At 53.4% G+C, this 68,466-nt stretch overlaps 4 protein-coding genes and 2 long non-coding RNA genes across 8 annotated transcripts in view; 4 read left to right on the forward strand and 2 right to left on the reverse strand.

Moving 5' to 3' along the window:
• The first annotated feature begins 1,805 nt into the window (after nucleotides 1-1,805).
• Nucleotides 1,806-10,746, forward strand: SAP25 (Sin3A associated protein 25). 2 transcript variants are annotated; one of them, XM_043535146.1, is made up of 7 exons: nucleotides 1,806-2,059; nucleotides 6,873-6,992; nucleotides 7,138-7,289; nucleotides 7,846-7,988; nucleotides 8,337-8,487; nucleotides 8,642-8,742; nucleotides 9,261-10,746. In XM_043535146.1, exons 2-7 carry the CDS (start codon nucleotides 6,880-6,882, stop codon nucleotides 9,657-9,659), a joined length of 1,059 nt encoding a protein of 352 aa, XP_043391081.1. In that variant the 5' UTR covers nucleotides 1,806-2,059; nucleotides 6,873-6,879; the 3' UTR covers nucleotides 9,660-10,746. The 2 variants fall into 2 exon arrangements, with proteins under 2 accessions (XP_043391081.1, XP_043391082.1); XM_043535147.1 differs by lacking the exon at nucleotides 1,806-2,059 and adding an exon at nucleotides 2,364-2,556.
• A 5,271-nt stretch (nucleotides 10,747-16,017) lies between these two features.
• LOC102945750 (zinc finger protein RFP) lies at nucleotides 16,018-34,386 on the reverse strand. 2 transcript variants are annotated; one of them, XM_027830593.3, is made up of 7 exons: nucleotides 33,866-34,354; nucleotides 31,823-31,918; nucleotides 30,678-30,908; nucleotides 30,356-30,378; nucleotides 29,521-29,636; nucleotides 28,094-28,153; nucleotides 16,018-19,561 (listed from the first exon to the last, which is right to left on the reverse strand). In XM_027830593.3, the coding sequence occupies exons 1-7, from the start codon at nucleotides 34,280-34,282 to the stop codon at nucleotides 19,044-19,046; spliced, it is 1,461 nt and encodes a 486-aa protein (XP_027686394.2). In that variant the 5' UTR covers nucleotides 34,283-34,354; the 3' UTR covers nucleotides 16,018-19,043. The 2 variants fall into 2 exon arrangements, with proteins under 2 accessions (XP_027686394.2, XP_037739185.1); XM_037883257.2 differs by lacking the exon at nucleotides 31,823-31,918 and having other exon boundaries at nucleotides 33,866-34,386.
• A 10,503-nt stretch (nucleotides 34,387-44,889) lies between these two features.
• On the forward strand, nucleotides 44,890-47,039 carry LOC122463725. Its single transcript, XR_006287323.1, has 3 exons — nucleotides 44,890-44,980; nucleotides 45,131-45,314; nucleotides 46,995-47,039. It is a non-coding gene; the product is annotated as an uncharacterized LOC122463725 (long non-coding RNA).
• Nucleotides 47,040-48,885: 1,846 nt separating this feature from the next.
• On the reverse strand, nucleotides 48,886-51,885 carry LOC114020102 (interferon-inducible GTPase 5-like). Its single transcript, XM_027824844.3, has one exon. It carries the CDS (start codon nucleotides 51,798-51,800, stop codon nucleotides 50,535-50,537), a length of 1,266 nt encoding a protein of 421 aa, XP_027680645.2. The 5' UTR covers nucleotides 51,801-51,885; the 3' UTR covers nucleotides 48,886-50,534.
• A 12,069-nt stretch (nucleotides 51,886-63,954) lies between these two features.
• Nucleotides 63,955-68,466, forward strand: part of LOC122463726 — a 23,439-nt gene continuing 18,927 nt past the window's right edge. The window contains exon 1 of the long non-coding RNA XR_006287324.1: nucleotides 63,955-64,397. This is a non-coding gene — a long non-coding RNA (uncharacterized LOC122463726). The remainder of the gene's footprint in view (nucleotides 64,398-68,466) is intronic.
• The window catches only part of LOC119564116, a 3,985-nt gene continuing 959 nt past the window's right edge, over nucleotides 65,441-68,466 (forward strand). Inside the window, exons 1-2 of the mRNA XM_037882884.2 lie at nucleotides 65,441-66,074; nucleotides 68,429-68,466. The exon at nucleotides 68,429-68,466 is cut by the window's right edge and continues 959 nt beyond it. Coding sequence (XP_037738812.1) covers nucleotides 65,911-66,074; nucleotides 68,429-68,466 — 202 coding nt within the window. The 5' untranslated portion in view covers nucleotides 65,441-65,910. The remainder of the gene's footprint in view (nucleotides 66,075-68,428) is intronic.

A 68,466-nucleotide genomic window follows, 5' to 3' on the forward strand; every position in this document is an offset into this window, starting at 1 on the left:
CAGGTTTCCAATGCAGTGTGGACACTCGAGCATGGACTTGGAAACACCCAGGGCACAAGGCGTGTGCCACAGCCCCAGGTCTGCAATGCAGGGCAGACGTACCCAAAACAAGGCCTTGCAATGCTGAGCCTCTGGCCCCTTTGTGGATCTTGCCCTCAGCTCCGAAAACCAAACCTACTGGCCCCTGAGCAGGGTTGCCAACCCTCCTGGTTTTGCCGGGAGTCTCCCGAAATCCGGGCTTAATCTCCTGGAGGCTACTGAAGCCAAACTGGGAGATTTTAAACTGCTAAAAGTCCAGTGGCGCAGCAGGGCTAAGGCAGGCTTCCTGTCTGCCCTGGCCCCGTGCTGCTCCTGGAAGCGGCTGGCACATCCCTGCGGAAGCTAGGCAGGGGAGGAGCAGGGGGTCTCTGCGCGCTGCCCCCACCCCGAGTGCTGATTCCGCAGCTCCCATTGGCCAGGAACCGCTGCCAATGGGAATTGCGGGGTTGGCGCCTGTGGGCAGGGGCAGCACGCAGAGACACCTGGCCCCCCCGCCCCTAGGGGCCGCAGGGATGTGCCGGCCGATTCCAGGAGCTGCAAGGACCCAGGGCAGGGAGGGAGCCTGCCTTAGCCCCTCTGTGCCGCTGACTGGGAGCTGCCCGAGATGGACTGGACACATTTTGTGTGTCTGTGCCATGCCCCGAGCATGTCTGGTCTCTGCACTGTGTTTCTGGGCCAGCACAGAGCCAAGAAAGTGGATTTAAAGACAAAAATCCACAAGCCTGAACCCTTCCCAATCCCTCCGGCTGCCTGGGTTTGATTTCTGAAAACAGCTGGGCAGACACAGTGCAGAGACCAGACACACTCGGGTCACGGCGTGGACACACGGTGCAGAGACCAGACACGCTCAGGGCAGGGCGCAGACACACGGTGCAGAGACTGGGCACGCTCAAGTCACAGCACGGACACACGGTGCAGAGACCAGACACGCTCGGGTTACGGCGCGGACAAGCGGTGCGGAGACCAGACACGCTTGGGTCACGGCGCGGACAAGCGGTGCAGAGACCAGACACGCTCGAGTCATGGCACAGACACACGGTGCAGAGACCAGACACGCTCGGTGCAGGGCGTGGACACACAGTGCAGAGACCAGACACGCTCAGTGCAGGGCGCAGACACCCGGTGCAGAGACCGGACATGCTCGGTGCATGGCGCGGACACACAGTGCAGAGACCAGACACACTCGGTGCAGGGCACGGACACACAATGCAGAGATAAGACACGCTCGGGGCATGACGCGGACAGACAATGCAGAGACCGGACACGCTCGGGGCAGGGCGTGGACACACGGTGCAGAGACCTGACATGCTTGGTATATGGTGTGGACACACAATGCAGAGACTGGACATGCTCGGTGCAGGGCTCTGACACACGGTGCAGAGACCGGAACGCTCGGGGCAGGGCGCGGACACACAATGCAGAGACCAGACACGCTCGGTGCAGGGCTCAGACACACGGTGCAGAGACCGGAACGCTCGGGGCAGGGCGCGGACACACAATGCAGAGACCAGACACGCTCGGTGCAGGGCTCGGACACACGGTGCAGAGACTGGACACGCTCGGTGCAGGGCTCGGACACATGGTGCAGAGACCGGAACGCTCGGGGCAGGGCGCGGACACACAATGCAGAGACCAGACACGCTCGGTGCAGGGCACGGACACATGGTGCAGAGACCACACACGCTCGGTGGCAGAGGGGGCCGGGGCTCAGCTCTCCCCCGGGATCAATGGGGCAGCTCAACCCCTCAGTGGAGTTTTTTCAGGCTGGTTCCTCCCCGAGGTTCCTCGTTGAGTTTGGCCGAGGTCTCATTCCCTGGCAGCGGACAGACCCCTCCCCCCATCTCCCAGCCCCTGTGCTGCAAGTGGGGCCTGCGGGCCCCCCCCCACGGCCCAATCTGGGGCCGGGCCTCTGCACTTCCAGCCTCCTTTCCCTGCCTGCCTCCAGCTGGGACACAGCCCAGCCCCCCTGCACCCACCGCGCGGCCCCTCCCAGCTCACCTGGGGGTGGAGCAACAAAGAGGTGGGTACATGCGGGAGATCGGATGAGTGGGGGCACGGAGGGGACGTGGGGGGTCAGAGCAGTGCAAGGCTGGAGGAGATTTGGGGGGTCAGCAGTAGGGGGCTGGAGCGGACATGGGGTCAGCACAGTGGGGGGCTGGAGGGGACTTGAGGGGTCAGAGCAGAGGGGGGCTCAGAGCAGTGGGTGTCTGGAGGAGATTGGGGGGGCTCAGAGCAGTGTGAGGCAGGAGGGGGGCTCAGAGCAGTGGGGGGCTGGAGGAGATATGCGGGGGCTCAGACCAGTGGGGGTCTGGAGGAGATTTGCGGGGGGTCAGAGCAGTGGGGGTCTGGACAAGATTTGAGGGGAGCACTGTGAGGGGCCCATGTTCGGCAGGGCCCAGCCCGGTGGGTGAAGCTCTGCCCAGGGCTGGTCTCCAAACTGGCCGTTTCCTGGACCCCTGGCTGACAGTGACCCCAGAACAGAGCCCTTCCCCCACAGTGACACTTCTGGGGGGGAAGGTGAGTGATGCTGTCTGGGCCCTGACCCCTCTCATGACCCCCCCTTCCTGCTATCCCCCCAGCTGCTCCTCCAGGCCAAGGGGGGCTCTGGGGTTCCCCTTCCCCAGTGCTCCCTCTCCAGGGGAAAGAGCCTAGAACTCCCCTGCCCCGCCCCCAGTCTCCCCCAGCTGAGGGGAGGGGGCTTCCTGCCCCACAGCTGCTCCATAGGGACCGGGAACTCAGTGCACCACAGGAGTGTGGGGTGCAAAGGAGGGGGGGTCAGAGCTGGGCTGGGGGGATGCTGGGGAGTTTTGGGGTTTCAGCTCTGACCCTCCAAACCACACCTGCCCCCTTCAAAACGTGTCCCTGCTCCCCCCCTGCCAACCTCTGCCCTGCTCCTGCATCCTCTGCCCAGCCCCTCAGCCTGTGGGGCCCCAGCAGATGCCCCCTGTCTGTGGGGCGCAGGGCTGGGGGGCAGCGGGCTGGGCGGGGCAGGCAGAGCAGCCCAGCTGAGGGGATGGTTTGGCGGGGGAGGAATCCTGGGCCAGTCCGATCTGCGCCTCGGGGGTCCCTGCCAAGGGGCCAGAGGCTGGGGGGGCAGAGCTGGACTGGGGGCTGTGCGGGGACAAGGACAGTTAACAGCCCCACAAGGTTGATAAGGTGACAGTAAGCTTCCCGGTGCTGTGAGAGCGACTGGACCCAAACCTGGGTGCCAGAAAATACAATCCACCAACACAGCCGGGGCTCACGGGTCTCAGCCGAGCCCGAGTGGGGACAGGACTTGTACCGGCACCGGGAGTTCTGCTGGGCCAGCGAGCCAGGGCTGGACCCACAGGCACCTCTGCCACGAAGTTGGGTCTGTGTGTGGGGGGGGGGGGGGGGGGGAAATCTGTGTGTTGGTGGGTAGGATGTTGGCATGGGCAGGGTGGCATGAATGGGGGTCTGTGTGTGCGGGGGTTGACACGGGCGGGGAGGTCTGTGTGGTGGTGGGTAGGAGGTTGGCATGGGCAGGGGTCTGGGGGGGTTGGCATGAATGGGGGTCTGTGTGGGGGGTTGACACAGGCGGGGGGTCTGTGTGGTGGTGGGTAGGAGGTTGGCATGGGCGGGGGTCTGTGTGTGTGGGGAGGGGTTGACACAGGCAGGGGTGTGTGTGTTGGTGGTGGGGGTTTGACACGGGGGTCTGTGTGTTGTGGGGGTTGACACGGGTGGGGGGCTCACAGCCGGACACGCAGCGCTGTGCTGAGAGCCTGTGGAAATGCAGATCTGGCCGTGACTCTGCCCCAGCACGGCAAGAACGCCCGGACTAGCACCACGCTGCTCATCGGCTACAGACAGCAGGGGCTGGGGGTCGGGCGTGAGGGGCACCGGCAGAGCTGGGGATGGGGGGAACCCAGGGCTGGGCTAGCAGGGGCTGGGGGTTGGGAGTGAGGGGCACCGGCAGAGCTGGGGGTGGGGGAACCCAGGGCTGGGCTAGCAGGGGGCTGAGGGTCGGGAGTGAGGGGCACTGGCAGAGCTGGGGGTTGGGGAACCCAGGGCTGGGCTAGCAGGGGCTGCGGGTCGGGAGTGAGGGGCACTGGCAAAGCTGGGGGTTGGGGAACCCAGGGCTGGGCTAGCAGGGGCTGGGGGTCGGGAGTGAGGGGCACTGGCAGAGCTGGGGGTTGGGGGAACCAGGGCTGGCAAGGGGCTGGGGGTCGGGAGTGAGGGGCACTGGCAGAGCTGGGGGTTGGGGAACCCAGGGCTGGGCTAGCAGCGGGCTGCGGGTCAGGAGCGAGGGGCACCGGCAGAGCTGGGGGTGTTTCTGGATTGGGGGTGCCCCACTGGGGACAGGGGCAGGGCTGAGACTTTGTGGCCCAAGTTGGGAAGCTCCACGACCTATCATCCGGGTGAATGAAGTGGCCCCGATCCTGCTGACAGAGGGCCCCGCCCAAGGTCCTTGGAGCTCAGGGCAAGGAGCCGCCCAGTGGTGCTAACCAGGTGTCAGGTGGGCTGCAATCGATGCCCCATGGGGCTGGTCGGCAGAAGGGGCAGGGCTCTGCAATTGTTCGGAGGGTTCACAGCCCCTTGGCTCCCCCAGGGCTCTGTCCATGGCCAGGAGCCCAGGGGGCCAGCCCCAGAGCAGAGGGCTCCCACTGGCCGCAGGCTCCCTGCCAGCTAGGCTGGGGACTAGCCCAGGGGGCTGTAGGATCCACAGGTGAGGGGGGCAGGTGTAGGGGGGCTGCAGGGCCTGTCTGTTTGCCAAGGGGGGAGGCTAGGATCCTGTGCAACATCTCAGGCCTGTGTGTGGGTCACTGTGTGGGGCTGGGCCCAAGCAGAGCCCTGGGCCGTGCGCTGGCATTGGGGGGTTTGTGGGGCTACCGTGTCCAGACACACACACGGCCCTGGCAGCCATCATCACGCGCCCCCTGCCAGCCTCCACACAGCGCAGGGTGGGGGGGACACCCATCACCACAGTCTGCACTGGGCCCGAGGGGCCGGGACATGGGTGGCGCTGGACCAGCCCCCCATCTGGGTCACTCAGCCTGGCTGTGCTAGGGGAAGGGGGTCCCTGAGGATGGGAACCGGCTGGGGATCGGAGTGTGTGTGTGCGAAGCCGGGGGGGAGCGCGAGGGGCGGGTGCTGGGGGGATGGGGGTGTGCTAAGCAGGGTGCTATAGGGGTGGGGATGTCTCTCTTTCTGCCAAGGGGGTGTGTGTGTCCCTGTACCGGGGTGTCTGGCAGGGTTTGTGACCGTGCTCCTCATCAAAAGCCACCCCCCCATCCCCAGCTGCGTCCAAATCCCGGCCCCCTCCCCCAGCCCTTCAACAAGTCGTCCCCCCCAGCCCTGCAACAATCCCTGGCAGCTGGAGCCAGCTGGGCCCGTCAGACAGGCCCTGGGCTCCAAGCGCCCCTGGATCCTTCCCCCCCGCCCCCCCAGGTTGTGCTTCTGGCAGGTCTGGCCTGGGACCCAGCGCTCGAGGGGCCTAGTCCTGGCTCCGTCACTGAGGCCTGTGTGACCTGGGGCAAATCCTGCATCTCACGGGGCCTCGGTTCCCACCCGGGCAACATGGGAATAAATAACTCTGCCGGAGTCGGAGTGTGAGCGCCTAGGGCACCTGGGGACCCTGATCTCGGCCGGGGTCCGGGCAGCACCCGGCACCTGGGGACCCTGATCTCGGCCGGGGTCCGGGCAGCACCCGGCACCTGGGGACCCTGGTCTCGGCCGGGGTCCGGGCAGCACCCGGCACCTGGGGACCCTGGTCTCGGCCGGGGTCCGGGCAGCACCCGGCACCTGGGGACCCTGATCTCGGCCGGGGTCCGGTCAGCACCCGGCACCTGGGGACCCTGGTCTCTGCCCGGGTCCGGGCAGCACCCGGCACCTGGGGACCCTGATCTCTGCCGGGGTCTGGGCAGAGCCTGCTGGGCTCAGAAGCAAGGGCGGCTGACTGGAGCAGTGGGGGCTGCAGGTTGGGATTGAGGGGCACTGGCAGAGCTGGGGGTGTCTCTAGATTGGGGGAGCCCCACTGGGGATGGGAGTGGGGCTGAGACTTTGTGGCCCAAGTTGGGAAGCTTTCTTCAGCCTGTTGGATGAAGTGCCCCCCCTCCCCGGCTGCCAGAGAGCCCCACCCAAGGCCCTTTGAGCCCAGGGGAAGGAGCCGCACAATGGTGCTAACCAGGCGCCAACTGGGCTGTGATCGACACCCCATGGGGCTGGACAGGTGGGAGGGGCTGGGCCCCACCATTGTCCGGAGTGTTTATGGCCCCTCGGCTCTCTCTGTCTGCACCCAGCCCCAGTGCAGCTCCCACAGGCTGCGGGCTCTGCCCCAGCTCAGCCAGGTCCCAGCCCAGGGGCCAGCAGGACCCACAGGTGAGGGGCTGCAGGTGCTGGCAGTTTGCAAAGGGGGCGGGGGCTGGAATCCTGTGAAGCTTCCTGGCCTGTTTGTGGATCACTGCAGACTCAGCCCCAGAGCCTCAGGGGGTCTTCAGATTGGGGGCTGGGGACTGTGAGCTGGCCGGGAAAGAGATCAGCACCCCGCAGGCTGAGAGCTGAGCTGGCCCTTTAGACACCGGGCAAATCCAGGCCTGGGCTGCAGTGGGCTGTGGGTCGGGACTGGGGGGGCACCATCGGAGCTGTGGGTGGGGGGAGCCCAGGGCTGGGCTAGCAGGGGGCTGCGGGTTGGGAGTGAGGGGCACCAGCTGAGCAGTGTGGAGAGCCCAGGGCTGCGTTCCCTACCTCTGCCCCACGCCATCCCCGCTCCTGGGGCTTGTTCAGCAGTTCCCCCCTTGCAGAGCAGGGCTGGGCGGAGCGAGGCCTCTGGAGGCGCCGCCAGGACTCAGGGGTGTGGGGGTCTCGTCCCACAGGGGCAGGATGCTGTTTGAGGAGCTCGACCCCCGGCATGGCCTGTGGGATGAGGACGGCGAGAGCAGCGAGTCGGAGGAGGAAGAAGTCTTGGGGTCGGACTGGGCAGAGGACAGGGGCTGGTGAGAGCTGGGGCTGGAGGAGACGGGGGGGGCTGTTGAGAGCTGGGTTTGGAGGAGATGGGGGCTGGGGGGCAGTAGGATGTGGGCAGCGGGGGGTGGGACAGATGGTCCATGAAGCTGAGCAGGTCTCTTCTCCCACCCACAGGCTGCAAGAGGAGCCCAGGGTGGGTCACGGCCTCCCCCATCCATGTAACAAGTCTACGAGGCCTCGGCCATGTCGCCGGCAGCTCTTCTCCCCCTGCAGGCCCTGGCCCCACAACCCTGCCCCAGGCCAGGGCTTGCTCCCCGGCTGGGCAGGTAGGTTGGCAGCAGAGGGCGTCGGGGTTGATAGATACCAGGCATGTGGGGCTTGTCTCACCCAGTCCATGTCCGTGCTGTGGGGAGCGGGGCGTGGGCTCAGAAGGGGGTTCTGTGCTGGGGGGCTCAGTAGGGGTCACGGTGCTGTGGGGAGCAGGGGCTCCGTAGGAGTCACAGTGCTGCGGGGAGTGGGGTGGGGGGCTCCGTAGGGGTCACGGTGCTGTGGGGAGCGAGGGCTCCATAGGGGTCACGGTGCTGCGGGGAGCGGAGCGAGGGCTCGGTAAGGGGCGCTCTCCCCTTGCGGTCAGTGCTGGCCCCAGTGCAGCACTCGAGGGAGCTATGCAGTGGGGTGGGGGCTCTCCCTGCAGACCCATCGTTGACTCCAGGGCGAGGCGAGAGACCCCTGCATAAACGGTTGCTGGCCTCCACCCCAGAGGCAGCCGCATCCCAGCGCTGGGCTAGAACTGCCAGGCCAGGGAAGTGATCTGTACCGACGGGTATTTATCAGGTTCCTGAGCATCCACCGGCGCTCATGGGGAATCCCCCCTGTTTCAAGGGCACCTTTCTGGAGCTGGGCTGAACCGTGAGCCGCCAGGCAGCGATCTCAGGGCTCCCCCGGCTGGGCTGGCACGACTGGCACCAAACCCGACAGCGTCTGCGAACCCGGCTGCCTACGAGAGCTCCTGGGAGCTGGGGACGGTAACTGGGGAGATCTGTGAATAAGGGAGAGTCAGAAACAGGGCTTTGCAGCTCATGGGCCCGGCTGGGGGCTGCGGGTCGGGAGTGAGGGGCTCCGGCAGAGCTGGGGTGTGGGGAGCCCAGGGCTGGGACAGCAGGGGGCTCTGGGTCGGAGTGAGGGGCGCTGGTAAAGCTGGGAGGGGAGCCCAGGCCTGGGGAAGCAAGATCTGTGGGTCAGGAGTGAGGGGCACCAGCAGAGTTGGGTGTGGGGAGCCCAGGGTTGGGACAGGGGGCTGCAGGTCGGGAGTGGGGGGCACCGGCAGAGCTGGGGGGCTGCTTGTCCTGATCTCTCTGCTTTCCCCTCTGCAGGGTCACTCGCTCTCCACCCGGACGCTCTCCCATCCCTCCTTCTACCCCTACTATGCGGCTTTGTCTCGCTCCGCACCAGGGACCCATCCAGTGCCCCACGGGGACTGGCCCCAGGGCTCTGGCCTGCAGGGGGGCCCAGCCATTGGATCAGGTAAGAGCCCAAGTGGGGTATGCGGTGGGGAAGGGAATCTCCCTCTCTGTGGCTGGTTCAGCCCTGGGCCCTGTGGGGAAGGGCAGGGGTCTGTGCGGGAGGGGGAGACACCCTCCCCCCGCCCACGATCTCACCTTCCCCTTCTCTGCTCCAGGTCTCCTGCTTCCCATTAGTTCCAGTGAATTCTTCTACACGGATCCCCTGATGCCCCCAGGGCACCGGGTCTACAACTACCTCTCCCACCCCTCCCAGCAGGTACGGTGCCCCCAGGGGGAGGCAGGGCACAGCGGGTGGGTCCCCTCTCCCCAGCGTTGGCCAAAATGGTGGCTTGGATGTCTTAAGACCCCATAATATCATGTGGCAGGCAATTCTGCAGGTTAGTTCTAAATATTATCCTGCCCCAGGGTTAAATCCCAATAACAGCAGGTGGCTGGGACTTCCCCTGCTGCAATGAGTTCCACAGGTTAGCATCAGGCAGCAGGCACATCTGCAGCTTAACCATAATAGTAGACTGCTCAAGTGGCTCCCATGGGTTAAATTCCTTTACTAGTAATGTGGCAGGGAGTTCCACAGGTTAACCCTACTAATAGCTTCCGCTAGAGTGTTCTGTGGTTGAACCCTCAGTCACGTTGTGTGGCGTGCAGCTCCACAGGCTAACCCTCAGGGGTGTCGGTAATTAACCCTCCCCACAATATCATGTGGCAGGGAGTTCTGCACGTAACTTTTCCCCCTTCAGCCAGGTAAATAACCTCCCTCTTGTCTGTTCCCTTCAGGTCTGTCAGAGTGTCCGTCTCAGCACCCCAGACCCCATCATGTCGGTCCGTGAGGCTTCTCCTCCTCCCTGCTTCCTGCCCCGCAGTGGCATGAAGTGGATCTCGCAGGCAGAGTACAACGCGGTCAGTGCCCTGCTGGAGCTGCCGTATGAGGAGCCGGCCTGCAACCCTGGGGAGGGCTCGCCCAGAACCCAGCTCCTCCTGTCAGCCGTGGAACCGGAGTATGGCCGGGTGGTCACCCAGGAGGCCGCTAATGTCCTGCTCAGCCTGCACAGCTCCCCAGACACACTGGGGGAGCTCCTGGAGGGCCCTGAACCCCCAGCACTTCCCCATGGCCTTGGGTCTGTCATGCTAGGGGCCTTCTTCCCCCACGGGGCTGCAGGGGAACCAGCACTTTAATTCTCTCACCCCCTTTCCCCAGTGATGGTCAGTTCCAAAGGTCAGGGCTGCCAGTAACGTGGCCGGGAGTCCCAAAGGCCATCCCTCTCCCTAATGACTTTCCTCAGAGTTTTTTATGTAAGTTAAACCTGAGCCACATCATGTAGCAGGGGGTTCCACTGGCAATGTCCTAGTTGCCTCCTCAGCGAGTTTTCCATAGGCTAAAATGCAGCCTAATATCCTGTGGCAGGGAGTTCAGCAGGTTATCCTGGCTATTTGCCTGCCCAATGGTCTGTCCAAGGTTTACAGCCCAGTCAAACATCATGTAGTAGGGAACGCCCAAGACCATGTGGCAGGAAGTCTCTCAGACCATCAGCCTGCCTTTGGGAGTTTTCTGTGGATTAATCCCAGTCATATATCCTTTGGCAGGGAGTCCCACAGTTTACCCCTTGATTGCCTGTCTCAGGAATTAAATCCCTGATATAATATCTTTGTGTACTTCAGTTTAACTCTGCTACCATCCTAAAGCAGGGAGTCCTGCTGGTTCACCATACCATGGGTTAAACCTTTGCAACATCCTGTGGCAGGGAGTTCCACAGGTAAACCCAGCTGGCAACCTGGCAAAGGGCTTTTTCAACAGGCCCATGCCGTTGTTACCCTGCAGCAGGTAGTTCTACAGGTTGACACACCCGCTGGGTGTCATTTGGCCATGTGTGGAAGAGCCAGGTTTGACGATGTGAAGGGACAATTTTGTGCCTCTTTGCTGTGGAACAGTGTTGTCAAGTGTGGACTTATTTGTAACTTTTTCTGTTCAGTTTCTTTCATGTTAATAAATGAGAGTTCCAGGGGGATGTAAAACCCAATGTGCTACGTCTTTAAATCCAGTTCAGATCCAGCCCCAGGGAGGGGAACTGGCTGGCCCAGGGGAGCAGGGAATGGGACACGGGGCCTTTCCCCTCTAGGGGTATCGGCTCCCTTCCAGCCGCAGGGCGGGGGACTGGCTGGCTCGGGAGGCTCAGAAGATCTAGCCCAGTTAGCAGCCTCCCCTCCCTGCTGCCCTGAAGTGTCACAATCCTCAGTGCTGGGGGTGGGGGGAATTCAACGTTTTCTTCCTGACCCCTGTGGTGGGTCCTGGAGCATGAGGGTGAATCCCCCTCCCCAGCTACAAGGACTCGGGGACAGGGCTCCACCTCTCAAGGCTCTTTATTGCAATCGGTCCAGAAGGGGGGGTCTCATCCAGCCAGCGCCCAGCTCGGGGTCCTGGCTGGCTCAGGGGTCCTTGTCAACACTGGGCAGGTCGCCGCCTCTCCTGGCACTGTAGCCTCCTCCCCATCTTCTCCATCACGGCGTCCAGAAGGTGCAGCACATCAGCCAGCGCAGCATCGCCGGAGCCCGTGGGCCTGTGTTCATCTGCCTTGGGTGTGACCTGGGGCTGGGGAGGAGACAAAAATTGGGGGGAAGGGAGCTATGGATCAGCCCCTGCAGGCTCCCAATCCCTGGGATTGAACCTCTATTTGGAGGGCAGATGGACAGCTTAACCCCAAAAGCAACCAGGCTGAGCCCTGTCCAATCCCAGCACTATCATGTGGTGGGTAGTCCCACAGGTTAACTCCAATAATAAACGACTAGCAGGGAGTTTGTATAATCAGTGTGGCACCCCATCACACCATTCCCCCTCCACATGGGCACTAAACTCCCCCACTTCTCAACAGGCCAAGGGCATGTACTCCAGGCTCGCAACAAGGAATTCCCTGTGTTAATTCCTTTTATAAGCCAGTAGCAGGGTGTCCCCAAATATATCCCACAGCCAGGACCTCCATTTAGCCATACTAATAGCCCAGTGGCAGGGAGTTTTGCACGTCAACCAGCCCACTAACCCTCTGCCAGGTCTCCCACAGGTTAACCCCACTAATTACCAAGTGGTAGGCAGCTGTGTAGGAGAAACCCTCTAATGGCAGGGAGTCCCACAGGTTAACCCTCTAATAACCCACTGGCAGGGAGTCCCACAGGTTAACCATCTAATAATCCACTGGCAGGGAGTCCCACAGGTTAACCCCACTAATGACCAAGTTTAAGGCCCGACAGGTCTCCAGGCACCTCCATGCTGCCACCCAATGGCAGCTGTAACCAGGTCGTGCTCCACGGCCCATGACCCGTTACAGACACAGACCATGAGAAGTCCCGCCTCAAGGGGTCTGACAGGCAGCAGCCTTTTGGCTCCTGATTGGCTCCCCGTCCTACGCACACCCCAGGGGGGTTCCAGAAAGGGTGCAGGGAACAGTGTGGGTCTGCTGTAGCCACCACAACCATCCCTGCTCCTGAACTGGCTTTGACCTCGTGTCCTGACCTGGACCCGAAAACCTGCCTCAAACTCTGACCCTGGATATCGACCCCGGCCTGGAACCTGCCTATGACTCTGCTGCTATTCCCAGCCTCAAGCTGGACCCTGCTGCCCTCGTCGGGATGCTGCCACCAAGGGCAGGGAGTCCGGCAGGAGACGCCCTTCAGGAGGCCAGTGACAGGAAGCCCCACAGGTTAACCTCGTACTGTCAGACCACTGGCAGGGAGTCTTGTAGGTTAATCCTACTAATAATCCAATGGCAGGGAGTCCCACAGAGAACACCTCCACTAACAATCCAGTGGCAGGGAGTCCCATGGGCTCACCCAGTTAAACTCAGTTCCTGACTTACTTTCTCTGGAGAGCGGCCCCACCGGGGGAGCAGGATTGTGATGGTCAGGGCACCCAGTACCAGGGTGAGGGCCAGGGGCCAATAGGCCAGGCCAGGCCAGCCCAGGGCCCCTGCTGCTATCCCCAGGGCCGGCTGGGATTGCAGAGGGGTCTCCCCTGGGGCTGGCTCCATCCCCACTTGGTACCACGTGGGACGCTGCCCATGGGTCCCGCCCCATAGACCCCACCACTGAACACTCAGCAGCAGGCAGAGCTCCCCCTGGCCCATGGCTCAGCCACCCACACCCGGGACCAGGACCCAAAGTGTCGGTTCTGAGCCAGCTTCTGGAACCTCCAGTTGCTCAGTGATAGGCAAACAGCAGTGACCTCAATGGCAAGGGGGGGGCTGCGGGTCAGGATTGAGGGGCACGAGAGGAGCTGGGGGCCGGAGAGCCCGCGGCCGGGCAAGCAGGGGGCTGTGGGTCGGGACTGAGGGACACTGGGGGACGGGGACCCCGGGGACGGGCGAGCGGGGGGCTGTGGGTTGGGACTGAGGGGCACTGGGGGACGGGGAGCCCAGGGCCGGGCGAGCGGGAGCTGCGGGTCGGGAGTGAGGGGCACTGTGGGACGGGGAGCCAGGGGACAGGCGAGCAGGGGGCTGCGGGTCGGGACTGAGGGGCACTGCGGGACGGGGAGCCCAGGGATGGGCGAGCAGGGGGCTGCGGGCCGGGACTGAGGGGCACTCGGGGGGGAGGAACCCCTGGCCAAGCCCAGCCACTTGGTTCAACTCCCCTAACAGTTTTCACTCCGTCTGAGACCTTCTCTAGGGCCCCCCCACCGGATCTCTCTAATGCAAGGTCAGGGGATCCACACTCACACAGTCAGAAACTTGATTGCAAAAAAACCATGAAGGTTTTTCTCTTCAGGAATCTTTCTAAGCAACATCCCATCTTCTCTCTGCTCTGCAGAAGCATTGCTCCGTGCAGCCGTGACAAACTCCTTCTAAGTTTCACTTACACCCAGAATCACCTCTGGCCCATTAAGACTTTCACATAATCCCCTTTCCGGCAAGCTGCTGAACTCCATGGTCAAAGGCTTGGAGGTGGCACGCTCTTTCCCTCTGCGGCGTCCCTCCCTGGCAGTATGCAGGGTACCACGCCCAAGCTTGGGAACACTTCTTTCCTGATGTTCAGTCCGGTCCAGAACCACCTCTAGGACAATGGACAAATCCCAGTGTAAGGGGGCTGTTGCCCCCTTACTAACAGTCAATGGGGGTGTTTTAGTTGCTAGCTCCCAGTACTAAAAAGGGGGAAGGGTCGATGGGGAATCAGGACCCTGAGACTGACAGCCCCCAGGAACAATGGGGAGAGGCCAATGCTCCAGGTCAGCCTGAATGACAGGGCGGGCGGGCTAATCAGGGAGTCAGGAGGCCAGGGAGGTCCTGTCCTCCGTGTGAGCTGGATTTGCCTGGGTCAGACAGAGTGGAGCCCAAGCTAAGGAGAAAGCAGGGGCCCAAGCTGAGCTGGGGAGCAGAGCTGGGCCAGATCCAGAGAGAGCAGCCCCTGTCCTGGGAGCAGAGCTGCAGCCCCAAAGCCAGAGACACAGCCCAGAGAGAGCAGACTTGTCCTGGGAGCAGAGCTGCAGCCACCAGAGCCCGAGGGGACAGAGAAGCAGCCCAGGGAGCTGGAGGCAGAGCAGCAGAGACCGAGTGGTGGAGCTGGGGTTGGAGCAGCCCGGAGCTGGGTGTGGAGAGCAGCTGGGGAGACCGAGGGGGACCCTGGGCAGCGGGCCCAGGACAGGGAGACGCCTCAGCCAAGAGGCTCTGCAGGCCAGGCTTGGATCGTAACCTCGCCAGGGCGGGGGCGACACTGGGCAGAAGGGTCCTACCACTTAGAGCCTGAGAGCGTGTGGCCACCACCAGAGCAAGTGTCCAACCCACAGCATCCCTGCGCACAGCCAGGGCCTGAGAAGAAGGCCGGGGACTTACAAGGAACAGACTGTGAACTGCCCTGACGTTCCAGAGACACTGTTTGTGATGTTCCCTGCCCATAATAATGTTCCCATTATTCCCTATTCTTTTTAAATTTAATTGTTGATTAAATAACTTGCATTTGCTTTAACTTGTATGTAATGGTCAGTGGGTCAGAGAAGTGCCCAGTGCTGAGAGAGTACCCTGGAGTGGGGACACCCTAGCCCCTGTCCTAGGTGACCACAGCAGGGTTGAGGGTCGAGTCCCCCAGGAATCCTGGGCCCAGCCTTGTTGGGGTTACAAGGACTCTGCCAGACAGGAGAGTGGAAGGGGAGTCCTCAAGGGCAGGGAGGCCACTGGGTAAAGGAAGCGGGAGAGAGGACTCAGATCCTTTCGCTAGCCCACTTCACTGGGGTAGTGCAGAAGCCAGGAAAGTTCCCCACAAGAGTGGGACTATTCCCCCGCTTACACCAGCATAAGCTGGGAGGGTCCTTCCCAGACAAAGGACTGGAGGTTCACTCTCCTTCTTCAGCAGGGACACTGCGATTTGCAACAGGCCACCAACTGGAAACAGTCTATCCCTCAACAAAAAGGAGTACTTGTGGCACCTTAGAGACTAACCAGTTTATTCGAGCATGAGCTTTCGTGAGCTACAGCTCACTTCATCGGATGCATAGCATATCGTGGAAACTGCAGAAGACATTATATACACACAGAGACCATGAAACAAAACTTCCTCCCACCTCACTACCCCGCTGGCAAGTTTTGTTTCATGGTCTCTGTGTGTATATAATGTCTTCTGCAGTTTCCACGATATGCTATGCATCCGATGAAGTGAGCTGTAGCTCACGAAAGCTCATGCTCGAATAAACTGGTTAGTCTCTAAGGTGCCACAAGTACTCCTTTTCTTTTTACGAATACAGACTAACACGGCTGTTACTCTGAAACCTATCCCTCAACAGATAAGCTGGTGTTTTCCACAAACAGTGGCTCCTCGCACTGAATTACTTTAAGCAAAACACTTCTACTTTGTTCAGGCTCGTTTTTACAAACTTCACTTGCCAACAATTCAGCACCCACCAAAAATCTACCCTTTCCTTTCTCAGTTAGGGCTTTAACCTGGTTAAACACAGACAACTGCTTAGAGCCAGACACGCTCTCCACCTTCACAAATCTCCCTGTTACTAACAGATAACATAGCAAGTTCCCATTCATACTCTCTCTGGGACTGGGTTATCACATTAACTTGACTGAACATAGCTTTAATATCACTCCCAATACAAAGATCTGTAGGCAATAACTTCCTTGCACCAGCTATAACTTTATGTTTAACCCTGTTCCATTCAAGGTGGATTCTGGCTAAAGGAACACACAGTAAACTCATAGAGGAGTACAATATTCACGCTCTTATCTGGTAACTAATCTTCCTCTCTGACAAGATCTGCTTTAACTAGAGTGATGTTAGAAGCTGAAACTTGCCCTAAAAAGCTTTTACCATTGACTTTTACACTCTTTAGGAATTTTCTATTATAACCCCCATAAGTAGCATTGGCCCACAGGTTACCTCCTTCAGATCTTACAGTAACAGCATTTAGATAAAAGATGGCAGTGTTGGGGGATATTTGGTTACCCTCTTTCTGGTCAAAGTTCTTTAGCAGATTTTTCAGTTAACACCTGGACTAGCTACAGCCTCAGTTATGGAGTAATTTCTTCCAAACCCTCAGGGATTCATAGATATAATGAACCAAAATGACAAAGAAACTTTAATAACAAAAGGGATACCATACATTGAGCTCAAAGACAAGGGATTCTTTAAAGAAAAGAACAAGAATGTTCCTGTTTAGCTGTTCATTTATGGTCCATTGTGAGAACCAAAACCAGAAATATGTCACCCAAGGACGCCCCCTCCACCAGGAACTTCCAGGCTTTCCCAATTGCTACCCATAGTGGGACAAATCTGGAGCAATCCTAAACAGGGACAGAATCAGGACAGCAGGTTGCAAGAAACCCACTGAACCCCCTTTCTCAGCTCCAACGTCAGCAGAGATTTCAGGGTATTTTAGTGTAATTTATTGATTTACAGAACGTTCCTGAGACCTGTTTCCTTGAACAAAGCTGGTCACACCCCTGAACGACACAGTTATACTGACCTAATTTCCTAGCAGAGACCTGACCTATGTACCTTTGTGGATCTAGGCCAAATTGCCCATGGGCAAGTCCCTCTTGAAGAGGCCTTGACTAAAGCACCAAGAAGTGGATCTCTCTGGGACTCTACTTAAAATACTGTTTTCTTTTCCTGCTTCAGCCTCTGGACTTTTTAACTTGAGGAAACTTCTAATGCAAAGCATGAACTCAAAAGACGGCCTGCTCATTACCCAGCTTTCTGTGCAGCTGCTCTGCAACAGAAAGAAAACTCAGAAAAGATTTGATTGCTCAGGGGGGAAAAGGAAGCTTGAACACCCACAACGTGCTTGAATACACAGTCCCCTGAATGACGGTCCGTGCAGCTCCTGAATGGAGTGACTGGAACTCTGTACTGGGGCAGTCTCATGGGGCACGCTTATACATCAGTGACTCACCCCTAGACATCAGCACCTCTTGCTATGGCCATTTGGAATATGGGAGAGGGAATTTAATGTCATTTTTTCCAACCTTTGTGGTTAGGCTAGTTGAACTATCGTGTTCAGGAAGGGCAGGGACAGCTTGGCAGAATTGTGTGGCCACAACCTTAGCAAAGCTTTTTCTTGAAAGACAGCACAAGCCCGAGAGAGTAGAAGAAATACATCGCCTAGTAATGCCCACACTCCCAGCGTCTGAACGTTCAGGCTTTTTTCTAGAAGTGGTTTGGTCAGTGAGGAATCAAATGCCCTGGTTCTATCCAAGCCGTTCAACAACACAATAATAGCACATCAGAATGAGAGGAACGCCAAGCAGAAAATAACTTTACGTGGATTGAACAGTGTTCGTTTACTATCAACGTGAGGACATCTTCTACCTTGGACTGATTATTTAATCATCAAAAAAGAAACAGACCCAATTTGTGCAAAGTGTGATTTGTAAAGACTTTTAAATGGCTCCACTTTTGATGATCTACTGCATCACATGAATGACACTGTCGCTTTCAACAGCATTTATTAAGCTCATGGTCACGCTCCTATATGTCTGTCATTTTCTGTTCCCTTCACCTTCATTCCACCACTCCTGGGTCCCTATCTATCAGGGTCTGACCCTAAAGGCTGCTAGAGTCCTCCTTGATCATAGAGGGGAGTGAAAAACAGGCTACACAAGCCACAGGGTAAGGAAATGGCCTTTTCCATCTCAATCATTCCCTGTTCTCTATGGTTTGACAGTACAAAAAGATTGTAGCATTTAAGGTCACAGAGACGGCCCAGTAGAACGTCTGCAGGATGACAATAGTCCTCCAGGGTCATAGTGACTAGGGTGTGTGAGGCTAGAGGGAGTGAATATAACCAACTGGGGAAAAGGCCGGGGGGAAGCCCATGACCGCCTTCCAAAATTGCAGCTAGGAAATTAAAAGGAAATAAACAAGGAATAAATATGCTTCATTTACAATAAGTAAAAGTTAGGCTTCAAAGGAGCGGAGAGGGAAGTTCCATAACCAGTCTCACCGTCAGTAACACTTTAAAAAACTCCCTCGCCTCTCTCATGCTCTTTTCTTCTCCCTTTTCTTTCATTTGATTCAATTTTACACCCCATTGTCTCTGGCCCTTGTTTTCCATCCCTATTTATTTCCCTGCGTTCCCCTCAGTCTTCTCTGTTCCCGATCACAGACCACTCCACCTCACCTTGCCAGTTCTCTCCCCTGAGTTTATCTTCTCACCTCTTGCTGCCCGCTGAGCTCGATGGCTTTGCTTTGACTCTTCACTTCAGCCTCCCTCCACCTCCCCCTTGCGTCTCTGTTTATTTCCTTTATTTTTCTTTTCCCTTCCAGAAAACCCCAAACTCTTTCCCACCCTAGCATCCCTTTCCTTGAGGGCATGGAGATCACACGCTTCAGTCACTGGGTCTCCTTCTCCCAGGCTCCCTGCTGGTGCGGAGCCTCCATCTTTCCCCCAAGGACCCAAACCCTAATTAATTAATTAACTCTGCGTCCCTGCCACCTCCACAGCTTCCTGTCCCCTGCCCAGCTATTAATTCTGCCCCCAGCCCCCACATCACTTCTGCCTCCTGTCCCTCCATCCGTTCTGACCCCGCCGCCCCCACATCTGCCCCTTGGGGCCCATCTGCTCCTCCTGCAGCTCCAGGGGTTCTTCACCCCTCCCTCTTCCCATCCCTGGGGCTGCAGGGGGGTGGGGTGGGGGGAGGAGTTCCCAGGTGTCACAGAGATGAGGTATCGGGGGTTGGGTAGACAGGATTCCTCCAGGGTCATAAAGATGAGGCAGGAAGCTAGACAACTGAGAGTCCTCCAGGGTCATAGATACTAGGATGATGGTGGCTAGAGAAGCCCTTTTTTTTTTTTTTTTTTTAATTCCCAGAGGGCTACTCCCCCAATATCTCAGTGACCCAGTCTGACCCAGGATCCCCAGAGTCCTCCTGGACCATAGAGGACAGCGACAAACAGGCGGGACAATCCATGGGGCAATGAGATTGATCTTTTTGCCTCAAGCACTCCCTGATCTCTGTGGTTTGACAGTCCGGACCTGAGACCCCAGGAGCCTTCAGGAAGACTGGTGTCCTCCAGGGTCATGGAGACTAGTATGTGTGAGGCTAGAGAGGCCGACACACCCTGGAATATTCCCCCTATGTCTCAGGGACACAATCTGAACTGGGTTTCCAACCCCACTGAGAGCCAGGGGCGGATTCTCTCCCCATTGAAAGATGCTGGTGGGAAAGCAAAGATCGGAGTCTCGTTATCAGCGTCGAAAAATGTCACCTGCCCACATTCATAGTCCAGTGAAACCCGGATCCTCCTGGGGACCCAGCTCAGGGGCAGGGGGGTCACAGGGGAGGTGAGAGCCTGGTACTGACCCCACCAACACTGCTCCACTGCCCAGATCCCGCCCTCAGGGTTATAACTGATCCCTTCCTTCCTCTTCACAGACTCTCTGGCCGCCCCCACAGCCCAGAACAATCCATCCCCCACCTCCACCTCCCAGGAATGTATCCCTGAGGTGAATCCCTCATAGCCCAGCACACAGGGATCAGCGTCAAATCTCTCAGGATTGTCGGGCAGATCCTGCCATGTGTCTCCCCATCTCACACTTTTCCGATCCTCAGACAGGACGAGTTCGGGATGAGCCGTATCTGGATCCAGGGTCACATTCGCTGGAGAGAGAGAGAGAGAGAGAGAGAGAGAATCAGAGCGTTAAAAGCAGAGCTCAACCCTGGAGGAGTCTAGGACCATGTCTTACCGTCCCAAGCAGATCCGTTCTGGCTGGGACATTCCAGGATCCCTGGAAGCTGCCTCGGCCCTGGGGACCTGAGATGTCACTTCAGTTCCTCAGCCTGTATAATGGAAACCACTTCTGTACCTTCTACTTTGGTTATAGAGGCTGCAGCTTTTAATTAGGAGGGTCCAGAGGAGGCAGGTACCAACTTGGCACCCCAGAGGGAAGTTCCCTCCCCTAAATGCATCCTCCACTCCCAGGCCAGGGAGCAGAGACAAAAATGCAGCACTGGGAAGGGAGCCAATGAATGAAGGTCAGTGAGCAGGAAGTGGCGTTAGGTGGGGCAGTCCCTTTCCCTGCCCAGAGAGAAGAGAGGTCTGGAACTGGCAGCATTAGAGAGACAAAAAGAAAAGGTTTCAGAGTAGCAGCCGTGTTAGTCTGTATTTGCAAAAAGAAAAGACGGACTTGTGGCACCTTAGAGATGAACACATTTATTTGAGCATAAGCTTTCGTGAGCTACAGCTCACTTCATCGGATGTATTCAGTGGAAAATACAGTGGGGAGATTTATATACACAGAGAACATGAAACAATGGGTGTTACCATACACACTGTAAAGAGAGTGATCACTTAAGATGAGCTATTACCAGCAGGAGAGTGCGGGGGGGGGGGAGGGCGAGGGAAACTTTTGCAGTGATAATCAAGGTGGGCCATTTCCAGCAGTTGACAAGAATGTCTGAGGAATAGTAGGGGGTGGGGAATAAACATGGGGAAATAGTTTTACTTTGTGTAATGACCCATCCACTCCCAGTCTCTATTCAAGCCTAAGTCAATTGTATCCAGTTTGCAAATTGATTCCAATTCAGCAGTCTCTCATTGGAGTCTGTTTTTGAAGTCTTTTTGTTGAAGAATTGTCACTTTTAGGTCTGTAATCGAGTGATCAGAGGCTTGTTCACCTGCACATCTACCAATGTGATCTATACCATCATGTGCCAGCAATGCCCCTCTGCCATGTCCATTGGTCAAACTGGACAGTCTCTACGTAAAACAATAAACGGACACAAATCAGACGTCAAGAATTATAACATTCAAAAACCAGTCAAAGAACACTTCAATCTCTCTGATCACTCGATTACAGACCTAAAAGTGGCAATACTTCAACAAAAAAACTTCAAAAACAGACTCCAACGAGAGACTGGAATTAATTTGCAAACTGGATACAATTAACTTAGGCTTGAATAGAGACTGGGAGTGATGGGTCATTACACAAAGTAAAACTATTTCCCCATGTTTATTTCCCCCCCCATACCCCCCACTATTCCTCAGACGTTCTTGTCAACTGCTAGAAATGGCCCACCTTGATTATCAGTACAAAAGGTCGTCCCCCCTTACCCCCCGGCCTGCTCTCCTGCTGGTAATAGCTCATCTTAAGTGATCACTCTCCTTACAGTGTGTATGGTAACACCCATTGTTTCATGTTCTCTGTGTATATAAATCTCCCCACTGTATTTTCCACTGAATGCATCTGATGAAGTGAGCTGTAGCTCACGAAAGCTTATGCTCAAATAAATGTGTTAGTCTCTAAGGTGCCACAAGTCCTCCTTTTCTTTTTGCGAATACAGACTAACACGGCTGCTACTCTGAAACCTGTCATTAGAGAGACAGCATCTCCCCAATCCACAAAGCAGCTTCAATGAGAAAGTCTAGTCCTGCCCAAAGGAAAGATGGGATGCTGGAGAAGAGCCATGGGGAGAGTCTCTCCCGCAGGTGAAAAGGGGAAGGATGTGACAGCCATGAGGAGAGAGATTTCTCTACTGATCGCCCTGAACATAATATTAGACAGAAACGTCAATGTCAGTACAAATGACCAGGCCACAATTAAGAAGGTTCGGATGCTGGCCAATGAGAGAGTCTGGTTATTGGTGCGTGGGAGAGTTGTTTTCATGGAAATTTTCAGTTAATCGATGGAAAGTCTCCACCAGAGCTTACCCTTTGGCTGAGCACCCAGAGATCCCCCCCTTCCCTGCTCTAGCTCAGGTGGCAAAGAATCTGGAGGGGAAAAGGGTGGAAGAGATTAGGTACATGGTCTCTGAATTGTAACACCATTTTGGGGAGCTGCCTCTCCCTCCTAAGTGAATCACAGAATCATAGAATATCAGGGTTGGAAGAGACCTCAGGAGGTCATCTAGTCCCAACCTCCTGCTCAAAGCACGACCAACCCCAACTAAATCATCCCAGCCAGGGCTTTGTCAAGCTGGGCCTTAAAAACTTTTAAGGATGGAGATTCCACCACCGCCCTAGGTAACCCATTCCAGTGCTTCATCACCCTCCTAGTGAAATAGTGTTTCCTAATATCCAACCTAGACTCCCCACTGCAACTTGAGACCATTGCTCCTTGTTCTGTCATCTGCCACCATGGAGAACAGCCAAGCTCCATCCTCCTTGGAACCCCTCTTCATGTAGTTGAAAGCTGCTATCAAATCCCCTGCACTCTTCTCTTCTGCAGACTAAATAATCCCAGTTCCCTCAGCCTCTCCTCGTAAATCAGGTGCCCCAGCCCCCTAATCATTTTTGTTGCCTTCCGCTGGACTGTCTCCAATTTGTCCACATCCTTTCTGTAGTGGGGGGCCCAAAACTGGACGCAATACTCCAGATGTGGCCTCACCAGTGCTGAATAGAGGGGAATAGTCACTTCCCTCGATCTGCTGGCAATGCTCCTACTCATGCCGCCCAATATGCCATTAGCCTTCTTGGAAACAAGGGCACACCGTTGACTCATATCCAGCTTCTCGCCCACTGTAATCCCCAGGTCCTTTTCTGCAGAACCGCCGCTTAGCCAGTCAGTCCCCAAACTGTAGCGGTATATGGGATTTTTCCTTCCTATGTGCAGGACTCTGCACTTGCCCTTGTTGAACCTCATCAGATTTCTTTTGACCCAATCCTCCAGTTTCTCTAGGTCACTCTGGGCCATATCCCTACCCTCCAGCATATCTACCTCTCCCCCCAGTTTAGTGTCATCCGCGAACTTTCTGAGGGTGCAATCCATACTATCATCCAGATCATTAATGAAGATGTTGAACAAAACCGGCCCTAGGACCCACCCCTGGGGCACTTCGCTTGATACTCGCTGCCAACTGGACATCGAGCCATTGATCGCTACCTGTTGAGCTCGACAATCTAGCCGGCTTTCTATCTATCTTATAGTCCATTAATCCAATCCATACTTTTTTAACTTGCTGGCAAGAATACTGTGGGAGACCGTATCTAAAGGTTTGCTAAAGTCAAGATATATCACATCCACTGCTTTCCCCATATCCACAGAGCCAGTTCTCTCATCATAGAAGGCAATCAGGTTGGTCAGGCATGACTTGCCCTTGGTGAATCCATGCTGACTGTTCCTGATCACTTTCCTCTCCTCCAAGTGCTTCAAAATGGATTCCCTGAGGACCTGCTCCATGATTTTTCCAGGGACTGAGGTGAGGCTGACCGGTCTGTAGTTCCCCGGGTTCTCCTTCTTCCCTTTTTTAAAGATGGGCACTACATTAGCCTTTTTCCAGTCATCCGGGACCTCCCCCGATCACCACACGTTTTCAAAGATAATGGCCAATGGCTCTGCAATCACATCAGCCAACTCCCTCAGCACCCTCGGATGCATTTCATCCAGCCCCATGGACTTGTGCATGTCCAGCGTTTCTAATTAGTCCTTAACCTGCTCTTTCTCCACAGAGGGCTGCTCACCTCCTCCCCATACTGTGTTGCCCAGTGCAGCAGTCTGGGAGCTGACCCTGTCTGTGAAGACCGAGGCAAAAAAAAGCATTGAATATTTCAGCTTTGTCCACATCCTCTGCCACTAGGTTGCCTCCCCCACTCAGTAAGGGGCCCACACTTTCCTTGACCACCTTCTTGTTGCTAACATACCTGTAGAAACCCTTCTTGTTACCCTTCACATCCCTTGCTAGCTGCAACTCCAGTTGTACTTTGGCCTTCCTGATTACACCCCTGCATGCTCGAGCAATATTTTCATACTCCTCCCTAGTCATCTGTCCAAGTTTCCACTTCTTGTAAGCTTCCTTTTTGTGTTTATGCTCACTGAAGATTTCTCTGTTAAGCCAAGCTGGTCGCCTGCCATATTTGCAATTCTTTCTGCACATCGGGATGGTTTGTTTCTGCACCCTCAATAAGGCTTCTTTAAAATACAGACAGCTCTCCTGGACTCCTTTCCCCCTCATATTAGCCTCCCAGGGGATTCTGCCCATCAGTTCCCGGTAGGAGTCTAAGTCTGCTTTTCTGAAGTCGAGGGACCGTATTCTGCTGCTCTCCTTTCTTCCTTTTGTGAGGATCCTGAACTCAACCATCTCGTGGTCACTGCTGCCCAGGTTGCCACCCACTTCTATTTCCCCTACCAATTCTTCCGTGTTTGTGAGCAGCAGGTCAAGAGGAGCACAGCCCATAGTTGGTTCCTCCAGCACTTGCACCAGGAAGTTGTCCCCAACACTCTCCAAAACTTCCTGGATTGTCTGTGCACTGCTGTATTGCTCTCCCAGCAGACGGCAGGGTGACTGAAGTCCCCCATGAGAACCAGGGCCTGTCATGTGGAAACTCCTGTTGTTGTCTGAAGAAAGCCTCGTCTACCTCATCCTCCTGGTCTGGTGGCCTATAGCACATGCCCACCGCGACATCACCCTTGTTGCTCTCGCCTCTAAACTTAACCCAAAGACTCTCAACAGGCTTTTCTCCAGTTTCATACTGGAGCTCTGGGCAATCAGACTGCTCTCTTACATACAATGCAACTCCTCCACCTTTTCCCCCCACCTGTCCTTCCTGAACAGCTTATACCATCCACGACAGTGCTCCAGTCATGTGAGTTACCCCACCAAGTCTCTGTTATTCCAATCACATCATAGTTCCTTGACTATGCCAGGACTTCCAGTTCTCCCTGCTTGTTTCCCAGGCTTCTTGCATTCATGTACAGGCACCTAAGATAACTAGCCGATTGCCCTGCTTTCTCAGTATGAATCAGGAGGCCTTCCCTGTTGCACCCTCCTCCTAGTGTTTCCTCCTGGTACCCCACTTCCCCACTTACCTCTGGGCTTAGGTCTCCATTCCCTGCCAAACCTAGTTTGAAGCCCTCCTAACTAGGTTAGCAAGCCTGCCTGAGAAGATGCTCTTCCCTCTCTTTGTTACATGGATCCCATCTCTTCCTAGCAATCCTTCTTCCTGGAACGACATCCCATGGTCGAAGAATCCAAAGCCCTCTCTCCGACACCACCTGCATAACCATGCATTTACCTCCACAATTGGACGGTCCTTACCTAGGCCTTTTCCTTCTCCAGGGCAGATCGACGAGAACATGACTTAGAATCATAGAATCATAGAATATCAGGGTTGGAAGGGACCCCAGAAGGTCATCTAGTCCAACCCCCTGCTCAAAGCAGGACCAAGTCCCAGTTAAATCATCCCAGCCAGGGCTTTGTCAAGCCTGACCTTAAAAACCTCTAAGGAAGGAGATTCTACCACCTCCCTAGGTAACGCATTCCAGTGTTTCACCACCCTCTTAGTGAAAAAGTTTTTCCTAATATCCAATCTAAACCTCCCCCATTGCAACTTGAGACCATTACTCCTCGTTCTGTCATCTGCGACCATTGAGAACAGTCTAGAGCCATCCTCTTTGGAACCCCCTTTCAGGTAGTTGAAAGCAGCTATCAAATCCCCCCTCATTCTTCTCTTCTGCAGACTAAACAATCCCAGCTCCCTCAGCCTCTCCTCATAAGTCATGTGCTCTAGATCCCTAATCATTTTTGTTGCCCTTCGCTGGACTCTTTCCAATTTATCCACATCCTTCTTGTAGTGTGGGGCCCAAAACTGGACACAGTACTCCAGATGAGGCCTCACCAGTGTCGAATAGAGGGGAACGATCACGTCCCTCGATCTGCTCACTATGCCCCTACTTATACATCCCAAAATGCCATTGGCCTTCTTGGCAACAAGGGCACACTGCTGACTCATATCCAGCTTCTCGTCTACTGTCACCCCTAGGTCCTTTTCCGCAGAACTGCTGCCTAGCCATTCGGTCCCTAGTCTGTAGCGGTGCATTGGATTCTTCCATCCTAAGTGCAGGACCCTGCACTTATCCTTATTGAACCTCATCAGATTTCTTTTGGCCCAATCCTCCAATTTGTCTAGGTCCTTCTGTATCCTATCCCTCCCCTCCAGCGTATCTACCACTCCTCCCAGTTTAGTATCATCCGCAAATTTGCTGAGAGTGCAATCCACACCATCCTCCAGATCATTTATGAAGATATTGAACAAAACGGGCCCCAGGACCGACCCCTGGGGCACTCCACTTGACACCGGCTGCCAACTAGACATGGAGCCATTGATCACTACCCGTTGAGCCCGACAATCTAGCCAGCTTTCTACCCACCTTATAGTGCATTCATCCAGCCCATACTTCCTTAACTTGCTGACAAGAATGCTGTGGGAGACCGTGTCAAAAGCTTTGCTAAAGTCAAGAAACAATACATCCACTGCTTTCCCTTCATCCACAGAACCAGTAATCTCATCATAAAAGGCGATTAGATTAGTCAGGCATGACCTTCCCTTGGTGAATCCATGCTGACTGTTCCTGATCACTTTCCTCTCCTCTAAGTGCTTCAGGATTGATTCTTTGAGGACCTGCTCCATGATTTTTCCAGGGACTGAGGTGAGGCTGACTGGCCTGTAGTTCCCAGGATCCTCCTTCTTCCCTTTTTTAAAGATGGGCACTACATTAGCCTTTTTCCAGTCATCCGGGACTTCCCCCGTTCGCCACGAGTTTTCAAAGATAATGGCCAAGGGCTCTGCAATCACAGCCGCCAATTCCTTCAGCACTCTCGGATGCAATTCGTCCGGCCCCATGGACTTGTGCACGTCCAGCTTTTCTAAATAGTCCCTAACCACCTCTATCTCTACAGAGGGCTGGCCATCTCTTCCCCATTTTGTGATGCCCAGCACAGCAGTCTGGGAGCTGACCTCCAGACTTGCGCCTCAAACTCCTTTATCCTTCTTCCCAGAGCCATGTAGTCTGCAGTGACCCACTCAAGGTTATTCTTGGCAGTATCATTGGTGCCCACGTGGAGAAGAAGGAAGGGGTAGAGGTCCGAGGGCTTGATCAGTCTCGGCAGACACTTTGTCACATCCTGAATTCTAGCTCCAGGCAAGCAGCACACTGCTCCAGTCTCCCGGTCTGGACGGCAGATGGATGACTCCGTCCCCCTTAGGAGGGAGTCCCCGACCACCACCACCCGTCTTCTCCTCTTGGGAGTGGTGGTCAGGGATCTCCCATCCCTAGGACAATGCATCCCATGCCCTCTGTTCGATGGGGTCTCCTTCTGATCCATTCCCTCTGATAACTCTTCCAAATCGTTCTCTGCCATAGTACCTGTGCAGACAGCCTGAAAATGTTTCCTTACCTCTATCTGCATTGCGGGTACATGGGTTCTCTTCTTTCTTCTTCTGGAGGTCACATGCTGCCAGTTTTCTTCCCCGTTCTGCACTGCTCTCTCTGATTCTTCAGTATGCTGTGCCTGCAGTGCCAAACGCTGGCTTCTCTCCAGAAAATCTTCATTTTCTCTGATGCAACTCAGGGTCGATACTTGGTACTTGAGTGCATGAGGCCAAGCAGAGATGCCCAGACAGTTCCTCCCCCTGGCTGCTGGAGCTGCTATGGTGGCTTCAGAAACTGCCTCTCTCCCTGGTTCCTGGCTGCATCTTCCTGCTGGGGCTGCTTCTCTCTCAGGATTAGAGGAAGGTCAAAACCTGAAGTTGCAGGGAGGGGAGTAAGAGGAGGGAGGCAACAGATATAAACCCCAGGGGGAAGCATGTGCTGAGCCCGTCCTGGCAGCTCTTCTCACTAGCCTGGGAGAAGTGAAGGGAAGGATATTAGAGAAGAACCTCTCAAGGCCAGAGAGTGGTGAAGAGGAGGTGGCCTTGGGAGGGGTAGCTCCTTCCCCAGCCGAGAGAGAAGGGAGGAGGTACCAGCATCAGAGGGAGAAGTGAGCAGTTCAAAGGGGAGAGCTCAGCCCAGCCCTGCTGAAAAGAAAGGTAGGAATGTTGGTGAGGAGCAACGGGAGAGAGCCCCACCCTCACTCAGGGGAAAGAAGAAGAATGTGGCAACCCTCTCAACTGAATATTTCAAAGGCATGTGGATGTGCCTGCAAAAGCCAGGGTCAGCGTTAAGGCCCTTTGTGTGTAGGCGAGAGAGTATTTCTCTTCATCGGCATGGGCATGAACTCAGCACCCAGGCTAGAGTCAGGATTGTTTGTTTGACATTTGCTTGGGATCTCTTCAGTATTTCATGTTTGTATTTTTAGTTTTAGGGGGAGTGTCGTGGTCAGGGTTGGTTTCATTGGGAACTTGAGCTACGAGTTCATGAAAATGTTTTCATGGGATTTTCCTCTTCATTTAAAGATAATCTCCACGTGAAATCTCACCTGGTCTGTCTGATCCCGGGGATTTCCCTCTTTTTACCTCCAGTTCAGAGCGCAGCATGTCTGGAGGGGGAAAGGATAAAAGAGATGAGATTTCATGCTGTTCTCTTTATAGTGACATCCCCATTCTTAACTGACATAACTTTGTTTTAATTATACGAGAGAAAAATTTGGAGAGACAGAGACACTCCCAGATCTTTAATAAAAGCTAATCTGAAACATTCTGTTTTCTCTTTCGTTCAGGCATCTCAAATCAACTAAACCAATGTCCATTAGCCCTCAAAAACACCCAAGGATATTATGTGGAAGATAGATTTCCTGTTCACTCATCCTCCAGACCCCAGTTGGGTTGTCTCATTCTCCTTTTGCATGTTGTCATAACCTAGGCCCAGATCCTGCAAAGAGTTTAGCATGACAGAACAAAGAGCAATGGTCTCAAGTTGCAGTGGGGGAGGTCTAGGTTGGATATTAGGAAACACTGTTTCACTAGGAGGCTGGTGAAGCACTGGAATGGGTTACCTAGGGAGGTGGTGGAATCTCCATCCTTCGAGGTTTTCAAGGGCCGGCTTGACAAAGCCCTGGCTGGGATAATTTAGTTGGGGTTGGTCCTGCTTTGAGCAGGGGGTTGGACTAGATGACCTCCTGAGGTCTCTTCCAACCCTAATTGTCTATGATTCTATGAATGCAACTTTACACTCCTGGGCTCACTGGACATTAATGAGATTTTGCAGGCTTAGGGCCCTGAATTGCAAGCTCTTTGGATCAATTTACTCAGTATCTGTACAGAGCTCAGCACAGTGGGGCCCTCATCCTCCTTAGATGTAAAAATGAATAATAATAAAATCATTTTATAGCTGTGGAAACTGAGGCAGGGAGAGGGTTGGCTCAATGGGCCTGATTCACCCCGTGTTGGTAAAGTGATGGGGGACGCAGCTTGTGGTTCCCCTATTCAGTAGCTGCAGGGGCTGGTGCAGACTTTGGCACAGGCTAGGGAAGCCTTGTGGTCCAGCCCGAGTGGCGTTGCCAGGGAGCAGAGTATCAAAGGCACAGCTTTCCCCTGGTCACACCCCTCTATCCCTGCTCCACCCTGCCCTCAGCAACCCCACTCTGTTCCCACCCACCCAGCAAGGAATGCTCCTTGAGCACGAGAGGCTCCTGTCCTGGAGTGATTCACCCGCCCTGTAGTTGGGAGAGAGAAACTGAGGCACCCAGATCTTGCCATATTTTCATCTAAATGATTTTACCAAAGCTCATCAAGTGAATCAAACTGAGACATCCTGTTGCCTGGGTCCCTACTACATACGTTCAGTTTCTCTACTTTCTGTTTTTTATTAAATAGATACACACTGGAATAACGAACCAACTGGCTAACTCCACCCACAGTCCCAGAGACACACTCCGATTTCTCCTCCTAGATTCCTTCTTGGTACCTTTGAACTTCTTCATAGTCTCTGGTAGAGCAAAATTTTTCTGGGAGAAATCGCTGAATCTCTTTTCCAGCTCAGCAGAAAGCCCCACCGGCTGCTGGAACTTCCCCATCTCACACCTGGAAAGAGAGAATTTCACATTATACTATTTCATTTACTGATTCGTTATCATCCCTTTCTAGTGGAAGTTGCTGCTCTGAAGGACCTGGAGTTAGAATTCCTCTGCTTCTCCCAGCCTCAGAGCAGGGGCAGCACAGGCCAAAGGCCCCATTAATATTCTTCAACTCTAGCCTGCAGAGAGCAGATCCGAGGATAAAAGAGGAATCGAGTCTCCAGGGCCAGTTCTCTCCTTGACCTCCATGCACTAATACTGGTATGTTCCCATATTTCTTGCACTGAGTGTTATGGGATCTTTCTTCCAGGCAGTAGACTGAGACCTCAGCTCCACGGAAATCAGCTCATTCCACACAGAACTCCAAACGGTCCTCGGGTGCGAAAGAATCTTGATTCCTGCTGACCAGGGCATGATTGTACCCCGTGCCCTAGAGGTGAAAGGCTCATATTCTACCCCCAGAATCCTGAGGCAGCCAGTCCCCAGGGACGTATCATATCTAGGAAATCCTTTAGGTCAGTCTTTCCCACTGACTAGATAGTTCCAGAGTCTTGTATAGAAGGATAGAACCTCAGGATTAAGTTCATCGCAGAGACTTGTATGCAAAATGTGACCCTGCCACACACATTTTGCTGGAGAACTTTGGGGAGATGTGTTGTTAACATGGTCTCCAAGCCCTTTCCCAGCACTGTGAAGCACAACGGGGAGTGAGTGAGAGCCACGTACCTGCTCAAGGTGCGTCTGACATCCTAGAGGGAAGAGAGAGAGAGAAAACAATCTCAGTCGCTCATGGCGCACGCTGGGGTACTCAGGAAAGGGATTTTGCAGCTCTGGGGAAAAGAGGCACTGCCCTGGCCTCGGGGCCGTGCATTGGCTGATTTAATGTAATCTCTAACATAAATGAATCTGTAACCCTTGCAAGAGCAACAATAATTCACATTTCATGAATGCGCACACTGAGTTACACTGTGATTTCTGACTGCTGGACACCAGTGCCCATGACTCAGGAGTTGTGTTGGGCTTTGGGATAGTTTTAACTCAGTCTCACCTGCAGGAATTCACTCGCTGGCTTCTGACACTTCCCCTCCATCTCACTAATCAGGTCACTGAGACAGGAAATCCCCTCAGAGAGTTTAGTGACATTTTCATTCTGTATCTTCACAATCTCCTTTTCCAGGTTTTCCAGCTGGGCCAGCAGACGTCGCTCTTGTTCCTCCAGGAACTTCCTCAGTTGCTGAAATTCAGCCACAATCTTCTGCCTCTCGGTTTGTGTCTGTAGCTGTGTTTTTAAAAAAGGAAGGGACATAGAGGGAGCCTAGGGTCCTTTCACAGAGTGCTGAGTGAGAGAGAATTTCTTTACAAACTCTGTGATGGCTGACACGTCACTAACACTGCAGTTACTAGAGAGAGGATTTTCTAAACCTTCCCATTTGTTCCTAATATCTCTTAATGGGATATTTCCATGTCTGACATCAGTGGCGCTGGAACAATTTCTAAAGTGGGGGTGTTGAGCTGCGCCCCCCCTTGTCCCTGTTCGTGCCCCTCACTGCCCCAGGCTGGGACCACAGCTGGGGGCAGCTGCAGAGCTCCAGGCACGGGGCCGGCGGCCGGGATCCCGGGTGGCAGCGGGGCCCCCAGGCTCGGGCTGGTGGCCGGGACCCTGGTGTGGGGCGCAAAGCCTGGGGCTGCTGCAGCACCCTCTGCACCCCTACTTCCTGCACCTATGTCTGACATGGGCAGGACAGTGTGTTATCAGAGGCCTACGTCAATCCTGATCCAGAGCAGCAGGAGGCAGGACTCAGCCCTACATTAACAGAGATGCCAGGGGAGAAAAAAGAATGAAACAATTCAACAATAAGAGAAATGCCTGCAGGTGGCAGACAGCCTGCCTGGGATCTAGTCAGTTCAGCTGGGGGGGGAGATTTATGAAAGCCACAAGGGCTAGAAAATTAACTCATTAATTTGGAATGGGAGCTTAGAGTCTGAGGCATATGAGGCGGTCCTGATCCTGGGAAAGGACTTCTCAGGCCCTGTGTATGTATGTATGAGTGCACACACACGAATCCAACACAGCAATCCATGGTCATGGAGCAACGCACACTAGCTCGCATTCCCCAAGGCCACAGAGCAATAGGCCTACAAACACACCTCCCATCGCAAGTCCCTGCGGGGTTAATAGCAGCGGGCACCTACCAGGTACTCCTGGCTTTTCCCCTCGCCAGTCACTTTAAATCCCAGCAGCTTCTCTCTCTCTTCCCTCAGAGTCTCCAAATGGGCCTGAATCTTTCCCTGGAGAAACCGAAATAAGTTGGCTGGTTCCATTCCGAGGGTTGAGAGCATGTGTGTAGTGGGTGTTTTTCCACCCAATACTCAGTCGGTGACTGTCGGCCTGTAGCGGGGCACTCACCCCGCTCCTGTGAAAGGCTAGGCTGATTGGGGAAAGCAGCCACAGCTGAGGCCATGCCCCAATCAGGCCACACCTGGCCCTATAAAAGGGAGGTGAGCCGGGCATTGAGGCAGTCTCTCTCTAGCTCTGGAGAGAAGGGCACCTGAGGCAGGGCAGGGGCGCGGCAAGAGGAGCTTGGGAGCTCCAGCCTGGTAACTCTCCTGACTGCAGGCCTTGTGCAAAGCCTACTGGGGATGCAGAGGGGCAGCCCGGGGATAGGGAGAGGCAGCTGGTCGTACCCCATTGCCAATGATGAGTAGCTATTACAGACTACGGTCTGCCCCAGTGAGCGGGGCTAGATGATGGCTGGCAGTAGCCACTGAGGCAAGGTGGGTTTAGAGGGTTGGGGGTTCCCCTGGGAGGGGAGACCCAGACTGTGGGTTACTGCTGGGGCAGAACCCTGAGGTAAAGGGGTACTGGGGTCCAGGAGAGACATGGGGGTCTTCAGGCACGTGAGCCACTGTCCTGCTGAGGGTGTTCTGGGCTGGACAAGAGCTAATTCCCAAAATGACCAGCAGGAGGTGCTGTGCCAGTGAGTCTCAACCTCGCTACATGGCCTTACTAGGTTTATGACATGAGGGACACCAAGGAAATGAATTGTCATTCATGGAGACTAGGAGTGTTTTATATTCGGGCAGTTTAGAATTATTTGGCCTGACTTAAACCAGTGGAGAAAGCTGGAGTCACAGGGTGGTGAATCAAAAATCAATTTTTTTAGACAGCTTAACTAACAAAGTGTGATACAAACCCCAGAAGCCACCAGGATTAGAAATACGGTCTGGGATGCTCCCAGGAGCCCAGCTCCCTCTGAATTTCAGCCCTGAACCCCTGGGGATTGGACTGGTCTAAGCACTAGGGCAAAGCCCACTGGCCGTGGTGATTTGTGTTGTGAGAAGTTGGTCTATGGTGTCCCAAACCCTTTCATTCGCAGTGGCCTCTGGGGAGCTGTCTGGACCCCCTTTCTGTGTGAATGCCAGTTACTTGGGGTCCACACAATGTTTAGCACTACGATCTCCTCTAGTACGGCCAGCAGCTGAGTGTAATCACTCATGGGGCAACACAGGAACGTAGAATCCCAGTGGGAAACTTCATCTCCCTGGTGGGCCTGGGGCCTTTAGCAAGGAGTCTTTTCCCTCTTAATGGCTGCACTTTGTCACTGCTTAGCGCTGCTGGGGAGGCAGCGCGGCCTTGTGATTAGGGCCCTGGTTTGGGCCTGAGGAAAGCTGGGTTCTGTTCACAGCTCTGCCGGTGACCCTGGGCAAGTCCCTGCTTCTGTTTCCCCTCCCATTCTTGGCTGTCTTGTCTGGTTAGGCTTTAAACTGCTTAGGGCAGGGATTGTCCCTCGCTGTGTTTTGTGCGGGGGCCCAGCGCAGTCAAGGTCAGGTCTTGTTTGGGGTCTGGAGGGACTGCTGGGACGCAAAGAACAGCGATAATGCAGATGACAATACACATCAGTTATAAAAACAGCAGCTTGTAACTTCCCCTGCTCCGATCTGAGGACAACATGCTGACGGAGATCGGCCTGCAGCTTATGTGACTTAAACCTCTTGGATCCTTTCGCCGGTTCATTTGAGGGGGAAGTTGCCTTATTTCCCCATTGGGAAGTGGTTTGGAAATGGTGTCAGAGAAACGTTGCCCACATCCAGCCTCTTGGCTTTACAGCGCATAAGGGTGCAGTTACAGCAAAGGCTGTCAGGGAGAGAGATTGCGTCTGACCTGTAAATTGGGTTGAAATTACCCTGTCATTAAAATTCAATTCGAATGAATTAGACCGGCCAGTGCTTCCCTACCTTGTAGTCCTGGGCAGCCTCCTCTATGGGAACTACCGTGTGAGCTCTGTGAGCCCGGGATCTGTCGCACACCACGCAGATCGGGGTTTGGTCCTCTTCACAGAACAGTTTGAGAGGCTCCCGGTGCTCGCCACACGCGCTCTCCCCTCCTGCATCCTTCATCACCTGTAGACTCAGCCGTTTGGCTAGTTCGAGGACATTCGCCAGGGGCCGGTTCGGCCTCAGGTTTCTCTGCTGAGTGATTTCTCTGCACTGAGGACAGGAGAAGCTTGTATCCCGACCCTCCCAGCACTGGTTGATGCAGGCTCGGCAGAAACTGTGCCCACAGTCTATAATCACTGGGTCTTTAAAATACTTCCCACAGATGGGGCAGCTAGCTTCATCCTGGAGACGGTCCACGGGGTTTTCTGCGGCCATGGCTCCCTCTGGACACTGCTACTGGGTTAGTTTCACTTTCCCGAGCTCAGAAATCCACCCTGCTCGCAGCAGCAACTGGGTGTCTCCCTGCTCAGGACTGACTCATGCTGTTTGCGGAGCTGGAACGAGTCCACCGGTAACATAAATGCCCCATGATCCAGATGGATCCCTCCTGCTTCCTTCAGGATTCGGGCTGATCCGTCCCTTCCAACGCACAGACTCTCTGGCCACCCTTGCAGCCCGGTATTCACCCCCACCCCACCCTAGGAATGTCTCCCCGAGGTGAATCCTGCACAGGCCAGCACACAGGGACCAAATCTCTCAGGATTGCTGGGCAGATCTTGCATGTCTCACACTTTTCCAAGGGAGTGCTGGCCTCTCCCCAGTGACCCTGGGGATCTGTCCCATCTCAGGACCCAGACCCTTTCTCGGCGCTTCCCATGTCTCTTGGGATTGGGAGAGAGCCATCCAAAAAACCCCACCATGTTTCAGTAAGGGGCCAACATCCCCCTTGACCTGAACGCAGCGAGTGTCAGCTAAAACCAGCAGTCACTTTTGACAAATGAGGCCAGGATGATTCACTACGTAATTCAATGGTTGTCCGCCTATGTTCAAAGGAGCGGGTGCTTTCAGTATGTGTTGAACTGGCAGGTTACTCTGGGTGGGATTCACAAAGGGATTTAGGCGCTGAGCCGCCATTGAAATCCATGGTAGCTAGTTGCCTAAATCCCTTTGTGAATCCCACGCTCAAGTGCCTGATCAGATCGTTGTCTCCACAGAGACGCTGTTGACTTGTTTAAGAATGAAAAGCTTTTTGTTTGTTTTTTGAAGAACAGACTTTTAAAAAAAAAAATTCTGAAAAATTGTCAGCAGTATTACAATTTTCTTTCGTGACCATTTTGATCAACTCTGTTCTAGAAATTGTACCAATGTCCCCACTCAAAAAATCTTTTTTTTTTCTGATAGAAAAGCTTTGGCAACCATTTTGATAGAACGTCAATGAAAATTGTGGGGGAAATGTCATGAAAACAAGAAATTGGGTGTATTTGGAACTCTGCAAAATAAACTCAGCGTTGACATTTTGAAATCTTTCTCAAAGCAGCTTTCCTTTGCTCTGACCAGCTCTTTCCTGCCTCTTCTCTACAAATCCTGGCTTTTCATTAGAAAGCTCACAGCTTGGAAAGCAGCTGTAAAAAGAGAAAACAGCTCTTGTGAATGAGCAAGTGCCCAGGAGGCTTCAGCAAGTGCTCAGTGGGACCAAGAGTGGCTTGTTCCTGAGCCATACTATCGTAGCTGAATAATATGGTGGTTGCATGAATAATGTAAAGGACGACTGACAAAGAACAAGAAAATCACACTGTTATTCAAGTTTCAGAGTAACAGCCGTGTTAGTCTGTATTCGCAAAAAGAAAAGGAGGACTTGTGGCACCTTAGAGACTAACCAATTTATTTGAGCATGAGCTTTCGTGAGCTACAGCATCCGATGAAGTGAGCAGTAGCTCACGAAAGCTCATGCTCAAATAAATTGGTTAGTCTCTAAGGTGCCACAAGTCCTCCTTTTCTTTTTACTGTTATTCAAATTCACATGTCGAAAACATGGCACTGGACCATGGGGATTTTCTACCTTGTAGCTCTGGGCAGCCTCCCTTAATGGGATGGGAGAGCGCTGTCCCTGGGTCTCTCTACCACTTGCACATAGCAGGGCCTGAGCCTTTCCACAGAGGAATTTGAAAGCTGCTTTGTGGTTTCACACCCTTTTGCCTCCTCCTGGCTTTCTCACTGATTGGCTGGATTGTTCAGCTCTGTCAATCCTGGTGGCCATGGCATTCAAGAATCATAGAAGATTAGGGTTGGAAGAGACCTCAGGAGATCATCTAGTCCAACCCCTGCTCAAAGCAGGACCAACACCCACTAAATCATCCCAGCCAGGTTTTTGTTAGGGGTGGTTTAATTATGTCAGGGGGAGACAGCTCACCTGCCAGCACTGAGTGGCTACATGGGAGACCTCACAGCTGGGCCACTGTAAGATCTGTAGTGTAGACAAAGCCCCAGTGTTTGTTGCTTTTGTCTGCATGCCAAATGGATTGCAGGATTGCCCTTCTCTGCTGCAGTTAACTGTTTCTGGGCAACTCCCTGTGTTAATGTATCAGTTCTAGGTGTTAACACACTCACTCTTGGTTTTTCACTTTGAAATTCTTTTTTATCTGCTCCCCTGCAGTCTACCTGCAGCTGTCTCTTAAGGTGCTCTGTTAACCGGACCGTTTTCTCCTTCATCTGATTTACCAGTCTGGTGAAAATATTGTTTACTATTTCTCCCTCCTGGTCACTTTGTGATTCCTGATGTCTGTATTGCAGCACCCATTCCAATCCTTCCATGTTCCATTTTTTAATTTTTGCTTGGGCCATCATTTTCCATTTCTGTCCCCATTCTTCAGACACGATATCAGCATCTGAAGCCTGTTGTTGCCCAACAAGATTTATAACAAGGGATGGCACTTCTCTTTTATTGCAGATTTTCTACTGCTGTTTCCAATTTTCTATTCTGTTCCTCTGATCGCTGTAACATATATCTCGGGACTGCTTGCTGCCCAGCTAGAAGAGCGGGAACTTTCCAGGGCTCTGTTGATGCTCTTGTGTCTTTTAATTCTTTTTTGTTTGTTTGTTCCTGTTACTTACCCTGTCAATTTTGTGGCATGTTGTCTTAACCATTGAACAGGCCTGATGGCCAGAGTTTGCAATATTGTACATTTCTTACTTATTTTTCAAGGCTACAGTGTCTGCCCTGGCCTTAGCGATTCCAATCTATGTTTCTTCCCCACTTTGGTTTTTAAACTCATATGGACTGGGTTTTTTTAGTTACCCAGCACATCCAAAACTGATCAAACTTTGTGGGGATTTGAGCTAGGAAATCCCCTAATCCCCTCCCTTCATCGTTTTCTGTCATGTTAGATCTCAACCCCTACAACAGACAGCTTGTCACTTATTGTATCAGAGGTCAGGATCACCAGTGCTGTTAAGTGCTGAGGGCTGGAATGTTATTGCCAAGTAACACCGTTCAGGGGCTGCTTTGAGCTATTACAGCTGCTCAGTGTTTCTGTTCTTGGAACTCCAATGTTATTAACACGAGGATAGAATGTGGCTTGCTAATTTGGCAGACCTCAATGTTATTCATAAAGAATGACCACAGGCACAGTTTGGTGACGAAGGCACTTAGCCAGGTTTTTTGCCCACAAGACCCAGTACTACTGCCCTGACTCTGTGGTTACAGGCACACTAACACATGAGTGCCCATTGGCAAGGATCGGCTCAGTCAGCAACAGGAGTCTGCTGTCCCCAAAGCCACACAAAGGGTTAAGGCGAGGTACACCGACATTTATAGACTGAGACAAACAATTTACGCGTTTTCATGACATCTGCTTGTTACCTCCCCTTGTATCGTGCTCCAGGTGTCTGAGGCAAAACATCCCTGTTCATCATTTCTGTCAAACCCACTTATCTGGTGTTAGGTCAGGATGCTCCTGGGCTAATCTTTTGAAGTATGTTTAACTGTTCACACCCATGCCCAGTATCTGTTGCTTCTTAGGAGTGCCTGTGTTTTAGCAACTCTAGTAGTACCTTTACCAAGGTCATGCATCGGACGGTGAACTTTTAAGCATCTGTTTTAATCCGTGGCCTGACTTTGATTCCCGGTATGGCCTGACTTTGCTGACTATGGTTCAGGACTCAGATCTTTCATCAGGCCCTGTGCTCCAGGCTGTCTTTCTCCCCTACAAATGGTTTACGTATTCTTGTGGACCAGGATTGTGTGTAAATTCTCTAGGGAGGAGATGTGACAGATGTGAGACCTGGGTGTTCAAAGGACTACATTGAAAATGTGCCAGACAGGAATTAACTTTTGGGACAATAAATGTAAACTGGATTTCCTGGGGAATCCCTAGAGAAAGGTTTGTGCAAATCTCCCAACTCCAGTTATGCAAAAACCCAGCATTATGAAGCTATGCCTTAAGGAGAGGATGATTGTCTGCTGATCAGCTGTGCCCAGAGGCTGGAGATCAAAGACCCAGGCTGATCTGCTTAGTCTCTGTTCTGACACAGTTGTGAACTTGTAACCATGGGGTTACCAGTTTTGGGGTTTGAAGGACTGACACGTACCAGAGCCCAAGGTTGGATTTGGGGTGATCGCTCGTAAGCTTTTTAGCATGTGTGTTGCATCTTTTATTGTTTTTAGTGTTTTCTCTGTAATGCTTTCACCTTAAGAATAAATGGGCTTGCTTATAAAGAGCTGGGTGTTAACTTATAACTGCAGGCAGTGCTTGTGGAGAGAAAGCAAAGTGCAGATGCTGGATATCACAGTGTAGGCAGGCAACCGTGCAGCCTTACAGATTTCCTGGTCAGGAGAGAGTGAGATGTGGGTCTCTGTCCAAAAGAGATGGGGTCTGGCAGCCTAAAGTGGGTCCTTGCATGTGCTCCTCCAAGGGCCCCTATTCCCACCAATCCCCTTGCCACTCACCCCCATGTCTCCCTCACAGAAGTCCCTCTCCCCTCCCCTCTCCCCCTGTTCCGACCTACTCTTCCACCTCTAATCATGAGCATTTGCTTGTGTAATTTATTTTCTTTTCAAAAGAATTGTTTCAGCGTCTTTCAAATATTCTGCTGTGTTCAGATTACATTTCCCCAAAATAACCTTCCCCACCTTTGATAGGGGCAGATTGGAGCAAAATGGCAGCTATTTTTATGTCAGATTTCTCCTCTGGGTTGGATTTGAGCTCTCAGTGCCTGGGGTGAATCTCATATTCAAATACCTTAACAGAGATCAGACAGGAACTACATGAAGATGGGGTTACGGTGAAGAGCAGATATCAGTGTCTGAGGGTAAAATACAGCAGTAGAATGTTTGTGATTATCACTCAGCAAAAGCCTTAAACCCCAGGAAATTCAGAGTTAAGGTTACATTTCAGAGCAATCCAATCCTGCCAGGGCATGGAAATGTATACTTAAGGCACTCAAAAAACCCTTAACTCTGCCCGGTAGTGACACTAGGTGATACCACAGGATTGTGACTAAAGAATTTTAGTGTGTGGGCCCCAGATGAGACTAAACAGATTTGTTAGACACAATAGATGTTTTCCCTCTCAGGGTGCCAGCTGCACTGGGCTGTTCCTCTTATTGTCAATGGCCCAGCAGCAAGGAGGCAAATACAATTCTATCAGTTATAAGGTGTCCGTTTCAGATTTCAGGGCAGCGTCTGTTATTCTGCACTAAGGCCCAGATCCAAGGAGAGGCTGAGCTGTGGCTCCATTTTGATTTGTGCGTGTTCAGCAGCTCCCAGAATTGGGCCCAAAGCAGGGCTTAAATTCGTATGGAGTATTTCCCGGAGCGCCTCCCCTGTCCTCCCCGGCATGCCCTCCCCGCTCCAACATTCTATAATGCGGTGACAGGTTGGGTCACAGAAACCCCCTTGGGGGCTGCCACCTGATGTGCGGAAACTACCTCTGAACCTGCTTTCCCTGCCAGCGTGGGACTTCAGTGCCCTGCCTGGTTGTGCCAGACACGCCAACCTGCTACAAACGAAGACCCAGGTCTGAACCATGTCCCCCCCAAAGCTGCAGGCTTAACTGAAAACAGCTTAAGAAGTGCTCCTGTCTCCAGCACTCAGATACCCAACTCACAATGGGGTCCAAACCCCAAATAAATCCGTTTTACCCTGTATAAAGCTTATACAGGGTAAACTCATAAATTGATTGCCCTCTATAATACTGATAGAGAGAGAGGAACAGCAGTTTGCCCCCCACCCCCACTCCCTGGTATGAATACTTACCCTGGGTTAATTAATAAGTAAAAAGTGATTTTATTAAGTACAGAAAGTAGGATTTAAGTGGTTCCAAGTAATAGGCAGAACAAAGTGAATTACCAAGCAAAATAAAATAAAACACACAAGTCTAAGCCTAATACAGTAAGAAAACTGAATACAAATAAAATCTCACCCTCAGATGTTTCAATCAGCTTCTTTCACAGACTGGACGCCTTCCTAGTCGGGGCACAATCCTTTACCCGGTACAGCCCTTGCACCAGCTCAGGGGGTAGCTAGGGGATTTCTCATGACTGCAGCCCCCTCTGTTCTGTTCCACCCCCTTATATAGCTTTTGCATAAGGCGGGAATCCTTTGTCCCTCTCTGCGGTCCCACCCCTTCTTCTAAATGGAAAAGTACCAGGTTAAAGATGGATTCCAGTTCGGGTGACATGATTACATGTCACTGTAAGACTTCATTACTCACTTGCCAGCACACAGGTATACAGGAAGATTTACAAGTAAACAGAGCCATCTATAGTCAATTGTCCTAGTCGATGGGAGCCATCAAGATTCCAAACAACCATTCGTAGAATAATAGAATACCAGGGTTGGAAGGGACCTCAGGAGGTCATCTAGTCCAACCCCCTGCTCAAAGCAGGACCAATCCCAAATGGCTCCCTCAAGGATTGAACTCACAACCCTGGGTTTAGCAGGCCAATGCTCAAACCACTGAGCTATCCCTCCCCACATTAATGGCCCACACTTTGCTTAACTACACTAGGACCTCAGAGTTATATTTCAAGTTTCAGATCCAAGAGGGACACATTTATACAAATGCAATGACCACACTCAGTAGATTACAAGCTTTGTAATGATACCTTGCAAGAGACCTTTTGCATGAAGCACACTCCAGTTACAGTATATTCACACTCATTAGCATATTTTGATAAAATCATATAGAGTGCAACGTCACAAACCCCTCCGGGAGGGTGGGGTGGAGAGTGGGTTTGAGAATATTTACCGGAGCTCTGCTCCAGGCAGCTCTGGCTGAATTTAAGCCTGGAAAATATTTCCATATTTCCTCGTCCTGTTGTAAAAGTGTTGCCACGGGCCTTGGGGGAGGGGCAGGTGCTGTTTGCAGCCCAGTCCTTGAGCTATTTGTAGCTCATGACAGGGACAGATAAGCGCTGGGGATTTCATAAATACCTTAATAGTTCTTGGTGAGTTTTCATCTCGCAGTCCCATAAAACACTCACCAGTACACCTTGGCCACCTCCTGAGAGTCGGGGGATGGGAAGGTCTCTGTGCTTCCAGATTTGCCTCTGGGCTGAAATCGCCCTGTGTGGGTCTCCGCCTGAAGCTCCCTCCCTGGATAATTTGGTGAGGAGGCAGAGACGTTCCCTAGAAAGGGTCATTTTCCCCTGGGGACGGATGATGAGCGGGGTCACATCCTCACTGACACAGCAGCCTGCGCGGACCATGGGAACTCTGGCTGTGCCTGAGTGCCAGGGGGCGAGTGCCGGAGACGAGGGGCCGGGGGGAGCAAGAGAGGAACTCGGGGGGAGAGAAATACAGAGGGGCCAAGAGAGAGACAGAGCAAGACAGAAACACAGAACGAATCAGTGACTGAAACACAAAGTTCTCCCAACCCAGACCTGCTCCTCACAGGTGTTCGGTGGGACAGGGCAGTCCCATGGCCTCATGGGCAGCACTCTGGACTCTGAATCCAGTGTCCTGCATTGACGCCTTTGGATTGTTTAAATTTCATTGTTATTTTGTGGCCTTGTTTGGCTTAACTTGGATTTTTTCTTTGCCGAAATGGATTGACAATTTCATTTCATTTAGATTTTCCCTTTATGTCACTCTCTCATCTGTCCATTTCAGGATTTATTATCCAATGGGCAGCAGCAAGAACTGACACAGACCTTGTGTTCCCCACCGTGCCGGAGTACAGTGTGAACACCTGGAGCTGGAATGGCAGCAGTAGAGACAATGAGCGACAGGGGGAGGTTGTTTTTCTCAAATCACACAAGGGCGCCCCTGTAGCTCACTGTAGATTCCAGCCTCCCTGTGGCTGTCCTGACCAGCTGGGCTGTGGGACTGTCATCACTCATTTTAATAACAATGTGATTGTAACAGAATAGGATTGAAATTAAACCAGTGCCAGCAGGGAAAGGGAAACCTGAGGGAGGGCCCAGGAATCAAACCCAGTGTGACATTCTATACCTTGGGGGGGCTCTTGTGACCCCCCCATATTCCTCATCTGTATATAACGGTGATATTGCATACAAAGCATGCCATGTGAGGTGTCAGGGAAAAGGTTTTGATCAGCTGAAAGTCACTGTTTTATCTAAATATGTATATCTTCAGTGCATATGAAGTTATGAGATTGTGTTGTATGGTGTGCCCTTGTTGCCAAGAAGGCAAACGCCATATTGGGCTGCATTAGTAGGAGCATTGCCAGCAGATCGAGGGACGTGATTATTCCCCTCTGTTTGGCACTGGTGTGGCCACATCTGGAGTATTGCATCCAGTTTTGGGACCCCCTCTACAGAAGGGATGTGGACAAATTGGAGAGAGTCCAGCGGAGGGCAACAAAAATAATTAGGGGACTGGAACACATGAGTTATGAGGAGAAGCTGAGGGAACTGGGATTGTTTAGTCTGCGGAAGACCAGAGTGAGGGGGGATTTGATAGCTGCTTTCAACTGCCTGAAAGGGGTCTCCAAAGAGGATGGATCTAGACTGTTCTCAGTGGGGGCAGATGACAGAACGAGGAGTAATGGTCTCAAGTTGCAGTGGGGGAGGTTTAGGTTGGATATTAGGAAAAACTTTTTCACTAGGAGGATGGTGAAACACTGGAATGCATTACCTAGGGAGGTGGTGGAATCTCCTTCCTTAGAAGTTTTTAAGGTCAGGCTTGACAAAGCCCTGGCTGGGATGATTTAATTGGGGATTGGTTCTGCTTTGAGCAGGGGATTGGACTAGATGACCTCCTGAGGTCCCTTCCAACCCTGATATTCTATGAACACTATGCGGTCCCACCAGTCTGTGCTTGTTTTCCGGGCCCAGAATCGGCATTCCATGGCATGAGCCTGATCCATTGCCACCAGGATGGCCAAACTGCCAGGCCCCGTGCTTTAAGAGAAGTGTGTGTCCGTGTTCTCATCACTCTCATCACTGCGCTGCCGTCGCCTCCTTGCCTGCTTTTGCAGGTTCTGGTTCTGCGTATATTGCAGGATAACGCATGAGGTGTTTACAATGCTCATAACTGCCGCGGTGATCTGAGCGGGCTCCACGCTTGCCGTGGTATGGCGTCTGCAGGAGAGCAGAGTTGCAGGGGAAGCGGTGGTTGGATGACCAGTTTTGCAGACGTACTGCACTGTCTGCTGCCAGGACACAACAGCTGAGCGGGCTGCAGGCTTGCCGTGGCATGGCGAGACAAGAGCAGCCGAGCAGAGCTGCAGCGGAAGCAGCCCTGCGAGACCACCAGGAGAGCCGCTTCCACTGGCACTCTGTGGATGACAATGGCCATATAGAGGACCTGCGAGGTGGATTCGTAGCATCAGGAGAGCGGAAGAGCAGAGTGCCAGCAGAAGCGGTCATTCGATGGTGACGGTTTGCAGTCCTACCGCACTGTCTGCTGAAAGCAGTATGGCGCCTGCCTGGAAAAAAGGAGCGAAACGATTGTCTGCCGTTGCTTTCATGGCGGGAGGGGCGACGGACGACATGTACCCGAAACCACCCGCGACAATGTTTTTTGCCCCATCAGGCATTGGGAGCTTAACCCAGAATTCCAATGGGCGGTGGAGACTGCGGGAACTGTGGGACAGCTACCCACAGTGCAACGCTCCGAAAGTCGATGCTAGCCACAGTACTGTGGACGCACTCCACCGACTTAGTGCGCTTAGTGGGGACACACACAATGTTGGACTCCGAGGTAGGAGTTTTGCTCATGGTCAGATGTGTTTGAATCATGGTTATGGTGTTTTCCCAAATTAATGCCAGGTTCCACTCCCTTTTTTATTAAAAGGTTTCTCTGCTGTACACAGGCTCAGTGCTCGTGAGTGGGGAAGTACTGTCTCTTAGATGCACCCAGGGGTGGTGTTTAACTTTCCCAGATCACTGGGTGGGGGCTTGAGCTGGTTCTGTGCTGTGTTGTTAAGAGGGACTCCTGGTTTTTGAGCCCAGCCCTTGTTGGTGCCGACTCCACCTGGTTACAGAATCATGAACTCTTATCATTTCATGGTCACCTTTACCCAAGCTGCCTTCCACCTTCAGATTCTCAACCAGTTCCTCCCTGTTTGTCAGAATCAAACCCTGAACAGCCTCTGCCCTAGTCACTTTCTCCATCTCCTGTAATAAAAAACTCGTCTCCAGCAAAGCAGGTCCCATGGGAACCGGAGCTTCCACAGCCGATCACATCTCAATTGCCCTTTCCTCTGCAGACACAGAGTCAGCTCAGCCCAGAGAAGCTGGGCTCTGCACCATGAGGCTTCCCCAGGAACAGCTCCCAGATGGGCCAAGACCCCCTAAGGGACAAAGCCCTGCAGCCCCTTGTCCTCATTCACATCTCCTGTCCTTGGGGATCTTGTGAGGGCTGTAGGGCAAGAGCCCTGTTCCTGCTGGCTTTAGGAGAGAGGTGGCTGGAGGCATCTGGACATCAGGAAACCTGGAGGAAGAGCAGGGGCATATTCCCACCAGTCACTGCTGCTCCAAGGGAAATACGCTCTGTGCATTACCCCGACTGGCCACCAGGAGTCACTGCTGCTCCCATATAGGGAGGGGTGTGTGGGAGGACACACTCTGTGCATTACCCGGACTGGCCACCAGGTGTCACTGCTGCTCCCATGGTCGGGAGGGGTGGGGGGAGGACACACTCTGTGCATTACCCGGACTGGCCACCAGGTGTCACTGCTGCTCCCATGGTAGGGTGGGGTGGGGGGAGGACACACTCTGTGCATTACCCGGACTGGCCCCCAGGTGTCACTGCTGCTCCCATGGTAGGGTGGGGTGGGGGGAGGACACACTCTGTGCATTACCCCGACTGGCCCCCAGGTGTCACTGCTGCTCCGAGGCTGACGCTGCAGGATGGTGTGAATCGGAGCAGGGTCAGTTCCAAGGGTCAGATTTCCAGACGTGTGCAGGGCACAGCAGCCCCCATCAGGAACAAAGAGGATTTCTCCGTCCCCCCCTGGGGAACAAGGGGAGCGGCTGGATGCCGGGGGGGTTGGAGAATCCTGTGGGAATCGTGCATCTCGTGAGTGTGGTGTGGCCGCCCCAGTGGCCGAATGCGTCCCTGCTGTGCGCAGCGCGGCTGGGCTGAGTCCTCCCCTCTCAGAGCATCTGCCCCAGCGAGGGACCAGGCCCAGCTCCGAGCTGGCTGGAACAGCTCGTTCCCTGCCTTGTGCCTGGCGCAGCTCGCACTCAGCAGCACGGGCACAGAGGTACAGTGTCCCCCCGACAGCCAGTGCGTTCTGGGACTCCAGACGAATGTGTCCCTTAGAGCCCAGCACCATCACCGGGAGCAGGGGCTCTGGGGTAAGTCCCATGTGCAGAGCACTGCATCATGGGAAGGAGTCAGTCAGCGGGACGGGCTGAACCATGACTGCCCGGTGGATCCTCGCCCATCCTGGGAACCAGCTTCCAGGGCCTGGCACTGGGGGCGCTGGGCCTGCGCTGGAGACACCATCCTACGTGTCGCTACCAATCCTGTGACCAGCTGTGACAGCTGCAGTGTGGGGATCCCAGGTGCTGGGAGCAGGACACCAGCCCCGAATGTTCAGAAATTACAAGTCAGACCCAAAACATCATGAGATTTTTTACAAAACCCACAAGTTTGGGCCAAAAATCTTGAGATATTTTTGAAAAGTTGACACTGTGGGTTTTGGTTTCTGAACTCCCCTGCCCCGGTGTGTGTGTGTCAGAGACAATGACTGTGCCCGGCTCTCCCCGACGTACAGAGTAGGTGACTCTGACTCTCGTGGCTGCTGGATAGAAAGGAGCTTCTAGCTTCTCCGCAGACTCCCACATGATAATTAATTAATTTTGTGCCCCCTGCCCAGCCCCACTGCTGCCCCTCCCCCAGACCAGCCATTAATTGCACACCCCCAGCCCCACATCGGCTCTGCCCCCCAAATCCCGCTGCTGCTCCTCCTGCAGCTCTCGGGGGGGGGGGGGGGGTCTTGTCCCCTCTCCCCCTCCCCTACCCAAACACTCCTCTGCTTCCTGAGGGGAGGGGGAGAGAGCTGCCTGTCTCCCGCAGCAGCTCTGATTGGCTGCCCTTCCCCAGGAGGTGGGGCAGTGGGTATTTCTGATGGAGCAACAGTGACTCCTGGTGGCCAGTCTGGGTAACGTTTCCTTCATTAGCACAGCAGTGACACCCGGTGGCTAATTTGGGTAATGCACAGAGTGTATTTTCTAGGTGGAACAGCAGGGACTGCGCATTGCATGTTACTGCTGCTTCATTAAGTAATAAAATCTGAATGTAGAGCGGGAGCACAGGGAGCCAGGACTCCTGGTTTCCATTGTGAGCTCGATGTCTGCAGCTGTTGTGCAATCTTGAGCAAGTCACTTATTTTCTCTGTGCTGCACTTTCCCGCTGTGAAAGGGGGAATCCTGCTCCTTTGAGGTCTGTGGTACAAATCCCGCCAGCTCCACTGGGAGCAGCGCTGTGCCCGAGAGGGCTGACAGGGTTAATTCGTATGTAGAAAGCTCTGTGGTGAAAGGCTCAGGGGAGAAGAGTTCATTATTAGGCAGGAATTATGGGGCTGTGGGAGCAAGACAAACAGTTCACAAGACAGTGAGAAATCGTGTGTGAGGAGATGGGACCTTAATTTTGTCTTATGATTGAAGAACAAACCTGAGTACGCAACCGGGAGATTCATCCCCTGAGACTCAGGCCGGTTTCTGTGATTCCCAGACCAGCCTGGACTCTCTCCCAGGTCCGATCCCGACCTCATCCCCCGGGGATCCGAGCACTCTCCGGTCGGGTGCTAACTGAGGTGACGGACGTCTGTCACGTGTGATTCGGTGCCTCTCATCCTCTCTCTGCGCTGTGCGTGCAGTGGGGTGGTTTGTTCTGGGAGGTGTCACAGGCTGGCCGGCCCTTTGAGGCAAGCCAAGCTCAGCCTGGCCTGTGAGCTGGCAACTAGCCCCCACTGGTGGTGATAGGGCGACTTAATGATAATTAGTGACCCCAGCTGGGCCAGGGCCAGGAGGAGATGATACAAGGGAGGGGGAACCCAGTTAGGGGCAGACCCGGGGGAGGAGTGGGAGCCCTGGGGCCTGAAATCCACGAGAGAGGCAGGTACCAGAGGGAGCTCTCTGCTGACTTCTGCTGGAGGGCAAAGGGACTGAGTGAGGCTGTAGCTCATTTACATATCAAGTGTGGATGGTTTGGGGACATCAGGGTTAAATGTGGCTACGTTTTGTAGTTGGGCTGATACTCTGGAGGGTTCCCTGGTGGGAACCAGCTGGGCAAAGCCTGAACAGTGACTGGGTTCAGGGTCTACGTTCACCTAAAGACTCTGGTGCAGGCTCCCTGTCCTAACTGCTGAAATCATCCTAACAGCCCCAGAACGGTGGAGTGGTGGCAGCGTTAGGTTTAAGGTCGAACCCCACACAGGTTTAAACCCACTTCTGACATCATCAGAGCAGGACGGGGGTAGAGCCCCAGGGACCCTGATTCTCCTGCAGCCACAGACTGTGAGCGAGGGGCTGGGAGGCAGAACAAACTGGATCAGCCGCTCAGGGGCCAATTGGTCGGGGCTGTGACAGATGCGCCCGGAGACAGTAGCTGGGGGAAGGTGTTGAACTGTAAACGTTTGTCCCAGCTCACCCCGTTCTTCCTCTTCCCTCCGCCAGCAAAGTTCTTCTGTTTAACCCTCTGTTCCTCCGTCCCCCATGGGGAACAAGGTGCTTGCGAGTGGGTGCAGATTTGCCCAGCAAAGGTGCCCAGAGGGGATACAGGTTCCTAGGTTACTGGGTGGGGGCTCGAGTTACAGTGAAGAAACTGTTGAGAATCCCCCAAGGTAAAGACCTGACCCTTGTTGCTGGCGACGCTGCTGGTTCAGGGTTTTGCTTCTTCTCTTCACAAATACTCTACAGATGCATTTCTCCCCCCTTGCTAAACCCCCAATTAGTGACACTCAGAGGGAAGAGCTCCTGTCTAGACAGAGCAATGCCCTTAAACCATGTGTTGGAGACCCCAGGGCATGGCCACTAGTTAAGTCGAGGGGATGGAAGGCCATAAGGGTAGAGGAAGTCTCCCTGCTGTAGGCCTAAGGGCTTCTTTTCAACCCCCCTTAATAGAACTCAGGCCTGGCTGGTTTGAGTAAGCTCTTTTGCTCTTAAAACAATGTTGCAGCCGCAGATAATGCCTTATAGTGTAAGGTTTGCTGATGCCAAGTTAAAGATAACAGGAGAGACAGCTACAAGGCCAGACAGGATGTGCTGGTTGTTTAAGTTGTTAGGAATGCTTGTTAGAGGTTGCAGGAAATAAACATTGTTGTAATCATATAAGGAAGGCAGAGTATTTGTGCAAAGTTTTAATTGGCTGATGTGTAGTGCAGTAGCAGAACGAAATATAAAAGTGTGTGTAATGACCTGCTCTGGTGTGCAGGATTTGAGTTTCTATTCTCCCTGTACCTTGTTTGCAGCTGCAAATAAACTTTTCTGCTTCTCCACCCCGTTGTGTTTATTGGGTGACGCACACCTGGCAACGAACCCCTGCTGTTGTTTGCCTCTGGCACTGGGTGCCGGCAGCACATGGGCCTTTAGCAATGGCGAAATTCAGAGACACGGGCTCTTAGTCCAGGTTAAATGCAAGTTCATTATCATTGAAATATTAAATCATTTCTACAAGACAAGAGCGGCCCGTTCTGGGGGGGTGAAAGGGGAGCAGAACCGGACCGCTAATCATTATGAAAACAAAAGCAACAAATGAATGGGTTATTGAGGGAAGGCAGAGGCTGACGCACTGGCCATACAAGTGGCCAAACCAGCTGCAATGTATCGGAGTCTCCAGTTGCTCAAATGAATTGTTCAATCATCGGCTCTTATAATAAGCTACATAATCGGCTCACATTGAGAAAGCAAATCAAGGAGCAATAGATGTCCATAAACTCAGCATTAAACACGAAAGCCTCTCTCCACACAAACTCCCCAGCCGTGAACGGGAGCACAGCCCAGAGTATAAGTGACAGCTGCCACTCAGCTAGGTAATTATCAAGCATCCAATATGGGTTTATCAGCCAGACACTTCTCCATTTAAATATAGGGTCATTTTCAGGATTACTAGCTCAGCCAGACACAGGTGCTTCCCTGGACAAATCTACCTTTGCATAAGGGGCTGGTTAAACCTATGAGCATAGAGACAGAATTACAAGGATCAGTCTAAGCATTTCTTAATCTATTCTTGTCTCAAAGGAGAACCTAGGACCCCTGCTGGGGGTGATGGCCCTGTTGCGCTAGGTGCTGTACAGACACAGAACAAAAGGATGGGCCCTGCCCCGGAGATCTGACAATCTAAGACTAGACCCAGCAGGCGGGTGCTCCAGGCTGACAGGGGAGCACAAGGGAGCAAGGAGAGGGTTGGGATAACGCAAGGGGCAGCGCTCCCAGAGCTCCAGCCGCAGGCCATTGTCGAGTGATCCTTGAGGGTCCATGGCAGGGGTGAGGCTGAAGGAGGCGTTTGCAGGTCAGTCCGGGGGCTCTATGGGAGGTTACAGGCAGCTCCTCCCCAGACAGGGTTCAGCCTGGGAGAAAGTGCAAAAGCATCTGTGGTCAAAAGCCTGTTTCATTTGCCCTGGGCCCTGCAGTGACGAGGGAGGAGTTGGCACCGGGGGGTCGGCACCCAAGTCAAGTCAGGATTTAGGGTTTTTACGATTGTCTCTGAGTGAATTTACCCACATGCTTAACGTGGCGCCTGCCAAGGCTGCAATTTCAGGGCAACGGGAACCAAGAAGTGGAAAATCTGTGGCTAGAACGAGTAATTGTTGGTGTCGCTCCCTGTTGTTTCCTAGTGAAGAGTTAGATGGGCTCTGCCATAGCCCTGCTCTTGGCTAGGGGCCTGAAATAACCATTCCCTGAGCTCCCCTGCAGAGAGCGTAAAGCACTGGGGACCCTGGGGAGCTTTATTACAACTTGGCCTCTTTCACTGGTGAAATAAAGAAAACACAAAGAACAGTGTCAGTCAGGATCCCCCCGACCCCTTTATGGCTGAATTAAATTCAATATGTCATCATTTTTAGGGTGGGTGGGGGAGCTCAGTGGAAATGGGGCTCAGAGCTCAGTTATGGTGAAGTTTCCCCCCGAAGGAGAAAGGCAGCATTTTCATGAGACTTCCCAGAGCATTGAGCTCCGAGCTCCAGCAGGGACAGGGTCTTTACTTGGATCCTTTCAGCCACGTCCTGACGTTTCTTCCTTCCAGGGGCTGCGGATGTTTTCATGCTGTTTCCTCTCACTTTGAAACGTCTCCCTCCATAACCTCCTCCAGAACTTGTAGAGCGTCAGCAACAGCATCATCCAGCAAATTCTGCAGCATGAAGTATGTAGTAGGGAGAGGAACTGCTGCCGATACCACGGAACCTACCACAGACCCTATCACAGGTATAAATTTTAATAAAGTTGTTGAATATTGCACTGCCCCAGCTGCGCACTTGGTCAGTAGCGTAATTACAAGATCTTGTGTTATTGCCTCACTCAGTGGGGACTGTATAATGGCCTTCAGCTCTGCAATGGGCTTGTTAGCCCGTCTAGCGAGTGCAGCGAGAGACTTTTCATCAAGGCCAAAGTCCCTGCAGAACCCTTTCAGGGACGTCACCAGCACGGCAACATCACAAGCAATGGAGAGACCCGGGAGAGGAATGGCAGTGACTCCACATGACGGCAGACTTTTCAGCCATATCTGCGTTTGCAGTTGTTCTTTTTTCTTCTCCACGGTTTCTTTCGAAACATGGGACAGGGATCGTAGAAGAGCGAGTCTCTTGTGACTGGAGAGCTCATCCACAAGCGTTTTTTGCAATGTGGGAAAATCGTACTTGCCCAAGTCCCATCTAGAGACAAGAAAAACCCGTGGGGAGGCCACCTTTGCTGCTTCCACGCCTTTGATGCACTTCTCTCTGATGGCATCGAGGATCGCACGCTCCCTTTGCTGACGTGGCCTTTCCGCAGGAGCATTCCTCTTCTTCAGGATTCCCTCTTCATATAGTTTTTTCTCATTTGCCAAATCCTGGTCCACCTTGGAGCGCACAAAGTAAAACTTCTTCCCCAGTTTCTGGATCTCCTGGGCAAGTTCAATATCGTGGTATTTGAAGTGGTTGCTGGAGATGATGATGAAAAAGTCGTAGTCGCTGAACTTCACCTGCTCAAGGTACGTGTCTGGTTTAAATGTTGGGGTATCGATCCCTGGCAGATCCCAGACTCTTACATTTGGGTATCTAGGATGTGGGTAAGCAGTGGGATCCATTGTCGTTTCAATGACACCTGTCGCAGCAGCACCTTCATCTGTATCCCCCAGGCCCCGGATGGCGTTGACAAAGGATGATTTTCCAGAGCCTGACTCCCCCGTGACAGCGATGTCCAGAGTGATTTTATCAGCCATCTCCAGAGTCTCTTTCGCTTTAGCAGCTGCTTCGATGAGGTTTCCTGTCCCAAGAGCAGCCTGCAGTGCTTCCACGTCCTCTTCAGGTATCTTGGGAAGCTCTTTAGCATCTAACCCAGCCATGGCAGCTCCAGTGCACTGCTCGGTCTGCCTGCGAAAAGACAGTGAGATATTCCATGTACGGTTAGTTTAGACAGAAGATAGACGTCAGCTCACATGAGTAAGTCCAGTGGAAATTTGAGCAGGAAATGGGAAAGGTGAAGTTAAGGTGACACTTTCCACTCAGCTCAAGCACATAACCTTAATTCTGCCCCCATAGAAATACCAGGAGAGACACCCCCTCTGGTTTTCTGGGGATGGAAGGGCCCACACAACATGTGACACGTGAAATCCCAGAAAAGGATTAGTATTTTCCCAACAGAAAGCCAAAGAATTTCCTTAGAGAAAGAAGAAGATTCCCATGAAGTGCTTGGAATGGGTAATGGCTCCCAATCAGCCTGCTGGGGCTTTCCCCACCCTGCAGAGCTCAGCGAGTCCACAGGGAAGGGAGGAAGAACTCCAGACCCCTCAAGCCTTCTGCTCACTACAGAATCTCTAGCCCTTCTTCCCACCTTTGATCTAGAGCAGGAATCTCTTCCTAGAGCTTCCAGGAGAGCCAGAGTGGGTGGGAGAGGGGACTGGGTGACTATCAGAGGCTTGGAAGAAGGAGGGCCATTTTTCTCCCTTCCTGAGATCCTGTGCGCATGATGGGAGAACCCCCATGGGGCCTCAGGCTCATTAGTTCTAGCAGTGTCTACCCTGGAGCTTTGGTTGGCTGGATGTGAAATTTTTCACAGCCCTGAGCGATGTAATTAGGTCGACCTAACTCTGCAGTGTAGACCATCTCTTAGAGGAAGCAGAGGCACAGAGTTTCTTGGGCACAGAGCCCACTGGAGGGCAGGCATGGGGATTTTGGAGCGAGGAAAGTGCCTGTGACTGTTTCTGCTGTGTTCAGAAACCACAACTGTGTGTGCGCTCTGTGTAAATAAACAGGATCACACCAAGAACAGGACTGACTTGTGTTTTCGATTTCTCCTAATGCAAATAGCCCTGCAAATAATGGTGAACCCCTGGCCCCAAGAGACAACAGTATTAAGTGGGACTTTCATTTTCACAATCTCCCTCATTCATTCCCTGTCTTTTATGGAGAGCCCCCTGCTTGCCAGCCTGTAGGATGGCGTCAGAGATAGTATGAATTATCTGAACTGCTGCCAAGCCATTCGGTCCCTAGTCTATAGCGGTGCATGGGATTCTTCCGTCCTAAGTGCAGGACTCTGCACTTGTCCTTGTTGAACCTCATCAGATTTCTTTTGGCCCAATTCTCTAATTTGTCTAGGGCCCTCTGTATCCTATCCCTACCCTCCAGCATATCTACCTCGCCTCCCAGTTTAGTGTCATCTGCAAACTTGCTGAGGATGCAATCCACACCATCCTCCAGATCATTTATGAAGTTATTGAACAAAACCGGCCCGAGGACCAACCCTTGGGGCACTCCACTTGATACCGGCTGCCAACTAGACATGGAGCCATTGATCACTACCTGTTGAGCCCGACAATCTAGCCAATTTTCTATCCACCTTATAGTCCATTCATCCAGCCCATACTTCTTTAACTTGCTGGCAAGAATACTGTGGGAGACCGTGTCAAAAGCTTTGCTAAAGTCAAGGAACAACACATCCACTGCTTTCCCCTCATCCACAGAGCCAGTTATCTCGTCATAGAAGGCAATTGGATTAGTCAGGCATGACTTGCCCTTGGTGAATCCATGCTGACTGTTCCTGATCACTTTCCTCTCATCTAAGTGCTTCAGAATTGATTCCTTGAGGACCTGCTCCATGAACTTCAGCTTGGAGAAGCTGTGTTCTCCACTGGAAACTGTTACAGGAAGTGTTAGAAGTATGCGCAGAGCAACAAAAGCATTTGGAAAGAGGGTGGTCATCTTATTTGTGCACGTATATTCCAGAACAGTCTTTGGAGTTGATCCTGCTGAAATGTATCTTGAAAGGGCTTTCAGTTCATCACCTAAATCACTCGCATCAATATCGTGCATGTCATCATGTGTCAACACTGTCTCTAGTGCCCTGCATTGCTGGAGTAGGTCTTCTTCAGGTATAGTGAGGAGTTTGGGAATATCATACAACATCCCAAATATACTGCTGTGTTCCCTGAGTTGCATGAAACATTCTTCAACTGACTATATTGCACAATCTAGCACCTGGTTAAAGAATTCAACTTTGAATTGTTGTTTGGGGTCTCATGGGATTATCCCATGTCTCATAATCAAAATGTCTTCTTCTTCGGTGACTCTTGTATTCTTGAATGGGTGGGAAAATAGCTTCAGTGTGAAGTCTTTAAACCACGATTTAAACCATGATTTGAGGACTTCAATAGCTCAGACATAGGTCAGGGGTTTGATACAGGAGTGGGTGGGTGAGATTCTGTGGCCTGCGCTGTGCAGGAGGTCAGACTAGATGATCATAATGGTCCCTTCTGACCTTAAAGTCGATGATTCTAAGTTCCTCTGCCAACTTCTGGGCACTCTTCAGAACGTTTTGAAATCCCTCATCTGACCGGAAAGACTGTCGGTATGACTTTGCTTTGTCCAGTTGTTCCATTGCTCCGGATATATCAAGGTCAACACCTTGGAGTCTCTTGTTTACAACATTTATTTCAAACAGTTTGTCATGCCACAACACTAAGCCAGACAGAAATGTGAAGTGACGTATGTTTCTGGTGATTCCATTTCCCTCTGCCACTGTTCTCCCACAAACAATTCCTGTCATAACATTATCCTCCATAATGGCAACTATGGCATCATCTATCTTCCCAATTTGGTGTTTGATAGGCTTTATCGCCTCCACTCGACTTTCCCATCATGTGGCACTCAGTGGTTTCAGTGTCAGAGAGGATGTTCCCAGATGTTGCTTCAAAATTTGCCATCGATGAGTTGATGTAGAGAAAAATACATAGATGCTTTGAATTACATTCAAAAATTCAGCAGCCCCACTGCGTCACTGACCACCAAGTTCAATGAATGAGAACTGCATGGGACAAAAAAAGCTCGAGGGTTTAACTCTCGGATCCGTGTCTGCACTCCTCTGTTCTTTCCTCTCATGTTGGCACCATTATCATAGCCCTGACCTCTCATGTCAGCTATCGCAATTCCCATATCTTCCAGCTTTTTAAGAAGCACATTTGTCATACCAGCTCCTGTAGTATCATTAATGTCAATAAATTCTAGAAAATGCTCTCTGACAGTCACCACTGCAGGGACATTTTCACTCGGTTCTGTGGTTGTTACAAAACGCACTATTAAAGTCATTTGTTCCATATGGCTGATGTCAGGTGTGCAGTCCAGAATAACAGAGTAATATCTTGCTGACTTCAGATCTGCCACAATCTTTTGTTTGACTTTTGTTGCCAGTAACTGTTTGATCTCATTTTGAATTGTTTTTCCAAGGTAGTGGTGTGTGTACATTTCTTGGGTGGTGACTCTTCTTAGATTCTCCTGGAGTACAGCATCAAAGTCAGCCATCAGCTCCACAATTTTAGGGAAATTTCCATTGGTTGGCACATACGGCTGATCTGAAGTGCCACGCAGTGCTAGGGTTTGGGTAGCAAGCATTCTCACAATGGCAATGAGCCTTTTCAGAACATTTTGACAGTAAAGAGACTCTGTTGCAATCTTCTCTTGATGCTGATCATCTATGATGGCCTTTAACCTTAGTCTCATCTCAAGCTCTTTCCACCTATGGAAAGCTCTCTGGTGATTTGCTGCCTTCTCATGGCATGCCAGATTTCTAGCCATATTTTTCCAGTCCTTTGTTCCTGTGGAACCCAGTGTGGCTGGAACATTAGACCGGAAGAGTTTGCAAAAAACAAAAAACAAAAACAGTATGCACCATTCTGGGTTTTTGAGTACATAAGCCATGGTCTGTCCACTTTGTCACCTTTGGGGATTTCATGCCAGTAATGTGTTGGATGGAAACTTCTATTTTCACTGTCTTTGGGGAACATGAAGATTTCCACTTGCTGTGGCCCATGCAGTCCCTCAGGCTACTGCTCAAGTGGGTCCACAGTCTTGGATCATCTAGACTTAAGGAACTAAACTCAGCAGCAGCTGTTTCTTGTGCCCCCACCACACTCTTCTCTGATCTACACTTTTCTTCAGGATTGTGCCTGGTTACATCCATTTGAGATGGAGATATGGATGCTGCAGTAGCTGCCAGGTCACCTGCACTCTGACTAACTGGAAGATCGGGCATCTCCTCACCACTCACATCCTCACTGGGGCTGGAAGGCTCACCCTGAACATTTGTGTCTATGAATCTCAGGAGAGCTCTTTCCTGCTTAGATAGAAAAGCTTCCTTTGCTTTCTTTCTTTTTCTGAATGCTGCCCCAGAGGGGCGTTTTCTTCCTTCACTCATGGCTGCTGTTCTGTGCCAGCAATAGTGGCTCTCAACACTCAGTTGAAGGGGACAAATAAGCAGGCTGGTAGCAGGGCCTGAGTGAGGGAAGATATCAGCGTCTTGAGGGCCTAACTGGCTCCTTCTATATCAATTGACGGCCTGTTCTCCTCAAGTGGGTTCAGGGAAGCAGCAGGAAACAGGAAGCTCCCTGAGAAGCCGGTGTTAATCAGTGCAGTCTCCTGGGGGTGCTAGAGAGGTACATAAGAGGCTCCTCCTCCTCTCTCTCCCTGCAGCTCCTGCTGCTTTCTGTTATTCCCACTCACCTTTTCTCCTGCCTGCCTGTTATGTCTCTTGTGCCCTCCTCCCTCCAGCCCAGCACTCCACCATCTCTGTGCATCTCGAGCACAGAGAATACAGATGCACCAGCAGCAGACACAATTTTCTACACTCTGGGTCCTAGTGATGCCCCCCCCCCGCAGTCTGGAACCTGAGGTGGCCCCCTCAGTTCGCCTCATGGTAAGGCCAGCCCTGGCTCAGGGAGAGGAATTATTTAAGCTCAATACCATATAGACACAAGAACAAATGGGTATAAACTGGCCATCAGGAAGTTTAGACTTGAAATTAGATGAAGGTTTCTAACCATCAGAGGAGTGAAGTTCTGGAACAGCCTTCCAAGGGGAGCAGTGGGGGCAAAAGACCTATCTGGCTTCAAGACTAAGCTTGATAAGTTTATGGAGGGGATGGTATGATGGGATAGCCTAATTTTGGCAATTAATTGATCTTTGACTATTAGAGGTAAATATGCCCAATGGCCTGGGATGGGATGGGATGTTAGATGGGGTGGGCTCTGAGTTACTAGAGAGAATTATTTCCTGGGTGTCTGGCTGGTGAGTCTTGCCCACATGCTCAGGGTTTAGCTGATCACCATATTTGGGGTTGGGAAGGAATTTTCCCCCAGGGCAGATTGGCAGAGGCCCTGGAGGTTTTTTGCCTTCCTCTGTAGCGTGGGGCACAGGTCACTTGCTGGAGGATTCTCTGCACCTTGAAGTCTTTAAACCATGAGTTGAGGACTTCAATAGCTCAGACTTAGGTTAGGGTTTATTACAGGAGTGGGTGGGTGAGATTCTGTGGCCTGCATTGCGCAGGAGGTCAGACTAGACGATCATAATGGTCCCTTCTGACCTTAAAGTCTATGAGTCTAAATAAACTGAGATGCCATGAAAGGAATTCCACAGGTCAGTCAGTCATGAGAAAGGAATTTTCATTGCCCCTTTGTCCATAAACAAGCATGGGTTATAAAGGGGGGATATTCTGGCAGGTAGCTGGAATGGTTCAGGTTGCAGTACCACTTCCCCAGATCAGTGATGTATTTACACTCCTGTATCGTGCTGATTAATCTTTGACCAATAATCTTTGATTAATAACCTGATTGATCCTGGTTATCTGACCTCTTATTAATAGAATTGAACCTGTAGCCCTACCTAGATACCAAGGGTATTAGTGCCTGGGAGCAAACGGAGATAAATGTGTGCACCTCCCCTGGCCAGCGCCCTCTGCTGGTGGGGCTCCTAGCTATGGAGCAATCCCATTGTTAAGGTTCTGGCTGAATTTCCATTACAAGCCTGATTTTGACCCCTTCTAAAACGCACACAAAAGGCCTGATAACTATTGTGTTAGTTCAGTTTTAGGCCAGTGTGAGCTCTTCCAATGTAAATCTGGGGTAACAGTGGGGTGAATAAGGGCCAACAGGTCACATCTCCCTCAAAACTACCCCAGACCTGAAGAAGAGCTCTGTGCAGCTGGAAAGCTGGTCTCTTCCACCAACAGAAGTTGGTCCAATAAAATATATCACCTCACCCACCTTGTCTCTCAAAACTGGTATGGTGCTTCTGGGCTTAAGGTAGAAATTTACAATAGAATTTTAAATGTATCTGCTAAAGGGGTCCTGAATGAGAACACACTAAAAAAGAGAGGGGTTCAGCAGGGGTAAAAACGTCTGTTATTGGAGGGGCTGGGGTGTTTTTAGCACTTGGTAGCAAAAAAAGAGAGAGCAAGTCAAAGCAGGGCAGAAAGCTGTTCCAGTGGTTAGGCTGTGAGCCTTGGAGCCCGGTGACCTGAGTTCAGCTTTGTACGCTGCACGCTCTTGGGACAGCGACAGATTTTCCCATGGTATTTAGGCACTGAAGAAGCCGATAGGTGCCTTGTGGGATTTTCCCATTGGGAGTTAGGCACCTAACCTGCCAGGTGCTTTTGAAAATCCTCCCAGGCACCTATCTGCATTGCTGGGTGTCTACATACCCATTGCAAGTATGTCCTCCACCAAAGATCAGTTATTTACAGTCTAATTTCCGGCGTTCCTAGCGTTTGAATTTATGCTGCTACGGTGGGTCACTGGCTCTGATGCCCTTAGTGCAGGGTGTCAAATGACCGCTGGGCACCGAGCCGTTCATTTGATTCAAATACTTAGTAGTCCTTTTTCCAACAGAGAGAGAGAAATCAAATACCTCCCAAAAAGTAGGAAGGCTTGTCAATGGAGAAGGAAGGTTGTATTTCAAAAGCAAGGTACCGAATCTCCTTAACTCTGCCCCTCGTCGAGATGCCAGTCTGTTATCTTCCCTTTGCACAAACGTGCACCACCAAACACTGGTTCTAATGACTTGTTTCACATGTATGTGTCCAGCACTAAATGGGTTGATGGTCACCAACGGTTGCTCTTTTCCTCTAACTGCTCTCATTTCCTGACTGGGGCCACAGAGGTTAGTAAATGGGGACACACTCATGAGGATCCAGAGTGCCGAGGAAGGCCGACGCCTGCCGAAAGAAACGCACCCGGTCCAGGCCCTTGTTCGGGCATAGACGTTGACCAAGTTCAACGCCAGTTCCTCTACGTGATCCCGGACGTGCAGCAGGCGGCCTGGCCCGAACTTGGCGACTCCCAGCACCTCGGGTCGTAGCTCGGGGGAGAACAGGGTGGCCACCCCAGCCGAATGGGCTCTGAGGTGGCTGAAATAAACCCCGTCCCCTCACTCCAGCCTCCAGCTAGCCTCGACGGCTGGGGCTGTGTGGGTCTCTTGCAGGAAGATCACAGAGTACCGCCCTTCCCGAAGGAAGGAGAGCACCTGGCTCCTGCAGAGACCCACCCTACAGCCCCGGGTGTTTAATGTAGCCAAGATGGTAAATTTCATAGGGAGGGCTGGGGCAAATCCTCATGGACAGGTTGATCAACAGCCTCCAGCGGGCTCTGCAACAACCCGCTTTCGACCCCAAAGGTCAATAGGGAGTTGCGGAACTTGTGGGCCCGCTGGTAGGCCGTGATGTTCTGCCTCCCGGTCCCTCTCCCCTCCCCCAAAAGGGCCTTCACGGCCCGGAGGACGTGATGGAAGTCTCCCCAGTGCTGGAGGGCGAGCTGCACCTTGCCCTTCGAGCCACGGGTGTCTGTTAGGAAGCGGCGCAGCTCATCCCTCAGCGCAAGGGGGACGTGGCACCCACCCGCTGCCGTCCTCCGGAGGGGCCCCTGAGAGAACCTCGTGGCCTGCAGAGATGGGCAAACAAGGGGCCGAGCCCCGGTGCAGCTGCTCCGTGCAGCCCGTCCCCATCCCCGGCAAGGAGGGGTCGGCGGAGGGAATAGTGAAGCCCCCACAATGTTGGGAAGGGGAGACACGAAAACTGCCCCCTGAGGGTTGTCCGTGGGCAGCGGAAATGAGACAACCTTGGAGGTGGCAGCAGCATGGGAAGTGGAGAGGAGAGGGGCTGTCAATGCATTGGGGGCAGGAGTGGGGCCAGGAGCGGGATCAGAGGCAGGGATTGGAGCAGGAGCAGGGACTAGGGCAGGAGAAGGGTTGGGAGCGGGATCAGCGGCAGGGACTAAAGCGGGAGCAGGATCTGGGGTGGAGGCCGGGGCAGGAGAGGGGACACGATAAGGATTGGGGACAGGGATGGGGAGGGAACGGAGACAGAGATGGGTTTTCGGTCCCCAGCAGCCGAGCTGCTGGGGTGCGGCTCCTCTCAACCGGGGTTTGGGGCTGAGGGGATGGGGGTGGGAGGAGAGCCTTCACCGATGCCAGGCACGGGCATCGCGACAAGCGTGCCACCCGCAGACACAGCGTCAGGCCTGGTGGAGTCTTCAGTGGGGCCCCGCTCTGGAGGGGAGACTGGCCGCTCTGGCCGGGTGGTGGATGGTGCACCCACAGGCTTGGGGCCCGGGCGCTCGGCATCAGCTGTTGCCCCGAGGGGCTCGGCGGCCTCGGACAAGGTGACATCCGTGGCCAGGCAGATAGGGAGGGCCAGGGGTGCTCCAAGGACAGAGCGGGGGTGACAGCTTGGGGTGAGGAGCAGGGAGGAGGAGGGGGCGGTGGGACTAAACCGCCGCCAAGATCGAGGCCCACTGGTGGGGGGTCGCCCTCCCCCTGGGTGACCGGGGTCAGACCCAGGGCCTCGATGTCCTCCATAATTGATGTAAAATCAGTTCCCACAGCCCCAGAGTCCTCCCCCGCCAGTAACCGGGGCAACAATTGCCCCGGCAGCGGCGGTGGCGGGGGGCAGAGGTGGCAAAGGGGCCAGGGGAACTCCTGCAGAGGCCTCCTTGGGGGGGGCTCCGTGAGGGGGGGCGGTACCGCCCCCATCTGCTGCCATGGCTTCCATGGCCAGCGCCTCCTGCTGGGCTCCTTCCGGGGGCGTGGTGGAAGATGTAGCAGCGTCAGCCCCCCCACAGCATCTTCCCGGGGGGGATCGAGGCCGCGATTTGCGGGCGCCCCGCTTCCCCCGGATGAGTACCCAGCCCTCTGAGGTGGAGGGAGAGGGCCGGTCGGCAGGGCCAGGGCTGAGGGTGACGGTTGCAGGGCTCAGGGCGGCTATCTGAGCTGAGACCCGCCCGCTCGTCTGGGCGCGACGGGGGGACTGTCCCTGCGGCCCGAGCGGGGGTTATGGCAGGAGGAGGAGAGGTGTCGGCAGTGGTACCCGGGCCTCCAGGGTCACCGGCAATAACAGGGCCGGCACCCTCCCGGGGCTCGGGGGTCCCAGATGCCCCTCTGTGCCAGGCCAGGGGGCAGTCCCTCCGGACATGCCCCATTGCCCAGCAGAGGAAGCACAAGGCCTCCCCCGTCGAATAGTGCACCCGGTAATGGGCCCCCTAGTAGGGCCCCAGGAAGGACCCCTCGAGCGCCACCCTGTCACCTGCCCCCGGCGGCCCTTGGATTTGCACCTGCCGGCGGAAGGACAGAACGTGGCGGAGGGCGGGGTCCTTACAGCCCAGCGGGAGAGGGCTGATGACGGAAATGGGCTTCCCCAGGGTGGAGAGGGCAGGTAACAGGGCAGCGCTGGGGAGGAAGGGCGGGACGGAGGTCAACACCACCCGTATGCCCAGGTCCTCCAGGGGCTCTACGGGGATGAACACCCTCTCCACCACCCGCCCCCCACCACCAGGCCCCTCTCCACCACCTCCTGAGCAGCATCGGGCCCTGTTTTTCATTAGTTGTCCCCTGCATTTCCTTGGTCCCTTGGTCCAGTGGTCCCTCCCGCTAGGCTGGGGAAGGGGCCTGTAGAAGGTTTTCCAATAACACAAGGGGGAACCAAACTCCTGGGGAAGGACGGGGCAAGCAAAGTAACAAACAGTCAGGAGGCTGGGGTGGGTCAGGCAAAGTAACAAACTCAGGAACGTAGGGCGGGAGCAGGGCGGGGCAGGCAAACAATAGGGAAAAAACTTCTGGGAGGCTATGGTAGGGAGAGAGGAAAAAACTGGGCTGTGGGGGGAGTAGAGGGGAGGCCCCCCACCCAATGCCACTGGGGGAGGGGGGCCAAGTCCAAGGTGGGGGGTGCACCCACGAGCGCTTGTGAGGCTCACTCCACTCCTTGCTTGCTGCTAGGTACAGTCCCAGATGGCGGTGGGGGGGGAGCAAGCGGCCCCGTCGAGGGGCGAGCAGCAGGTGCCCATGGTTAGCTGGGTTGGTGGAGGGGCTGGGGGTGGTAGAAAGTGTGGAGGGGGCAGCTGAGCTGGGGGGGGTGTGCTCCACACCTCTCCCCTGGCCCTCCACAGCAGCAAAGGCTCCCACTGCCCCAGGAACACAGTTGTTAGAGTCACTCAGTCCAGTAATGACAACCAACCCCCTCTGCCGTGTCCCGCAGCCGTCTCCCTCCTCCTGACGAGGCAGCAGGCTGAGAAGCAGCAGCAGCAAGCAGGCGGCAGCCAGCCAGGTGAGGACCGAGGCAACGAAGGTGGGAGTGGTGGTGGTGTTAATGGGGTCCTCGGTTCTCCTTCTGGAGGGATGGAGGTGGGGCTGGGGGGGGGCAGGCCGGCAAGGCCCCCCCTTCCCCACACCAGCAGCAACAGCACCAGCAGTCCTCCAGGGAAGGGAGCTCCAGCCAGCAGCAGTCCGTCTCGTTGAAGGAAATGTTGTGGAAGTTCCCCTTGAAAGAGATGCACCAGTGGGACCAGTTGATTCCTCTTCCCCGCGCCCCCCCATTACTGGCCCTTTGGGAAGTACCCCAAGCCTCAACTAAGTTCTCCCTGTCACGGAGTCACCGGGCGATGCTCTGGAACTACTCCATACGAAGCCAGTCAGGACTCTGGGGGAGCCTCCTCTCTGTGAGCAGACCGTCCCCAGGGCAAGACACTCACACAGCTTTGACCTTCCTGGGGCTGATCTCGGAGCATTCAGCATCCCCTTCCACACCGTGCGCTTCCCACAGCGAGTCCACACAGGCACGGCTCCTGGGGAAGCCAGAGGGGCCTACACCCCAATTCCACAGTCAGGCGTGACTCTCAGCCAGCCAGTAAAACAGAAGGTTTATTAGATGACAGGAACATGATCTAAAACAGTGCTTGTCGGTACAGAGAACAGGACCCCACAGTCAGGTCCGTCTTGGGGGGCAGAGAGGCCAGAGCCCCATCTGGGCCTCCCTCCATTTCCCCAGCCAGCTCCAAACTGAAACTCTCCAGCCCCTCCTCCGGCCTTTGTCCCTTTTCCGGGCCAGGAGGCCACCTGATCTCTTTGTTCTCCAGCACCTTCAGTGGGCACCTTTGCAGAGGAGGGGCCCAGGCCATCAGTTGCCCGGAGACAGGGTGTCGGCCATTCTCTATGCAGACACCGTCACACTGGCCCTCTAGGGCTCTGCGACAATCACACCCTTATCCCCCCACCTAGATACTTAAGAAATGCATAGGGGAAACTGAGGCACCCACCCAGTATTCAGAGAAAACATTAAGAACATTCCTACTTCGTCACATATCTCCCCCCTTCGAGACCAAACTGAGTGGGATCCCTTTTGCCCGTGGAAGGACGGGATCTGGAAAAGCCATTGGCTCCCTCATGGTATCTAGTATCCCGTCCTTCCAGGTGTCATGTTATCGGATTCGGTGGGGGCCGCCAGGATGGTAGCGGAATATTCGTGGAAGCGCCTCCCCGTATTTGGAGCCATGGTGTCAGGAGGGGTGGCACTGGTTACCACCTACTTCATGCTGCGGAAGTGTTTGGCCTCTGTAGCTGACGACACCCAGCGGGTTCTGAACAAAGCTCTGGCGGCAAAAGGGGAAAACACCATCTAAGATTTGGTGTTTCATTGGATGAGCCTGCTGCTGTCTAGAAGACACAGTCTTGGACTTCAAGCAGGAAAGATTCCTGCTTCTCCATCCGGGAGTTGCATATGTAGGCCAAAAAGCCTAATGGGAAGAAATTGTCTTAAGTAAAATTTTGCTTATTTTGCCTTATACTCCATTTTGCTAGCTTTGAATTAGTAAGAAGAAATTGTAGCCTTGAATTAGTATGAAGAAATTGTTCTGAGTTTATTTTTTGCTGATTGCATTAACATTTGTTCTTGGACGGATAGACGTTTTATGGCTGTAATTGCCTTATTTACAGTTTGGTGTGAGTGAAGAGTGTATGGTAATTAACTGAGCCAGGACAGCTGGGCCGGATGGTCAAGAAGGGAGTGGAGGAGACAAGAGGCACCAACTTTATGATCAATCACTCGGATGGCAGATTGACGACCCTAAAGCAAAGGCATACGCCCCAAGGACGAGATAAGGAGTTGAGCCAAAGGGACGAGAAAGAAACAGCTGCAGATCCTCCCCTAAGAATTCAAAATCATACTAATTAAGAGCAACCTTGACTACCTCATGATTGACGGTTCCGGTGTGACACAGCAAGGTCCATAGACTTGTATGGGAACTTATCGCTATAAAAGAAGGGTGTATTGCCATGGGACTTTGGGTTCGTTCTGCACCAACCTCGGAGCTTCGAATGCGTTCAACAGCCCAGCTCCCCTCCCTCGTGTGCAGGTTCAGCTGGCCACTGGAACTGACCGAGCCCTTGTCCGCTGCTGATCCCTGTTGGGGAAGGGAGGAGAGGAAAAGGGGACGGTCCAAAGGGGATCCTAACTTCGGAGAAGAGGGAGGTGGAGTGAAAAGGAGATGAGGAGAGAGACTGCAGGGAGCCACCGGTGGGGCAGGGCATGTGGGCAGAAGAGGTGCAGGTGTAACCTACACAGCTTGTGGGTGTGGTGTTCTGACCCATCTAGTAGCACCAAGACCACGGAGAGAGACAGAGATGATTGAGTTTGCTCTACAGCCTTAGCTAAGAGCCCGTTAGCTTTTAGCTCACGCAGTAGAAGCTGATGCACTAAGCTCCAGAGGTCCCAGGTTCGATCCTGCCTGTGGCTGACCAGGGTCTGTCAGTGTTACACAGGTACAGTGTGCGGCTGCTCGGAACAGCTGCTCTCCCCCGGGGCCGCCAGCCTGCTCCCCAGGAGGCCCTAGCGCGTTCGCTGCACGCTCACAAAAGCCGCACGCTTGCAAAAGCCGCCCCCGCTGCTCTCGGGGGAGGGGGGTGAGCAGGATCTCTCGGCTCGCAGGAGGCTGCTGGAAGATGAAAACCGCTGCAGACCGCGAAGGGAGGCCACACCCGGGGGAGGGGGGTTGAGGGGCTGCTTCTAGTTCCCCACGTGGTTTCCAGGAAATCAAGTCTGGCTGGTTTCCAAGTCCTGGTTTCCTCTTCAGTCATGTGGGACAGAAAGATCCAGCAAGCCCCGGCCAGGCCTGGGCCCCGCCTGCGAGCACCTGCAGCTGTCCTTGCCCAGGGCAATTGCTTCCACCAGCGCTCCTCGGAGTCCATCCAGCCTCCATGGAGGGAGGCTCCAGGCTTCTTCCCTTGCGGAACCGGACAGTGCAGGGAGAGCGGTGAAAGGCGGCGAGTCAGAGTCAGGGCCCCGGGGTTCCATCCCCAGCTGAGGGTGTAGCAGGGAGTGGGGTCTGCTGGAGGGGGGGTGGGAACCAGGACTTCTGGGTTCTCTCCCCAGCTCTGGGAGGGGAGTGGGGGCTAGTGCTTAGAGCAGAGAATCAACCAGCTCCTCTAGAGCAGCAGCAATAGCTGGTGTCAGGTCTCTGTATGGAGCGTTCCCTTGGGGCATTATCAGAAGAAGCCGTTTCTTGGCTCGCTGAAGCTCGCAGTGGACCCTGGAGGCAGCTGACTTGGGGTAACAGGGTCAGAACAACTTCCCCTTTTAGCCCTGTGATGCCAGCCGTGGGCAGCTTGGTCTGCGGCTTGGCTTGTGCCAATGTAGCCCACACACCTCCTGGGCGTGGTGCTCTGTCCTGTTTGGTGGCACCGAGATCACTGAGAGAGAGAGAGAGAAAATGAGCCCAGAGGTCCCAGGTTCAATCTCGCCTGCTGACAACTGGGGTCTGTCGGCGTTACACCAACTCTGACTTTCTCTCCTAACGGAAGCTTTAGAAGCAGAGAGCCAAGCAACGTCCACTCCTTCGCTCTGCCAGGACAGCAGACACGCCGCTGCAGATGAGATCTCCCTTTACCACCCCCTCTCTGATTCATAGCCCGGACGTCCCCAGTCTGAGCTGGCTGTGGGGGGCCGGGATTGCCCCCATGGCGCACTGCTCCAGTTTGCATCATGGCTCTCTTGGAGCCCACGGCAGCTGCCAAGTGGGTAACACACTTGATATGTAAGAAAAATTAAACATGAAGCAGTTATGCCAACCGAACCAAAGTCAGGCCAATAAAGGTTGCTGGGAAAGTCCCTGAAGGAGATAAGTAGAATGAAAGAATGCTTGTTTACGTTGCGGGGAGTAAGAAAAAAAGGGAGACCTGCATTCCTGCATTTTTGTACCAGATGTTCTGGGAACAGTTTGGTGAGGTATGGGGGGGGGGGGGGGGGGGGGGCACTGTTTTACACTCCCTGTTCTTGTGTTATCTCTGTTTTTAACTCCTCGTCTCCTGGCTGACACCCATATCGATAAGACAGTTAGTGAAGCATTACGATTTGCTAAAAGTTATCTACAATAAGGGGGTAGAAGTGCATGCATAATAGAGAAAGAGGATTTTAACTGACATGAGGGGGGTGGGCTGCTTTATGAATAAATCTGTGACGCGATGGGACTGTCTATAAAAACCTATTCGTTTTACTTAGCGGCTGCTGGTTCTCTTTGGAGACGGGCTGCTGTCTATTGTTGTGTGCACTCTTCAATAAAGAGCTTTGTGTTCGGACCTTGCTGGTGTTGCCTGTCTCTCTGCGGTCAGACAACGATCCGTGCCATCTGGGGTTCGAGTCCTCAACACCCTGATGTACTTTGCACATCCTCTACCACAGCAGTGTCCCTGTACGTCACCACCGCTGGCCCCTGCCGGGCGGGGGAGCCACCCTGAGAAGGAGGGACCCTGCAGCTGGGAATGAGGGACTGTGGGACAGCCAGGATTCTTTAGTTGACTGAACTCTTTTATTAAAAAAAAAAAAAAATTACGTCCAAGCAGATCTGAGATTCCCAATTCTTCATCAACAGTGAGAGACAGTCCCTGCCCCAGCTGAGATCAGGGCCCCGTTGTGCTGGGCACGGCTGAGACACAGCGAGAGACAGTCCTGTCCTGAATCGCTCGCAGTGCAAAGAGAGAAGACAAAGGCCGGGCGGGTCAGCAGAGAAAGGAGGGGGTTTCCCCAATGTCCATATGACAGAACTGGCAAGAGGACGCGGCCTCTCTGACTCCCGGTCCAGTGCCGTACCTACTAGACTCCTGGATATAGTGGGGCCTGCTCCAGCTCCTTCCCTGGCTCCAGGCAGCCCCTCGCTGCCTGAGGTTAAGGAAAAATCATGAGAGCGGCTGAAAACCCGGAGATTTTAAAAAAGAATCCAGGCGTGGCCAGGCCTAGTAGCTTCCTGGCATCTGGGCCTCCAGGGCCTGCCCTGCCCTGCGTTTCTCCACACTGGCGGGGCCACAAGCCCGGGTAGCCAGGAGTTTCCCATCCTCCTGAGACTCCGGGCGCCGGGGATGGAAGCCAGAACTGTCACAATGAAGATACAAGAGACGCCCTCGGCTCCCCCGCACCGAACTCGCCCTGCACGGCTGTCAGCTTCAAGTAGGGTGACCAGATGTTCCGATTTTATGGGGGCAGTCCCGATATTCGGGGTTTTTTCTTTTATAGGCTCCTATTACCTCCCATCCCCTGTCCTGATTTTTCACACTTGTTGTCTGCTCTCCCTAGCTTCAAGGGATTTCGGCTTCTGATTTCTGTCAGTTCCAAAGGGAGTTAGGAGCTGAAATACCTCTGAAGGTCGGGGCCCTTTTTTCAGTAGCGAAGGCAACGCTGCTGGGTGCTTTGGGAGTCACCCTCCAGCGCTTTCGAGAGGCAGGAAAGAACTCGCTGTGGTTAGTCTGTGGTGCTTTGTTCTTTCCTCTCTCTGCGCTGAAACGTGCTCAAAACATGCCTGAGCTGGAGACGCAAAAGCTGCCGGCTTTCTTATGAGGCCTGGGACCGTCCTGGCTTTGTCTGGGCGCCTTCAGTGCATTGAAATCAGGAAGAGCAGCGGGAAAACATTTTTTAATGTATAACTAGGGCCATTGGACTGGCCAGACAGGCTCAGCCCAGAGGCCCTTTGCGCTGTGTCCTGCCTCTGATAGTGATGGTACCTGATGTTTCAGTAGCAGGTTAGGGAGAGTCTGACTCAGGGACAGTTCCTTCCTGACAGCCGAGAGTTAGACGTTGATTCATGCCATGGAGCATAAGAGTGTTTAATCTTTTCAAACTTAAAAAAAAATTCTTCTCTAATGTCATTCTGGCTCTCCTCATTAGCCATATAAATGTCAGATCCCTTTTCTGGGTCTTGCTGGGCTCTTGCCTCAGCAAGATCATGTCGCAGTGAGTTCCACAGACAAATTCTGGGATTATATGAAACAACATGCCCTCTATTCCATTTCCAAGGGGCTGCCTCTCAGTTCCATTGCACACCCCCTTGTCCTTGCACTGGGGATCCAGGTGGGGAACCGCTTTCACCCCCTCACCTGCGCTCTCTGCTTTGTTTCCCAGCCCCGTGATGCTCTCCCTGTTCTTCAGCACAGAGAGCG

The sequence above is a fragment of the Chelonia mydas genome, chromosome 24, assembly GCF_015237465.2.
Source record: "Chelonia mydas isolate rCheMyd1 chromosome 24, rCheMyd1.pri.v2, whole genome shotgun sequence".
Lineage (NCBI taxonomy): Eukaryota > Metazoa > Chordata > Testudines > Cheloniidae > Chelonia > Chelonia mydas.

Bases quoted from the DNA above. Each gene is read 5' to 3' on its own strand.
- SAP25 (XM_043535146.1), top strand. From the start codon at position 6,880: ATGCTGTTTGAGGAGCTCGACCCCCGGCATGGCCTGTGGGATGAGGAC. The intron at 6,993-7,137 runs GTGAGAGCTGGG...TCCCACCCACAG, and splicing joins TGGGCAGAGGACAGGGGCTG to GCTGCAAGAGGAGCCCAGGG. The intron at 7,989-8,336 runs GTAACTGGGGAG...TCCCCTCTGCAG, and splicing joins GCTCCTGGGAGCTGGGGACG to GGTCACTCGCTCTCCACCCG.
- LOC102945750 (XM_027830593.3), bottom strand. From the start codon at position 34,282: ATGGCCGCAGAAAACCCCGTGGACCGTCTCCAGGATGAAGCTAGCTGC. The intron at 31,919-33,865 runs GTAGGGAAGCAC...CGGTTTCTCCAG, and splicing joins AGGCTGCCCAGGACTACAAG to GGAAAGATTCAGGCCCATTT. The intron at 29,637-30,355 runs GTACGTGGCTCT...CTCTCTTTCCAG, and splicing joins GTCAGACGCACCTTGAGCAG to GTGTGAGATGGGGAAGTTCC.
- LOC114020102 (XM_027824844.3), bottom strand. From the start codon at position 51,800: ATGGCTGGGTTAGATGCTAAAGAGCTTCCCAAGATACCTGAAGAGGAC.